Source organism: Cryptomeria japonica, chromosome 2 (genome assembly GCF_030272615.1).
Source record: "Cryptomeria japonica chromosome 2, Sugi_1.0, whole genome shotgun sequence".
NCBI lineage: Eukaryota > Viridiplantae > Streptophyta > Pinopsida > Cupressales > Cupressaceae > Cryptomeria > Cryptomeria japonica.
Window position 1 is genome coordinate 659,449,843 of NC_081406.1, and position 72,089 is coordinate 659,521,931.

Genomic DNA, 72,089 nt, shown 5'->3' on the forward strand with positions numbered 1-72,089 from the left:
TAACAATCTTGCTCAAACCGTGTCTTCCTTACAACAACAAATTACTTCCATGAGTCAATCCAAGTTTAGTGTTCCCACATTTGATGTTGCAAGCCCACTTTCTCTTGATATTGTTAAGGTTATCCAACCTAAGCATGTTGAGGTCCCTCAATTGGAACTCTATAATGCAAAAGGTGATCCTCTCATGCATGTTATAACATTTCCAATCTTGTGCACTGATTTTTCTTATGATCAAAGATTGCTTGCAAAAATATTTACAATAACACTAAGAGATAAGGCTTTACAATGGTATTTCTCTTTGCCTTCTTATTCTATCACTTCTTTTCAACAATTATCAAATGCTTTCATTCAACAATTTCAAAACATTGGTCCTACAATTATTTTGACTGATTTAATGCATTGTAAACAAGGTGTTAAAGAGAAAGTGAGTGATTTCATTGGTAGATATAAGCATTTGTGTGCTCAAATTTCTTTTCATGTACCTGATAATGATATTCAAAGAATTTTGATTTCTAATTTGCAATAATTATATTAGGGAAAAGTTTCTTTTGTCTGCGTTTACTTCCTTTCCATAGTTGTGCGCAACACTCCACAATTATCAACTGGTTGTGAGTGAAATGGGCAATCTACTCCTACGGCTCTGAGTGATAAGGGGGAGATTTTTCAACAACCGTTTGCAAAGTTCAAACCAACAAAAAGCTTCATCAACTTCAATGATACAATCAACAACAACAATGTGAATGCTACAACAAGTGTGCCTCCTATTTCTAAATTCTTTAAAAGAAAAAGATAATTTACTCCTTTTAATGAATCTTTACACAGTATTATGTCTCATTTGTTACAAAGAAATGTTATCAAACTTCCTCCTATCAAACTAGTTGACCCATGTAAGCGTGCATCTCGTTAATTTGATAGCAATTCCTTTTGTCAATTTCACCATCAGCCTAGTCCTGATACTGGGAAATGTTTTGCATTGAAAAGTAAGATTAGAGATTTGATTGATAATAATACTATATTTGTGGCAAGTGTGAATGATAAGGGAAATGAATCAGTAGCTCCTCCTAATCAAAACCTTAAGATTTTTACCAATCCTTTGCCTTCTCATACCTCTAACGTGATTGAAACTAAACCTACCTCTTTCTCTTCTTCTGATTGTACTACCATAACTCCAAATTTGGTGAACATGGTAGAGAAACAAGAGACACCTAAGGATCCTTGTATTACATTTGACACTAGTGAGACCATTAGAGCACCTAATGGCCCTTTATACATAGTTTTAAAGGTTAAGGGCATACCTTGTCATGGTGCTCTTGTTGATCCCTCTTGCATGGTTAATGTCATCATTGAGGAATATCTTTTCACCTTACGATTGCATAAACTGATCTATGATGACACTAATGTGGTTGTGAAGATATTTGATGAATTCTCTTGTCCTACCATTGGTTCTATCACCCTTCATATTGAAATTCACACTAAATCTATGGATGTCAACTTTGTTATCATTCCTTCTTCCGAGCAATTCCGTGTGAAGTTGGGCTACCCTTGGCTATCTTCCATGAAGGTTATTTATTCTCCAATTCATAAGTGTTTCAAATTTCCCCACAACAGATAAATTATAACTGTTAACCATAGCTTATTTTGACCATTTGAAAGAAGCCCAGGTTATCCTATTCATCTCTTTTGGCCTAAGCAATTTCAATCTCTTCCACAATGGAGCGGTGCTCTTTTCCAATCTTATCAAAAATGGAAGAAAGATATGATTTTATCCTTGAGTCAAGCTAGATCCCCAACACTTGACATTCCTATCATTCTTGAAGATGAAATCCTTCCCCTAATGGATAGGACTAATCTTCCTCCTAAGGAAGATCCTCAACCTATTCCTATGGATGTGACTATGCCTTCTCCTAAGAAGAACAACAATATTTATTCTAAGGTTAGACCTGCATCACCTCACCATGATGGACCTGGTCTCCTTCCTACACCTAATATTCCTCCTTTATATGGCGTAGTTCCACCTCCTTTCTCTTATAAAGAGAAGAGACCTTCCTCTCCTCTTATCCAACCTTAAAGACCTCAACCTAAACCTCCAACTACCAAAGAGGAGATTGTTCCTCATTTCATAAATATTCCTCCTCCTTCTCAGTCTTCTGCTAAGAATCGATGAAATCATTGTGCGAGAGACCACCGATGAAGGCATGGTGCTCAAACTCGTGAAGTTGTTCCTCAAACCATTCAATCTCCCAAGACTCCAACAGTTGATATGATTCCCTTTTATCTTAAGCAAGATGTTGAACCAACATCTCCAAATCATAAGTTGCAAAGAACATGTGATGATTTTACTCTTATTCGTGTTCGCACTCCTCTTTCTATAAATCTTGATGCAGAAATGAGTGAAATTGTTATTCATGATGGCAATACAACTCCTAATGCTTCTGATAGTGACTATGAATATGTTGATGTGGACAAGCATTTATCAACTGAATTTTCAAAAACCCTTATCCTAGCTCCTAGAATTGAACAAACCGACTTAGCCCATGAGCATAGTCATTGTTTGGATCTTGTGTTAGCTCCATCTTCTGTGCTTGATGTCGCTCCTCTGGCGTGTTTCTCACCTTCCCAAAATAGTGATTAGAAAGATCAGGAGGCGGATGTCATGCTAGATTAGCAATATTAGCACTGTAGATCTTCTCCCTCTCTCCTCTCTTGATATTTGTGACTATTCTTCTATGTATATCCTTGCTCTTCTATTTTTCCCTTAATGTCTACTTGAGGACGATATAAAGCACTCCTCAATATAAAGCACTAAGATCTCGTTTGGTCTCTTTCATGATGACTTGAAAGACATCCTCTATTCCTTTTCTTCCAAGGTAGTGTCCTTTCCTTGAGGATTGCCGATTATTGTATGCACATATACATATATGATATACATGAGTTATCATACAACATACTGACCTCGAGGAATGCAAAACTACCTCGTGTTTTGTGTTCATTATCCTTGGGTTTATTCCTTGATTAGGGGCTAAATCCTTGCGATAATGTACTCCCTTTCTTCTCTCTCTCTTGAGTGTATCCTACCTTAAAGAAATCAGTCTTGATAAGGCGTGCATGATCTCTTTAACGTGGGTGCATACACTTCGCTCATATTTTCCTTCTTGATACTTAAAGTTATATAGTGAACTCAACTTTGCTCTATAATTTTGTATCTTTTTATGACTCATAGTGAGGGGAACCTTGCTACTTGCAGTCATGGTTTTCACTTCTTGATCTTACCTATTACTTTGTCAATCGATTTTGTAAGATCCTTAGTCCATTGGGGGCTGGGTGCATCTTGCCTCCTTGACATGGTAGAAGTCTTTCAATCTTATTTCCTTGTACTTTACCGATAGTACAGGCGTACACTTATACTCCTCCTAAAGTGGGGGCTAAATGTAGTGTCATAAAATTGTGAACCTTGCAATTTGCGATCACATTAGGGTCTTCACATTGGCAATTTGAATCCCCAAGCCTGATTGGAGACCCAAGAGTTGCTCATCCATGGAAATTGCACTTTTTCTGCCCTCCGCACTGCCTGAACCCGCTTCTTGTCTTGAGAAAAGGGCAGGACAGGGGCGTGGTGCCCCTATCCCTCCTAGGACAAGGGCATGGAGCCCTTTTCCTTGTCCTATTTTGGCCCCCCCTCTGTCCTATCTTTGCATTAGACTTTGCATAAAGCGGGGAAACTTTCCTTGTGTTGGCCTATGATGAAAAATCATTCGATTAACCCTAATTGATGAGTATATAAGTCGCATTTGCCCTCCCATTTGCATAAGTTGGATAAGCGATAAGGTGGGCATAAGTTCAAGCATTCAAGGATTCCTTTCCCGCGTTGTGAATTCTCAAGACTCCCTTCAAGGCTAGGAGTTGTATTCAAGTCAAGGATTCAAGCATTGAAGATGAGATCCCTTTCAAAATTCAATTCAATACAATCAAATCTACCTACATTCTATCTACAACCTCCATTGAGGTGAATTACATTTCAGTCTTTCATTTACATTTACTTGCAAGTACATTCTTTCATCATTTGGTTAATTCCAAAACTGGGGTTTGACCTAAAGGCAAACCCCCAATCCCAACCCCTTTTCCTCTATTTTCTATGTGTAGGTTGCAGGTGCGCAGCCGTGTTTGCAGATTTAGACTCCATTTGTAGAGGCGGAAAAACCCTTTTCATTTCATAGATTTTTTGGAGGATCATGTGCACTTTCAACATGGACCCGACAAATTTTCCTCTAATTCGTAGGGTGGCTTCAAGTCTTGACATATTATAGCTAGATCTAGGTGCACAACTTCATATCACACTTCTATCTCAAGTTATAATTAGTTCTTTGCTTCTTTTACCTTTAGTCTTACAATACATAATTCAATCATTTTTCATTATAAAAGAGGGGTGTCATTTCTATCTCATTATCAGTTCATTTTGTATTCAATCTCTTTTCCAGGATATTGGATCTATTGAATTTGCCCCCTCTTTTAATGTAATGAGGATAAAGTGTTTGAAGGGAAATCTGCAGTGAAACTTTCATCTCTCCTCGGAGGGAAGAAAATATTTCCCCTTGACCTCTCTATCATTCCCCTTTTTCACCATTACAGGGTTTTTCACGTGAATATGGTGTTCAAGTGTTGTTTTTTGATAACTTAGCTGATTCTATTAATAATTGATTTATTTTCCGTACTAATTCACCCCTACCTCGAGCAGTCATGCCATTTGTTCAACAAATAATTCTTTAGAACTAGTTTGAGGAAGACTATTTGTGAGAGACATAGGGACAAGAAGAGGCTAGGTGCCTAGAAGCAAAATAGTGCCTACAACAAAAATGAATGTCCGCATAGTCAATCAACTAATACCAAAGAAAATCATTCACTTGTAAAACAATCTCCCTAGGTAAATCTTTCAAAAGATAAATTTACACTAAAATATAAGCATAGGAAGTGTGAGAAAAATTAGCAGTAGTTGGGTTCACTTTAAGAAACAACCCAAAACATTTCCTATCACCTCATAGCTATATTTACATCAAAAAGTTATAAAGGAATATATGGTAATCTTACCCAAATAGGAGAAACATCAATAGAATCCTTGAGAGGGTTAAATGATGGGGACTAGGATGAATGGATAGAGGACAAGAATTCCATTCCCAATCTCTAATAGCTAAAAAATCCTTGGGATCATCATAAGAATCAAAATAGACAACAAAAACCCCTCTAGCACAAGGGTAGATCTCCATCTTACTCTCCACCAAAGGTATTTAGTGATAAGAAATTATTTGATGCAGGTCAAGAAGCAACGACCACAAATGGCTAAACTTGCAAATAATACCCTTACTTGAAAAATGGTTACATTATCAACCACTTCTTGGCCCAAAACCACCACCAAGTAAGTAGAGGCACAAAGAAGTCACACAATCAGAAGCATACATGTAGGGTTTGTGCAACAAATTAACAAAGGATAAGGAACAAAAAAGATACCCACAAGCCCCACATTAGTAGCAAAAAAAAATATAGAATTATCCCTAAGTATGTTAGAACTTGGAGATGATGGATCATAGGAAGAATCAAGAACACCTATGAAACCAATAGATGTAGGAATAAACACACCTATAGACCAAAGTAAAGCCTCTATCAATCCCACACCTCTTCCCTCAGAGGAGTAGGAAATCTTAGAATGCATAGAAAACCACCCAAAGCCAACCACTCCCTTGGGGCTAGAAGCGATACGTGGAGCAGTAGCATGTCCAACATATAGTAAATATTTCTCATGTGACCCAAGGTAAACAACTAGATCTAGGGCACACAATGAACCATCAAATGGAAAAGGAGAATTCAAAATTCCCAGTGGGAGAAAAATTGAGGGTATCTTCTAAATGGTCCCTTTTTAAGTATTTTATCCTAAAGTTGCTTTGCATGTTTGCTAGCATTTATCTATTTACACCTACATGCATCTTTACAAACCTAGATTCAAATACTCACCAAAGTCACCACCCACATCTTAACCAAGACTCTAGCTCTTGTTTATTTTATCTCATTGATATATAAATTAAAATATTCAAACATTGTGCACTAGCAAAGCAATAGAAATAGGGTGTTTCAAGCTAATTTTTTAATATTTCATGGACTCTTAGGCTCATTGATTTCTAACATAAATAATGAGATTAGGTACTCAATCTTTATGCTTCTAGTGTTACACTTTATTATTTACGTCCTCACAAATTAAGTAATTTTTTTACTTACAATATAGAAGTATTATAGTTGGGTTCAAGTTACAAAAATTTCCCCCATAGCTTTGAAAACCTTTATTTTTCTTAGATTGGAGTACATATTTACTTTAGATTAGCCATAAAAGTGCTCTTTACTAGGATAGAAAATGATTGATATTTTATCTCTTCAATTTATGTTACTAAGCGTTACTTTGACAAGCTTCAAAAGATTTTTTTGTTTCATAGACCTTAGAGATCCCTCAACTTATGTGCATAGGTAATTATTTCATAATTAAGTAGCAATTCCCAAGCTCTTTGTTTTGACGTATGGAGTTTATATATGAAAATAATATTTGGTTTCCTAAATGGCTGTATAATATTTGAATTTAAGAATATAATTATACACAAACAAGATTGCCCAATATTCCCAACTTTAATTAGAACCTACATTCATGATAATGAGGTTGTTTAGAGGGACAAATTTAAGATAATGATGGTTGAATCTCTTAACGGTTCCAATTTAGATTTCAATTTAAACTCATTGGCAATAAAAATTCACAATGTTTTTCGGAAAATGGCTTGTCAACATATGTCAATAGACCATATTTTAACATAATGGATTAAATGACCTAGTAAGATAATTCAAAACAAAATGTAGTTATAGTAACTTAAATATGATTTGATAAGTGAAGGAGCATCTCCACACCATACTCGAGTTTACTATATCATATTATTCTAAATATGTACTTAAAAAATCATGTTCACTAATAAAATATATAAAATAATTCTTGATGCATTCAACTCTTTTTTTATAGTTGTTAATTTCCTCTAAGCAAGAAAATTAAATTTAAAACGGTAACTTACTATAAACCATGTCAAACTCTATTGAATTAGACAAAATGATGTAACATAGGTAGAGACAATAGGCTCAATTTGATAGATTAAAGAAGGAAGCTTCAAATCAAACATTATTCAATTTTAATGTCTAAGAATTATAAGGTTGATGTTTTTCCTCAACTATTGATATAAATAATATATTTCCTCTATAAAATAGAAATTATTGGAAATCACTAAATTTGGGCTTTTCAAGGGATCATTGATGCTCTCGTTCACAAAATCAAAGGCACAACATAAATTGCACCAAAAATAAATATAAAACTACCATCCTTGAAATTCCCTATATATTATGTAATTAAAAATAAACTCAAAAATAAAATAAATGAAATAATTTTTGGACCATTAATATTGGTCTTCTAAGTTGTGTAAATCATAATAATCACCTACAAGATCTATCAAGTGTCAAGATTTGAGTTTTATTCTATAATATATTCCAACACTTCATCAGTTATTCCTTATTTTTATCAACATCACTAATATTTATAAGAGATATAAATATATTAAAAAAAGATCTGGTAATTTCACAAAGATGGGAATCTAATATAATTATTTATAATTAATTATTGTTAGGATGAAAACTTATTATAAAGGAGATGTCTAGAACAATTGTAATATTGCATGTCAACAATAAGTACATGCATTGACGCTAGATCTTAAATTTTTATAAGATGTTAGAAACCTTAAGTGATAACACCTTGGAGAATAATAATTTAGTAGACATTCAAGTGGAGTACAAACAATTTTATGATAACATCTATGTAAAAATTAAAATAATATCATTATAATAATCACATCAAAAAATATGTGAACATCAATTGATATAATAGTCGATTGTAAAATACTCGTATTAACCATTTATTTAATCATTTTGTGATTTTATATAAAATATCATATACAAACAAAAATATAGTGAATTATTTACCACCAAAGACCCTTTCACTTAAATATAACTATACATGTATTATGTCAAGTCATTAAATAAAACCACTTTAATTATTTCATAGTTATATACTGCCATTAGAATTTACAACCAATGTATATTCCCTAAATTATAATAGGGTCAAGTAAAAATATATATCATAATTCCTAACTATTGTTATCCATGTTATACAATTTAAACCATAGAATTTGATTTAGCTTCAAGCTTGATTGGCAATCCCAATGAAGGAACTGGTTCTGGTGTACAAATTATTCTCTCACTTGAAACCATAGTTGACCATTTATATTTAGATACTAAATGATGCAAAACTAATAATGTTTCTACTTGTGAAAAATTATAGCCTGGACATATTCGAGGTCCACCCGAAAATGGTATAAAATTGTAGGGAGGAATTTGAATCTCAAAATGAGATGGGTCAAAGTTATTTGGTTCCTTGAAAATATCTTCACTCATATGTGTAGTGCTTGCCACCCAAAAAATCTGTCCATCAAACAAATTATATACTAATATAAGAAAAATATTATATTTGCATCATGTTATTTTGATATCATTTGATTCAAAGAATAAAGGTATATTTTTAATTCCAATACTTTATTTTATTTCACTATATAAGCTAATATATTCTAAAAGTAACTATACCTGCCATCCTTTGGGAATTATATAGCCTTCATATTCAATAACTTTTGTTGCCTTTTTGAAACTACCAAAAATTGGAGGCACTAAACGCAATGTTTCTTGGGCTACCATCCATGAGTATTTCATTTTTTGAATGTCTTCCCATCTAAGAGGCTCATTTGGTTCTTTCCCTAAAAGAAATTGTGTTTGTTCTATCAAACATTATAACACTAAAGTTAGAATATAATTAAATAAAACAATTAACAATTCTAATATTGAAATGAAAACTAGAGTTTACAATTTATTGAAATAAAAATATTTAAAATTGAATTAATAACCTATTATTTAAATTTAATTTATGCATTTCAAATCAATTAATCTCTCATCTTAATAAATTATGAACCCATACCCCCATTTAGTAGAAATCTACCATGTAGTCAGATCAAACTTAAATATGAGCTCATGTAATTTATTGATGATCTCTTAATGATTTAAAAAAAACAAGGCAAGGGCATAAATCTCTTTTATTATTATTTTAATGGTATGAAGATATTCAAATGTATATTTTCAATTATGGATAAAATTCATTACAAACTATAATATCTCATAGTGATGATGATGTTGTTTGGGTTGATTCTATGTGAAAAATTTAATTCGATTTTTTTTTAATCAATGTCTTGGAAGTAAATTCTAAAAAATGAAAATTAATTTAAATTTTATTTTCCTCATTCATGGGGTGTTTTGGAGGTTAATCTAATCTTTCTTTAAGAAGATTGGTAAAATTGAGGCCCCTTCATATTTAAACTTTTAAAATAAAATTTAATAATTCATCATGTGGCAATATGGGGCTTCATGAGTTGGTTGAGTGTTGAGGAACTCTTTGTGCTCTTTAATTAAAATAAAACATAAGGAATTAAATGGAATAAATAATGAGGTAGAGGATCATGCTTATTCTTTGGCATTGGGACTATGTATTTTCTCTTTTCATATTGAAGAAGGCTTCATGGTTAGACTTAACACTATTCATAATTGTCATTCAAAAAAACTGAGATATCATGTGTATTTTGGACCCTTCTATACTTTTTTGATTCATTTTATTTTGGTCATTAAATTATAAAAAGGAAATTGAAGTGGAAAGTACCTAGTTAAATCTAGTATTGACTTAAAATAAGTATTGATTTATTATAACATGAATAGATGAGGTCTAACAAATAAATTGGATGAAATTAATAAAAATATAAGAATATTTGTTAGGATTAAGGTGCCATCTTCCTTGAAAATCCTATGACCTAGTTGTGACATCCTTGGAAATTGTCATAAGGCACTTAGGATGTATTGGAAAAATTATCCGCAATATTTAATTCTCACTGCCATTATTTGTAATGCATGCACAAGCGGTGATGGTTTTAGTGGGTTGTGAACACAATTATTTAATAACATTTTCCCCACCTCTGGATGTATAGAATAAGATATTTAATGGCTTAATAAAGTGGAAAAAGACTGGCCTATGTGCTTCTCCAGTTGGAAGCATGCAAGAGACAATAGGTGTCTCTTGGTATTCAATCATTTATTATATTTATTGTAATGTTTATCATGCAAGTACGAAGACCTAAGTTGGAAGGAAAGTATTGGAAACTAAACCAGTGTATTTTCAAGTTTATAGAGTCATTCAAAAGGTTGTAGTCATGATTAATGAAGAGGCTCATTTGGGAACATGTATTGGTGGTTTTGGAGCTCTTTCCATTCTATAAATTTAGCCTTTGGGTGTATAGTTAGTAAATGTAATAATTGAATGTAGAATTATCTGTAGGAACAAAGGACGAGTGGGAGCCATTGGGAGAATGGAAGTGATTGTAGTGTAAGCACTTTAATTGTTAGTAATGCAAAATTGTCCTCTCTTCTCGGTGGAGTTTTTTCCCGCAAGGGTTTCTCCAAGTAAATCATATGTTATGTGTTGATATTGTGTTAATGATTTATGCCTTATCTTCGATGTATTATGTTGATGTTAATCATTATTTATTTTTGTTATTAGTTCACATAAGATAGGATGATTAAGAATGATAAACAATTTTTTTTGGCATCATAAATAAGAAGGATCTAATCTTGGTTTTCCATAATTAAGGAAAAATAATTTTTAGATTTGCATATGAGCTTCAGATTTTAATGTTGCAGCTATCCAAGCCCTGAATCTCATCCTTTGAGTATTTTGATTGATCCTCACAACCTTTTGTTAGTGTAGGTTTTTTATTTTTCTTATGTTAGGGGGTATTTATTTTTCCTACACATATTATTTAAGCTTTCTTAGGTTGATTGGGAGTGGTTAATATGAGGACACATGGAAAAATACTTCAACTACATGTGTAACTCTCCACCTCACATGGGTAGTTGAGTTACACACCCTCTTTTGTCTTGTTGTGCCACCTCTCACAAACACTATTTTATCATTTCATAAGTGGGTTATGGGGTAGTTGCATTTCTCACCCTCTTTTGGTCTTATGTGCAAACTTTCTTTACTCCTTTCAGGTATCTTCATGTAAGGAGGTTGTGCCACATGTTTTGGCATTTACCAAGAAGGTAAAACCTCCCACTTTTTATAGGGAATAGGAGTTAATGCATCCTATGGATGCATATGCTATTAGTTTTCTATATAATAAGCACTATAATGTCACCTTCACTAGTTAAGTGATAGCTCAGTGGGAGTCTTCTCCAAATTCTATTTTGTGTCTATTTTTTTTTCTTTCATATCAGATTTATCTTCATTCAGCTATTTTGATCTTCGATCATTTGTTGCTTGGAGTTGCATGTGATCTAAGACCAACATCAGATCCAGGCTTGGTTCTCGCTTCTCGGAGAATCTAGCACTTTGGCATTGAACCTATTTATTTCCCAACGTTTGACATCATTAAGAAGAAGAATCTAATCTTGGTTTTTCATAATTAAGGCAACTGAAATTTTAGATTTCAATATGATTTTCAAATTTCCATTTTGCAGATATACAAGCCTTGTATCTCATCCTTTGATTATTTTATTAGATAGAGATTTATCTTCACAATATTTGGTATTGAATTTTTTTATTTCCTAACACTATTGTATTTAAAACCTTTACCTTTTGTTTACTAGTTCACCATTATATAGTGGTAATTGATGTTAACTGTATATTTGGAACAAGTGAAAGAAATTATAAATTGAAATAAGTGCCTTATCTTATTAAGAAGGGTTGGATGCATTAATTTTTTATGCCAATATATATTCTCTACATGTCCTAATTGAGCCGAAGTTCCATATGAGATTACAAAGAGAAATGGGAGATATTTTTCTACAAACCTATTATAGATCAATAGTTAGGCTTTATCTTTATATCATACAGTCAAGAGATATGGGAAATGAAATGATGGAGGTAATCATATTTAATTATTGTAAAGCTAAAATTAGAAGTAGGACAAATTTAGAAATTTTCTCTATGTTTGTGTCAAATCTTCTAGAATTTATCAAGGTAAGGTTTTGGTAAAAGTAGTATCTCTTTTTATGTAAGAAATAAGTTCGAAGGCCTTAAAGTTGTTTGATGCTAATCCTACAATTCCATTTCCTATGGCTGGTCATGATTTAGAGGATGCATTTCAATGGCCTCTTTTGTCGAGCTTTAAGCTCATTTTTAGTTTTTAGTTGGGGAGGTGGTGTAGCATCGTAAATTGTACACATTTATTAGTGTGTCTAGTTTCACACTTTCATAGCACTCATTTTAGTACTTCCCATTCCTCTATGCATTATAGGATATTTATTGTAATTAATTAATATTTAATTCAATATTATGAGTCTTATTCCACTTTATTACATCATCACACTGTTATTTGGACCCTTAAATCTAGGTGTACCCTTTATCTTTTATTATCTTTGATTATCCTTAATCCTACCCCAATTTTAATTTCCAAAACAAATTTTGAATATATATACATCATTGTTTGAGCCATCAAGCTAGAATTAGCATTAGAAATTTGTTATCTTCCATCGCTAAAAAATAGGATAAAGTTGTCACGGCCAGGTTGGCCCACACCTCCAAGTCCTATGATTTTTTCCCCAAATTTCAAGGGAATAATAAGGTGGTCCTACCCTATCAAATTTATATCTATGCAAAATACACTAAATCTAAGTTGGCCTAAAGGTGATTTTAATTATGAAATCCCTATATAAGACTTCCTCCTCAATTCATTTCAACATCTAGGACATCACATCTCATGCTAGCATTACCATCCAATCTAAGAGCAATTCTTCTTCCTCAAGAGTAGACTTGATTCAATGAGTAGGAAATTACATCAAGGCATCTTCATATTATGTTTCAATTAGATTTCATGATGGATTTTATGCGATTTATCATATTATTGTATCAACACATGGGGGACTTATCCTAAGAGTATTGCATCACTTATTGAAGGTATAATCACTTACATTTAAGCATTTCACTTTTACATGTAGCCTTGCCCTCAAAAAGTAAGTTTTTCAATTTGATTCGTTCAATTTCTATTTCAATCAGGGTTAATTCTAAACTCAAGGTTTAACCTAGAAAAACTCCTATCCACAACACCATTTCTCAACTCTTGTATGCATGTACAGATTGCCAATAGAGACACCAATTTTAGGAGAGGTTTAGTAGACTAATACAGATCCATTCTAAAAAATTGTACCTAGTTTTATCAGAATTTTACATTAACTAAATTGGTTTTAGGTATTAGTTTTTGATTAGGATAAAATAGATTTTGAAGGGGGGCCGAAACCCTTACAATCAAAGATTCGTGAATGATTAAAGAACAACAAGTTTAGAAAGGATCCAAAACCTTTTGGACTTAAGGGCATCTAGAGACCAAAACCAAAGACTGCAAAAAACATAAGCGAAAATTCAAAGTAGCGACAAACAACCAAACACCAACCAAACATCAAGAGTAAGACATTACAAAATAGGGTGGCCTAAGCAGAGCTCTAAGTAAAAAAACAATAAACCTCAAAAAACAAAGAACGAGGGTTTTTTTAGGTACCCTCAGCCAACATGTAGGGTTTTACCAGGCACCCACAAAATGTAACAAAATCTTTGTGCCACCAAAAACCACAAAGCCCAAACCTAACCAAAAACAATCTTTGGCCAAACTGGACCCTTGAAAACTACTAGCATCTAGCCCGTCCCTGAGATAAACAAAAAACATAGGGTTTTTCCAGGCTCCATCAACCTTGAGAGTGGGTTTTACAAGGCTCCCACAACCTAAACCAATGGGTTTTAGAAAGGCTCCCATAAGCTTGATCTTGAGATTGACCAGAGCTGAGCACATTAAACCCTCTAAGATCACCACCTCAATAGGTGATAAGGGAGAGAAAACATTTAAAAGACCATCCACTATTCACATACAACCAAGAAACATGGTACCATCATCCTCCCACCAACACCTCCCAACATCAATCACAACACCCAAATCCACCTCAATAGGAGAAAGGTTATCTTCACCATCATCCCCATGCAATATCTTCACCTCAAGAGGTAGAGCTCCCACAACCAAAACTATGGGTTTTGTCAAGGCTCCCACAACCTTATCCTTGAGACTGAAGACCACTAAAAACAACTTACCATTCTAGATCTCCACCTCAATAGGAGATAAAGGGAAGATTTAACACAAAAGCCATCATCAACACCCTTACATCCAAGACTTGGGACTTTATCAACCCCCCAACAACGTTTCCAGGCATATTTAATAACATCCAAATCCACTTCAATAGGAGAAGGATCAACTTTAGTGACATCCATCTCTCCCTCAATAGAAGATAGGACCACCTCTAGAGGAAAAAATAGAGTAACCCAAAGATGCCAAACTTGAAGCATAAAGATCCAAGCCAAAAAAACAAGATGAAGAAGAAAAATAAAACCTTCACCACAGAGAAATGAAGGAGTCAAGATATAACTAGAAAAAACTAAACCCCATCCTCAAAAAATCTCTCCCAAATGAGAAGGATAAACATTGAAGTGCAAGGAGAAAAAAGGAATAAGTAAACCACCATAAATCCATCACAAGGGTATAGGAGAAGCTGGGACATCAAGAGGAGCCCTCAAATAAACCAACGAGACAATCTACTAGTCAGGAAAAGAACAAATTTCACACAACCCCCCGAAGATAAGAGAAAAACCACCTTGAGCATCTTCAAAAATATCCACTGAATCCCACAAATCCCCAAAGAACAGTACCAACCGTGGCTCCACAAGCCCAAAATAGAGCAGTTCCCACCCCAACAGCTAGACTCAAATCCACAAACATAGCTGGGAGAAGACAACCTATCTGGAAACTCCTCACCAAAAAGAGAAATTAAACCATCCAAGAGTAGGTGAGATGCACCAATGAGACCCCAGAGCTAAAATGACAATCGCAACAACAGTTGAAGAGAATGCGCCCAGATGGAGCAGTTGGAAGACCGACGAAGGACAGACATCCCCAATGAACAAATCCAACTCAAAGAAAGAATAATCCAAACCAAAAACAATCCTAAAGCCACCACCATCCTCGTCTAAATCCTCTACATCATCATCTTCGGCTGAAACCCTAACCAGCGATTCGCGCCCGCTCCCGTTCCCGCTCATTGTTTTTTAGATGATAGAGTATGATTTTAGGATACTAGTTGAATAAAATAAATGTGTTAGGTTGTAAGTTACTAGGAAGTTATTCTCGTAAGGTGGATTTTAAATAAGAATACAATACTTTATAAGCATTTGCAACATACTTTATAACACATCACAAACAAACCAATTGAATATCATTTTATGTTCTATTTTGGTTTCTTCCTTTTGCACTCTCATATGGTATTAGAGTGGCATAAGACAAAAGTAATTTGATTAAATTTAGAACTTGTAATAGTGTGCAGTCATTTTAGAAGGTGGCATTACTTTATGCGTGCAAGAAAGGTGTGGTGTAGGATTAATCTCATGATACTGATTCATAATTTTCTTTAAGGAGAACGTCTATATAATATGGCCTAGAGATACATTTTTTTACATAGTTAACGTGCAGAGCATGGCCATATTTCAATTTCTATAATAAAATTCTCTATTAAGCGAGTGAAGGAGAGCTTTGTGTAGCATCATAATCTGTATGCGTATATGTGGAGGTTTAGGGTTGAGTGCAAGATTTGACAAAGGCATCCAAAAGTTACATATTTAACTTTCTTGTTAAGAAAATCAAATTTTTTGTTGGGCCGTGTGAAAATAAAACTTTCTAGTTAAAAAGATGGCATACCGAAGGTTAGAGGCAATGGAAGTAGGAGGACGTCTATCATCCCAATCTAGCTTCTTGTTTAGGGATGATTTATTGCATGAGAAGAACCACATTTGTGCCTTTGAAGAAAAGAGGGAGTTTGGCATTATGTGTCCCTTCAAGAAGCAAGGGGGGAAAGAATTTTTGTGGGTGCACTTAGTGTATTCACATTTGATTGGTGATTTGTCAAGTAGTTCAGGGGACATTAGACACACTCAGAGGAGATGTGGAATTTTAGAGGAAAGGTGTCTCATGTGAAAATGTTTGGCTAGTGATTTGTCCAACAAGGAGGGATTGTTTCCACATAACTTGAGGAGGTAGTAGACACACTCAAAGGAGATGTGTACTTTTGAAGGAAATGCTTCTCATGTGCATCAATAGAGGAGGCCTAAGACACACTTAGAGGAGATATTAAATTTTAGAGGAAATGTGTCTCATTGTGCATGGAGGGTGGGGATACTTTTATGTTCTCTCATGTTGTGGAAATCGTTGTAGGTTCTACAATTAGGAGATCCATTATTGTAGTTACTTTGGTGTTTCTTGGGTGGTCGAGGAGGATTGAATTAATATAATAAGGGGGGAATGCTGACATTTTACATTAACTAGATTAGTTTTAGGTTAATGGTTGAATAAAATAAATTTGTTAGATTGTAAGTTACTAAGAAGTTATTCTTGTAAGGTGGGTTCTAGTGGTAATAAAATGTTTAATAAGCATTTGTAGAATACTTTGTAACACATCATGAATATTAAAATTTTGCAGAATACTTTGTAACACATCACAAACAATCCAATTGAATATCCATTTATGTTCTATTTGTATTTCTTGTTTTTGCACTCTCAATTTTTTTAGGACTAGGGCACTTGGGGCAAACCTATCTAGACCAAGGTGCTTGAGTTGCCCTTGTCCTCGTGGTTTCCCTCTAAATTTTGTAGAAAAATATATCTCAATCTTAGAAAGTAGATTTATATAAACGAGAATTATAGATAAAGTGTTGATGTATGTAGCTAGGTTGGAGCCCTTCTAGGGCCGACCTAGCACACCTAGCGTGTATGTGGCCTTGTCGGTCTAAGAACGCATATATGATTTTTGTGTTAGTTGGGTCCTAAGTGGGCAGTATATGTAACATGTAAATATCTCATATGTAATTTGTAATTAATCATGAACTATCCCTCTTGGCGCAAAAATTGACAAGACCAACCTAAGACAAATTAAGATGCATGATCACCTACATATACAAGTTGGAGTGTGAGTATCAATTATCCATTCAACAAGATCAATCATATAGTGTCAGCAAATTCCTTAGTAAATCACTCCTTAGCATCAGCGAATCACTCCTTAGTAGCAACAAATTACCCTTCAAGGTGAGCGAACCATATCCCAAGGTCAACGAACTATTGCAGAGACAGTGAATTAGCAAACTGGTTTCCAATGGAGGTGAATCCTATTGTAGGTTTAGCGAACACATTATCTTGTTTGCAATTCACTTAGCAGTGACAATGAAAAGCGAATAACATTCTCCCTTGTAGCAGTAATCACATTGTACATTGCAGATAAGTTCTATGTTTTCTCTAATTTGCAGACCTAATTCTACTGTGCTGATGTTAATGCTTAATGTGCTGAAGCTAAATTGTAAAGATGCCTACTGATTATTGAATAATAAAATCTGAGAATTGTAGCTGGGTTTTTCACCTCGAAGAGGGAGGTTTTTCTAGGGTATATTGGTGTTTTTTGTGCACATTGATTTGTTTTCTATTATTACTATCGAATTTGCTATAGTCTGATCCAAAATTAACATTGTATCAGAGCTTGGTTCGAATTGATTGTGATTATATTTTTAGAAACACTTTACCTTCTTCTCCCCATTTCCAACATTGAAGATGGTAACCGGTTCAAAAGTTGAAGATAGACTTGATGGAACTTTGAACTTCACCTCGCAGAAGGTTAGAGTTCCTATTGCACTTGAAGAGAATGATATACTTTAGATTGTAGAAGGAAAAGATCAGCCTGAGCTTGAAGATCAAGAGGATAAACTCCAATTCAAGAAGAATGTAGTCAAAGCCAAGAAGATCCTGATTAACTTTGTGAAGGATCATCTTGTTCCTATCATCTCCAAGATGTCTTCAGCTAGAGATATGTTCAAAACATTTGAAGAGATGTATGAGATCAACAACACAAGTAGAGCACTTGCATTGAGGCAACAACTTCACCAAGTCAAGATGGCAAAGGGCTCTTAGTCATATCCTTCTTCATGAAGATTGTAGAATTGAGAGATCTACTTAGAAACATTGGAGATGAAGTTGTGGACAAGGATCTTGTCAAGCTAGCATTGAATGGCCTTCCTCACTCTTGAGAGCCATTTATCCAAGGCATAGGAGGGAGATCCAAATTTCCCAAATTTGATCACCTTCATGTTGATTGTATTCAAGAAGAGTCAAGGTTGATATCAAGAGGAATTGAGCATAATCATTATGATATGGAAAATCAAGTCCTTGCTACACACACTTCTATGGAAAGAGGCAAAAGACGAAAGAGGGATAGAGAGAGAGGTCCAAATCCTATTCCAAAAAAGGACTTATCTCACATTCAATGTTTTAGGTGTGATAAGTATGGCCACATAGCTCGAGAGTGCAAATCTAGGTCTACTCCTCTAGCTTCTTCTACGGAAGTTGACATAGGGACACCTCAGGAGGAGCCAAGGTCAAATGTCAACTTAGAAGGGTTCTTGTTCTAAAGGAGGAAATGTCATTTTTCAGCTTCAAAGGGAGCCTAACATTTTTCAGCTTTAGAGGGAGCCTAACATTCCAGCTTCAGAGGGAGCGACATCATCATTAAGATTTCGTTAATACAATTTTCTTTATGATGGAGAAATTTGAGGTGAAAGCCCTTGTTAATGAGTTCTTCTCTGTGAGGCAGAAGTTAGAGGTGCAATACCTTGTTAATGAGTTCTTCTCTTTGAGGGAGAATTTCAAGGTACAATCCCTTGTTAATGAGTTCTTCTTTTTGAGGGACAAGTTCGAGGTACAATCCCTTGTTATTGCATTCTTCTTTATGAGAGAAGTTTGAGGTGAAAGCCCTTATTTCATCCTTTATAAATAGGCATGGTGGAACCACCCTTTGCAAGTAGGCATGGTGGTAATGCACTCTTCTATGGGAGAAGTTTGAGTTGAAAGCCCTCTTCCACCCTCTATGAGTAGGCATGGTGGATCCACCCGCTGTGAGTAGGCATGGTGGAAATCATAACACATGTGCTTGTTCACCCTCTGGGAGTAGCCATGGCGAACCCATCCTTTGAGACCAACCATGGTGGTTATATGTATCTAAATTTTCATGGGAGCAACCATGTATCTCAGATCTTGATAGGGTCTCCTCCCTAGCTAAGAGGGAGTGTTGATGTATGTATCTAGGTCAAAGCCCTTCTAGGGATGACCTAGCACACCTAGCGTGTGTGTGGCCCTGCTGGCCTTAGAAGGCATAAATGTTTTTTTGTGTTAGTCGGGCCCTAAGTGGGTGGTATATGTAACTTGTAAATCTCTCATATGTAATTTGTATTTAATCTTGACCTATCCCTCTTGGCGCTAAAATTGACAAGGCCGAACTAAGACAATTTAGGATGCATGATCACCTACATATACACATTGGAGTGTGAGCATCAATTATCCATTCAACAAGATCAATCATCTAGTGTCAACGAATTCAGCAACAAATCACTCCTTAGCATCAGCGAATCACTCCTTAGTAATGGTGAATCTCCCTTCAAGGTGAGTGAACCATATCCAAAGGTCAACAAACTATTGCAGAGATGATGAGTCATATTCATAGGATAGAGAACTAGTTTACAGTGGCAGTGAACCTTATTGTAGGGTCAGTGAACACATTATCTGGTCTGCAATTCCCTTAGCACTGACAATGAACAACGAACACCATTCTCCCTTGTAGCAACAATCCCATTGTATATTGCAGATAAGTTCTATGTTTTCTCTATTTTGCCGACCTAATTCTACAGTAATGCTTCATGTGCTGAAGCTAAATTGTAAAGATACCTACTAATTATTGAATAATAAGATCTAGGAATTGTAGCTGGGGTTTTCACCTCCAAGAGGGAGGTTTTCCCAGGGTATATTGGTGGTCTTTGTGCACATTTATTTATTTTTTGTTATTTCTATCTAATTTGCTACAGTCTGATCCAAAATTAATAGAAAGACCAAGGCATTCTAGGCATTGGAGTTCCAAAGATTCAACTTCACATTATAGACATAAATGCACAATTAGATTTTATATGCATTTATATTTTGTTGTAAAATCTTTGATTGTTTATATGTCAAGTTCTCATTTAGTTCATACTTTATTCATAATTTTACATGCTTCAACATATCTCCATTATTCATTCACTTTCTAAAGTAGAAAAAGAAATAGAAACCCTAGAAGTATTATTTGACTCTCTTTTACAAGAGTTAGTAAAATACAATAACTCCTTTAGGTGATTTTGTATTGCAATGTTTGTATGAAATTCTATCTTGGTCTGAGTCCTACCTAGTTCCATTTTCATCCATTATAGGTAGAAAATATTAATGTTCACCCTAGACGATAAGGGTATGTGTGTTTTTATGTCTCTTTTAAGGGATCCATTTCAAAATCCTTCTCCTCACTTGGATAGTGCTTGCTTCTAGTCAATAGGTCCAACAAAGTCAAGTATCTAGATTATATGGTGGTTGAACTTTAGGAGGTTCAAGGAGCTACAAGTTAGGATCTCCTACTAAAGACAATAGTGTAATCTTAATATATATGTTGGTCCAATACTACTATATATATAGTTAGCCCAAGTCACTTGATATTGAATTTTATTGGTTTATAGAATTCTTGAAACTTATTTCTTGTTAAAACTAAGTCTATAATGATATGGATGCATTTGTGACAACTACAAAAGAAAAATAGATCTATTGATAATTATAATACACTAGAGGCTATTGAAATAGATGCCGAGTTTGAATCAATCTCCAACTTATTTGATGGGAGATCAAATGCCTCATTGGTCTTCCAAATGATTCAAATCATAAATATTATTTAATATTTACATGGGAACTACTGAAAATAAGAGTGTTGAGATTAATTTTTCTTTTTAACATTATTTTCTTATGAGGTAAACTTGAAGAAATATAATTCCTAATAATTTTTTTTCAAATATTCTAGGTCATCATTTTCTACCACCCACTATGCATTAAATAATATTTATTGTTTTATGAATACCAAAAATTTCCATACCACCATTTTATTGTGGTAGGAAATAAATATCCCACACCACTTTGTAGAATATTTTAGTTTTCTTTTGGGAATTTGAGCACAAAAATTCATGTACAATCAAGGAAATCTTGTCACAAGTTGCTTAATTAGGGGGCTAATGAGAATAATAAGTTACATAGGTGGCTAATAATACTTTGATGTTGATCTTAAATTTTAATACCTTAAAAATATGTCTATGATATTTTATATTTTATTCTTTGCATGTGAAATAATACCACAAGTTGCAAGGTGAGTAATCAAAGACAAAGGGAATTTATAAAAGGAAGAAGAATATTTGTATTTAAAAAAAAGTACTTCCATTTACATAATCCTTTACCTAATATAGTTATAGGAAAGGGATTTTCCTATAGAATTAATTTTTATTATATTAAAGTATCAACTTTTATGTCTTACAAATGTTATTGATAAAATCTATTTTCTTGTTTAAAAAATGTGTGATTATTTTTAAGTGAATGAACATAATTGTTAGTAAATTGTTCATTTATAAAATATTAAGACATTGTAATGATATAGTTGTTGGAGAGATTAGGATCCCATCATGAAGCTAGCCACGCTTTAATGGATCAATCAAGAAACTATCAAACCACACATGAGAATGTTGAAACTTGAGTAATGATGAACAATGGAGATTAAAATAAAATGCTAGACAATAACTTGCTATGAATTTATATGAATTGATATATTACAATGTGCAAATGAGCCTACTTATATAGACAAGAGATGATGGAGTAGTTACAACTACCCTTGAGACAAAATTAAATGTATAATGCCAACTCATCTCTATCTAAAAAGACAACTAAAATAACTAATGTGAATGATATTAAATCAATGTTACATGTGACAACTAAGCTATCCTAAGTAAAATAAACATGTGTGAATATGTTCTAACAAAGAATTAGTAAGAAATTGTCCTTATTCACACAAACAATACTTTCCTTTTACCATAAACCATAAAGACTTGTTGGTAAAAAGGAAACCCAAACATTTTTTAAATTAATATATAAAATAAATAGATGAGAGGATAAGCTTGATGGGTGGATCTAGAGAGACCAAATATATTGGAGATTTCATAAAAAAATATAAAGGAAAGCACATGCATTAGACAATTAGGTTTAAATAGGAGAAATAAATTTTTTCCCAAATCTAAAAGCTTTAAGCATGGTCAAGATGAAAGGACACTCAATGCATTGATTGGCTTACTTAAAGTTAAGCTTTAAGAATAAAATATGTCATTCAAAAAATTTAACTTATTTTAGACCATCTAAACCCTAATTAAGCTAGGTTTATAATATTAATTTTTTTAATGAACCTTATTTTCTTCAAGCATATAGTATGGAGAAGTAGGTAAAGGATGTGTAATGATAAAGATTTAAGTTCTTGTAAGAAACATTAAGCAAGGTGATAGACCACTAGAGATGATTTTTATTTCCTATCCTTGGATATAAATTTGATATTACCTTAATTGATAACACTTCATAAAGATCTATTCTAAAGAGATTATCGGTAGATGTGAAAGAATTGTAGATACTAGTAATTGCCACATACCTTTGAATATTTTAAAAAGAAATATATCTATGCTAGGGGCTCCTTATCAAGGTCATATATGCGAGTGAGCATGGAGTTTATAAATCCTATGGACTACATCGCAAGATAGCTTGAGAAAATGACTTGGCATTGAAGGGAAATCATTCAATAATTATTATATATAGAGGTCATACTCTATGTTCTTCTCATATGCTTAAAGAGTATTGGGTACATCTCTAAGAGGGATGAGATTCATCAATGAGAAAATTAGATAACCTTAATCTTAAGTGTCTTATTTATGAAAAGGGAGATTGAAATAATTCTTTGATGATGTATTATTGACTTTGAGCCAATGAATGTAGGATTTTATGTGATAATTTTTATCTTGGTCACATATGATAGGATTAATATTATGCTTTGTTTTATTGATGAGTTCTTATAGTTATAGATTAAACTCTTTTATAATTACAGGAGGGAATCACTAAATAGGGCATATTGTAGTATATGGGCTCATAATGGGTATTTAATATTACCTAGAGAAAATGGATAGATATATCACTATTCATTAAGAATAGAGAAGGTTATTATACTAATTTTTTTATTGGGTAATGGGGCTAAGGGCGTGGAAGGGGCTGAAGGTTGGATCTAATTAAGATGAATTTATGTAAAGGATGAATATTTAATCTATGTACACCTCATACAAAAATATGAGGTAAATAAAAAAATGGACTCTCCTTGTGGGCATCCACCAAGAGGATCTCATACATCTTATTCTTACCTCATTTAGTAATTCTAACAAAACAAATTACCATTTTTTTCGTTTTATAGAGGTTAATAAATATTTTATTGAAAGGATTGCTACACTTTGATGGGTAGATATGAGATGGGTGAACAAAATTATATCTCTAGTTTCTTCAAGGTTACCTTAGGCATAAACTTATTTATTCATTTTCTTAATTTGAATATGTAAAAAAAATAAAATTTATCAAGTATTCACACCAAATATCTCAACACTTAATTATTTAATTATATTTTAATATATTTCATATTAATAATCTCCTATCAAAATTCAATTATATTTTTCATTCAAAGATTGGTGTGATAAAGGTGGAAATGAAATTTTCATTTGAATGTATAAGGGTATAAAAATGGGGATATGAAAATTGCCATTAAAAATATTTACCTAAGATATATGGGAAAGGGAGTGGATATTTGAAGAGGAATTGCATACTAGGAAGGGTAATTAAAATTTTATTACATAGGGTTAGGAATGAAATCAAGTGTTCTATATAAGATTTAATGATCTAAGGTGATATAGAATAACTTTAGTAAATGAATCCCTTCGAAGAAATGACATCAACTCTATTATAGATTTTTCCACCTATTTACCAAATTCCCATTGAAACCTAGGATGTAGGAAACTATGACATTTCACCATTTAATTTAATTGGAAAGAGGTGAAAAGTGTGGTTCAAGGTTCCACACTTGCATGACAAGATCGCTATTTTTTTATTAAATAAAGACATATTTAAAAAAAGTTAAGTTCTTATAGTTTTCAAGGCTCCGTCATGCTAGACAAGTAGAAATGTATGATGGGATAGTGATAATAGAAGTGTTTCCATTTATCACCCACAATAAGAAAGAATTTGGAATTGTAGTTCCTTATAATTTATAGCATGATCTTATTGCTTTAAGATCAATATCTAATCACACTTGAAGATTAGATGATGTAAACCAAGTGTCTAATGAGGAAGGCTACTAACACAATTTTGTGTTTGACAAGTATCACTATAGGTCTTAAAAATAATACCAATCTTAATATTTGTCAACTCACCAATACATCAACAAAGCTTCTTCTTTATTCATGAGTGGCTCCAATTAGATAAAGGAAATTTGTTAATCAATTATCTTTGTAAATTTATTTTATTCAAACCACTATTAGGTGAATTCAAATGGATAATCCTAGGAGGTCAAACATTTATACCAAGAATATTCTAAATGACACAATTTTGGTGAAATTCCATTGAGAAAGAAAAGATAGAAAGAAAAATGCATGTTCTCATAATGATCATCCAAGGTGGAGAACTATGAAGTTTGAGGTTATATTTATTGCAAAGCCATGTGAATAAAAAAACATCAAGTAAGAAAACTTTCTAGCAAGTAGGTCAAACACAAAAACTTATAACAAGTTTTTGTAAGTCCATGAAAATTTCATGACGGGGAATCCTTCACTAAGAGCTATGGATAGTTACATCATCCATCAATCCACATACTTTTTATATAAAAATAAGCATTGATTTGGTAAAAAATTAGTTGTCAAAAAAGACAAAATGGTCAATTTAAAAAATATTTTTTGAACTCATTAATACTATTTTCATTATTAAAAAAAATACAAAAGTAAAACAAAATCATAGTAATAACCTTAATTGACCCTTTTAGAGTAAATCTGAAATAAAATAAAAAAATATAAAAAATCCTACAAGGGAAGGGGTCTAGTAGCCGACCATGTTTCAATGACTATTCACTCCTTGCTCAGCCAAACCCCCAATTATTAACTTTAAAGAAATCAAAAAAGAGATAACAAAAAACTCATTAATAAATCCCACATGTATCAATACGTGCCCACTTGTACCCCTAGTAGTTAAATATTTGTAAACTTTAATTAGAGGAGTTGTGCAACTTACGGAGCCCACAAACTATCCCAGAAACAAAAACAATAGCTGTAAAGCAGTTAAGTTGCATATAAAGACAACCAAAAAAATAATTGAAATCTGATGTATCATTTAAAATATGTGGATGCACAAAATTGACTATAACAACTACTGATACTCTTACCCTACTACCCCGCAAAAACACTGAAGAAAAGACCCTCAACCACGAAAAACCAAAACATCCTAGAAAATTACTGATTACAGCACAAATTAGAGAAATGTTAGTAGAAAAAACAAGGGTAGATAAAGAAATACCTTGGAGAACATTTTGGTAGACCTCCGGATGGAGCGCCAACATCCTCACAAAATGCGTGAGAAGAGTAGAAGTGGTGTCATGGCCGGCAAGTATGACAACGATGAGGTTATCAATGATCTCCTCCTCGGTGAGCGGGCACCCACTTTCATCCCTCATACACACCAAGCACGACAACAAGTCTTGCTCTGGGGAAGCACGGCCCTGTGCAATTTCCACCTTCCTGCGTTCCATGATACCCACCAACTGTTTGCATATGCGACTCCGAGCATTCAAAGCCTTGCGAAACGTGGTGCCTGGGAAATCCAATGGAAGACACCAAACACCATTCAGCAGCGTCTCAAACTCCCTGCTCAGCAAATCTTTCACTCCACCGTCTTTCAAACTGAAGAGGAGATCACACGCAACGTCGAAAGTGAGCTTTTTCATCAATGGCAACACCGTAACGCTCTCTTTTCCTTCCCAGTGATCAACGAAATGTTTTTTTATGACGGACTCCATTCTGCCCACGAATGACTTCAACGATTCGGGCTTGAGAAAAGACATGACGGCCCCTCTCAAACGCTTGTGAACTTCCTCCTCCTCCGCAACCAAAATGCTTCGAGCCCCAAAAATGCGCAGAGCGGTTGGGGTTTGGGTGCTCACCACCATCTTCCACTCGTTTTGGAAAAGAAAGCGGTTGCCTTCTTGCCCCGTGAGAACAACTGTGCGGCGCCCCATGAGCGAAGTTTTGAATACGCTGCCATATTTCGAAACTCTTTCTTCCACCCACTCTTTGGCCTTGAATTCCTTGTATGCTCTCAGAAATTGGTACGTTTCGCCAATTACAGGAAACCCTAATTTACCAGGAGGAAGTGGAAGTCCTTTCCCTTTTTCAGTCTTCCCCTGAATCATCATTTTGGCCATTAGGATCACCAGCGCAGCTGCCAATATAATAGAGAGTAGAAGAGTTGAGTGCTCAAACTCCATCACACCGTTAAACTCCATCCTATGCTAAATGTAAATGAATGTAATAAGCGAGGCATACAGAAGACTAAATAGTGACAGCATTATTTCCAGAGACTTTTCAAAAACTACAGTGTCTATTACCGAATTCATCAGGTTTCTTAACCCGGCAATTTTGTCAACGAAAGGATATTTTAGTTTGTGGAAATGAATCATAGCCGAAGATGTCTTCTCAGGCTCTTCAATTCAATTGATCTTATTTTGTTGGGACACTTCCCGTAGTTGTCATTCATCAAATTACGGGGAAATCTCGTTCTTTTGAATTGATAATATTATTGGGATCCTTAACGTAGTGGTCATTCACGTGGGTTGAACTGACATTTGAGGTGTATATAATCATTGTTTAATGAGATGGTAAGAACTATTCATTCTATTTTTAAAATTATATTAAAATAATTTTTCAATTCAAGGTTTATCTGGTGAAATCACTGTGGAAATGTCAGAAAGATGTGTTCTCACACTTTTCAATTCACATGCTGTGTTTTGAAATTTGAGACATTATAATTCGATTGATTGGACAGTAAGGGAAGAGTAGACGGCACTGTGAAATGAATAGTCATCAAAACAAAACCGACGATAGTAGAAGAGTTGTCTGGTCTCTTCAAAAGAATGGTGGAGACAAGAGTAATTTGCATTTGAATAGAAGAAGACATTTCCATTTGAGCAATTAGTGAGGAGACATTTCAAATCGATTAGTGCATTAGGTATGCAATCTATTTTGTTCATATTCTGCAATCATGGAATTTCACATGCATGTTTACCCATTGTACAGGTTAACATCTTTGTAGACATTGTAGTGCTCTCAGTTTTGACTATCAATCTTTCGATCTTTTTTGTATTTCATCTTTGGATGGCCAAATTGCTACTGTGAAGAAAGAAACGAACCAGAAATAGCAGATAAATACAGATAATAATAGAAGAACAAAATAGCAGATAAGAATTGACACAATGTTTATAGTGGTTCGGCTTAAATGCCTACATCCACGTTAAGAGCAGGGGAATTTTATGTTATCACTGTCCGAAAAATTACATCAAACTGAGCAGCTATGTATGAGGTATATATATAACAATGAACCTTCAAATTGGAAGGCGAAGAGTTCAGCGGTAAAGCTGCCGGTTGAGCTTCATTTCCTAACAACCTCCCACTTGAAGCCAACCGAGTCCTGCTCAAAGTTAGTCCCCCCACTGAATCCTATTATCACATTTTGGAAAGACCGAGAGAAGCTCAACAGAACTCCAACTTCTTCCGTGTAACAACTTTAGTGAGTACATCAGCTGGATTTTCTTCGGTGCTAATCTTGTCCATATGAAGCTTGCCTTCTTCAATCACGTGCCGAATACAATGAGAATGTATGCCAATGTGTTTAGACCGACATTGAGATGTCTAATGCTTAGCCATAAATATGGCACTACAACTGTCACAAAACATAGCAAAATTTGATTGCTTCAAACCCAATTCGCTGAAAAAAAGTTGTAGCCATACCATCTCCTTGGCTCCCTCAGACAGAGCTATGCACTCAGCCTTTGCAGATGATTGAGCAATTGTATGTTGCAATTTAGAACCCCATCTGATCACTGCCCCAACAAATGTAAAAACATAGCCAGAAGTAGATCTTCGTTTGTCTAGATCCCCACCAACATCAGAATCGGTAAACCCTTATAATTGTGCCTTATCCTTTGCAAAACATAAACAAAAATCACAGGTACCTTTCATATAATGTAGTATGTATTTGACTGCCTCCCAATGTGGTTTACCCGGATTAGACATAAATTTGCTCACCACTCCCACTGCATGAGCAATATTCGGACGAGTGGAAACCATAGCATACATAAGATTCCCCACAACAGATTTATAAGAAATGTTTTTCATAAACTCCTGATCCTCTTATGTTTTTGGACACAATTGAGAAGATAACTGAAAATGAGAGGCTAAAGGAACACATACAGACTTAGCATCCATCATACCAAATCTGTCCACAACCTTCTTAATGTAATCTTGTTGAGATAACTTGAGTTCTCTCTTTTTTCTCTCCCGAGAAATAGTCATCCCAATAATTTTCGTAGCTGCCCCTAAATCCTTCATTGCAAATCTGGGAGCTGTTTCTTTCTTTAATTTGCGAACAATCCTCATGGTCATTCCAGCTACCAACATCTCATCCACATAGAGCAAAAGTATCACAAATTCACCATTTGGAAGTTATTTATAATAGACACATGGATCTGATTCACAACGTATGAAGCCATGCTCTGTCATAAATTTATCAAACATAAGATACCATTGTCTTGGGGCTTGCTTAAGCCCTACAAGCTTCGCTTCAATTTGCAATAAAGATGTTCCTGACCCTTTTTGACAAACCCTTCAAGTTGTTGCATATACAAATTCTCATTAATATCGCCATGTAAAAAAGTTGTCTTCACATCCAACTGTTCAAGCTCGAGATCCCATGCGGCAACCAGTCCCAGAACAGCTTGGATGGTAGTCATTTTTACCACTGGCGAAAAAATTTCATCAAAATCGATGCCTTTCTTTTGAACATACCCCTTGACAACCAATCTGACACGAAATCGTTTTTGACCTCCATCTTCTTCTTTCAATTTGTAAACCCATTTATTTCTTAAGGCCTATCTGTTAGGTGAAAGAGACACCAATTCCCATGTCTGATTTCTTATTAATGCATCCATTTCTTCATGCATTGCACCCTGCCATTTATCATGATTGGCATCCTTGATAGCAGCTTGACAATCCGTAGGTTATGTATGTTTAGAGAGTAATAAATGGGTTCTGCTTCTTCAGCAAAGAGTAGCTCATAATCTTAGAATTTCGACAGAACTTTCCTTTGTCGAACATGCCTCCTTTGTGTAGGAACAGTCTCAGTAGCTGGAGTAGTGTCAGAAGCCCAAGTTTTGTGAGTCCGCTGTGTACTGGTCTTAGCAGAATTATCAGTATGGAATTCAATATTCTCTGTATGCGGGATATCAACATGATTATTCTCACCATACGCATTGCCTTGTTTGAGCAAATGTGAGACGGGTTCCTTGCTGACTGAGCCTGGCAAAATGTTATTACCTGTATGCTGCATGGGCCATGACAGAGCATCGACCTCTTCGCTTATGGTTCTATCTGCTGATGGTGGCTGAAGCGATTCAACATGAGGAAGAGATGTGGGTTGTCGGTCAGCAAACAAGGATCGTGAGACTGTTGTATGAGCCCGAGAGGAAGAGACGGGCTCATCACCATGGACCATCATGCCAACACCCAAAACGGGGCTGTTTGGAAACGGAGAGCAGGATGAATCTGCGGTGAGAGGGGAGTGCGAGGACGTCACGTCCTATCCTCCAAACACAAACCGTGTTGCTAATCCGCCCCTATCAGAGGTATTTTGCTCAAGACTGGCTGGAAATGTTGAGGAAGGAGAAGAGACAGGGACGGGAGATAAAACAGAGGTGGGGGAGACAGAAGACATTGTATGACCCTGTGAAGAAATTTGTTCACCATTTCCATTATTAACTATATCTACTAATGGTATATATTCGGTAATGGGCCTTCCCTGTTCTTGCAATCCTGGAAACAGTCTCATTAAAAACGTCGTCTCTTCTAGAGGTATTTTTCTGTCAACTAGGTCTCATAATCTGAACTCATATTGGTCTTCACCATATCCCACAAAAACACAGCGCTGGGATTTGGGATCCAATTTAGTTTGTTATTACTTGGGGATAAGGAGGAAGGCTTCACAACCGTACACACGGAAATGACTGTAGGTTATTCGTTTTCCCAACCACTCCTCCTTTAGAATACCAAAGTTCAATCGAGATGATAGATTGCGATTAATCAAATATACCGCTGTATTGCAGGCCTCTGCCCAGAATTCTTTACCGAGTCTAGCATTGGAAAGCATACACCGTGCTTTCTCAAGAATTGTTCGATTGAGTCTTTCAGCCGCCCCATTTTCTTGAGGTGTGAAGGGAACAATTTTAACTCTTCAAATACCATTATCCGCACAAAAATTATCAAATTCCGAGAAACAAAATTCTCCTCCATTGTCTGTTTGTAGACATTTGATTTTGTGCCCGCTCTGATTTTCAACAAGAGCTTTAAATATTGTGAATTTTGAAAAAACTTCTGATTTTCTAGAAAGCATATAAATCCAAACTTTCCTTATACTATCATCAAGAAAGGTAACAAAATATTTTGCACCTCCCAAAGATGTTACCTCAGTAGGACCAAAGATGTTCGAATGTACCAATTCCATTGGTGTTGTCCTCTTGTCATGTCCACCCGTCAAGAAGTTGACCCGTTTGTGTTTGCCATAAAGGAAATATTCACAAAATTTTAAATCCACCACTTTGAGACCCGAAAGCTAATCCCTTGTGAGCATAACATTAAGTCATTTCTTTCTCATGTGGCCAAGCCTTTGATGCCAAAGGCTTGCTTTGCTTTCCTCAACAACCATGGCAGCTCCCACTTCACCGCAACTCTCAAATACATAGAGACTACCTGATTTATTACCCTTGGCAATCAACATGGTTCCCTTGGTGACCTTCCAAGTATCCGACTAAAAATTGACATCACATCCTTGTGTAAAAAGCTGACCAACAGATATCAAGTTTCGTTTCAATTTTGGGACATGTCTAACATCTTTTAACAACCATGTTTTTCCTCCTTCCAACAGTAATAAAACATCACCTTTACCAGCAATTTCACAAGCTTTATTGTCACCTAAAAAGACATTTCCAAATTGACCTTTTTCATAGTTCATGAATGCTTCCATACATGATGTAGCATGATAGGATGCCCTAAAATCAAGCACCTATGAATATGAAGTGATGTCAGTAGTGGAAAGAACTAGAACACTATCTTCTTTGTCATAAATGGTATTAGCTTTGCTGTCCCGCACCTTCTCTTTTGCCTTTTTGTAATTTCTACAATCCTTTTTCTGATGATCGGATTTACCACAAAACTAATAGTCACCATTTCTGCCTCAAGACTTCGATCTCCTTGCTGATTTGGATCTTCGATTATGATTATTATTGCCTCTATTGTGGCTCCTTCCTCTATTGTCGGAGTTTACAACTGTTAAGGCTTCATCTGATGAAGGTTCTTCATTCTTTCTTCTCAAATCTTCGCTGAGAAGAGTAGCCGCTACATCATCAAAAACTAGTTTGTTCTTGCCAGATATCAAGGTGCTAACTGCTGTTACAATTCCATCCCAACTGCTTGGTAAGGAGCATAACAAGAGAATAGCTTTGTTCTCATCATCTTGTGTCATTCCCATCGAATTCGCTTGGCTGATTAGGGTGTTAAATTCATTGATGTGGTTTGCCATAATGCTACCTTCCTTCATCTTGAGTTTATACAACTTCTTCATTATGAACACCTTATTTGCAGTCGATACCATTGCATACATGTCTGTAAGCTTGTCCCATACCACTTTCGTTGTCATTTCAACCGTGACATTGAAGAGGACATTATTGGACAGCGAGAGAAAAATAGTTGCTTTTGCCTTCTTATCTAGTGTTTCCCATTCTTCATTAGCCATCATAGATGGCTTCTTCGCTTTCCCTTCAAGCACGAGTGAGAGGTCTTTCTTTATTAGCAAGGACTCCATCTGTACTTTCCACAAACTGAAATTTTGTCTAGAGAATTTCTCTACCTTTGCTTCTTCCATGATTTTGGAATTTCAACCACCAAAATCTCAACTAGTGATCGAACCTCACTCTAATACCAATTGTGAAGAAACAAACGAACCATAAATACCAGATAAATACAAATAATAACAAAAGAACAAAACAATAGATAAGAATTGACACAATGTTTATAGTGGTTCGGTTTAAATGCCTACATCCACATTAAGAGTAGGGGAATTTAATATTATCACTGTTTGAATAATTACATCAAACTGAGCAGCTACATATGAGGTATATATATAACAATGAACCTTCAAATTGGAAGGCCAAGAGTTCAGCGGTAAAGCTGCCGGTTGAGCTTCATTTCCTAACAACTACACCATTTCCATGAGGTTGCGCATGAACAACATCCCATCAACTTGTCTTAGGTCCTTAAGCTATCATGTGAGAAGGTGCACCCACTTCATGTTGCTTCTATTGCTTGTCTTGCTTTTTTTCACCCATAGGAATAAATGTGGTATCTTAATGTAATATGTGTTGTGACTATTTCACACAACGCCCCATTGCAAATGGAGACTTCCACTTTTTTCTGCTTTCTAGGATAGTGGTAGAGTTTTTTGCTATTAGCCTTTGCGTTGAAGAAGTTTAGTTGGTCAAGAGATAATCAAGTCAAGTCTCTCTCTCCAGATTAAGTAAGGTCAATCAGTTTCCAAAGCTTTCGAAATGAATGATTTACATCTTTCGCTTTCTTTAATGGGATGAAATGCTAAATTTGGCTAAGACATGAATATTTCCTTTAATGACCTACATCACCAACCAAGACATTGACAACACTTCCTTTACCCTCTGTATACCTTCATCCTTCTACTTCCCAACTCCCATTTCCATCTCACTCCTTCATCATCCCATAACCCTTCCATCTTCTCTTCCTTCCCTTCGCCACCTTCCATCTCCTCCATCTACCTTTACCTTTCCCTACCTTCCTACCTTCCCCCTTCCATCTCCATCCCCTTCGCTTCCTACCTTCCACTCCGCCTTATACCTCCCACTTCCTTCATCTTCCTTCCTCACATGGCACCTCCCTTAGCCCATCCACATCCTTCTTCAACTCCCCCTTCACTACCATGCCATGCTATTGCTTGGGCCCCACAAACCTTATGGTGGAAATTTAAAAGGTTTTTAAGGCATTAATAATGCACTTCAAATATCGACAACACTTCCTTTGACTGTCCAAATCAGTGACACACGGGATGAGTCATTTCCTTTGCCAATGGAGAAGACCGATTTAATATCCTGTGGTTTCCTTTCCCTCTTAAAAAGTACGAACTAGCTGAGATCATTTCCTTTGCTCTCCAAGCTTTTCAATCAGCTTGCGACTTGGTCAATATTTAAATGGAAGAAGTGTTTTTGAGTTGTCTTGGTGATCGAAAGCCATGTTTGATATTTGGGACTCAATTCCTTTGGGGTCCTAAATCCCTGACTTGCTCATAATGAGCTATCTTTGCCCCCTAGAATCGTTGATGCCATGTTGTTTTGATGAGCTTACGACTTGTTTGACTTGAGCTGGAAAGGTGAACATTTGGAGCGATTTCCTTTGCCCCTTCTCATCCACGAACCCTTTTGAATGACTTCCTTTGGGGTCTTGAAAGCCCGAACCACCTTAAAGACCACTGCCTTTGGCCATCCAAAAGCTCGATTTTCTTTCTCACCACTATCTTTGACCTCCTAAATCCCCTATCCATCGTATCCTTTGCCCTCTCCAAATCCTGACCTGCCTTTCCATCATTTCCTTTGCCCTCTAAGAAATACGATCTGCCCTTATATCATTTCCTTTGCCCATGTAAATCCACGATAAGGATAGGAAGAGTATTGGTGCCATTCTCAAGGAAGGAGCCGGCTTAGAAAGACGGAATTTAAATTTCCAAAATAATCAAGTCGGTCTTCTTTCAAAAGAAAAAAACCAATAGCAAAAAAATAATAAATTCAACCAAGTTAGCCTAAGAAAATGAAAAGACACTCCCTTCCTTTGAGCACCTATAAAGAGTACGTTTTGATCATTCCATTTGATCATAAGACAAAATGAATTCTCTCTTCTTGTGCGCCAATTTCAATTAGACAGAGCAGCGATTTTGACTATTAAAGTGTAGCGACTTTGATCACGACAAAACGAATTCATCTTCAGGAGACAACGAGTTTAATCAATATCTACAACAAATTTACACCCGGGATCAACAAATTGATAATCAACATCAACATTTACCAGCATCAAAAATTGATCACAGCGGTATCACATTGAAAACAAAGGCAATTTGGCCAAGTTAAAAGCTAATTGAAAGTCACTAAGCTGTTTAGAACTTGCTTACAGGTCTGAAACCAGAATATTCTAATCATTTTCCATTAAAATCAAACATAAAATCAGACTTTGAAATGTGAAATCAAGGGTTAAGTAAAGGGAATTCATTTCAAGTTTTAAGATTACTATTGTTCTCTTCTACATTTTGATCAAGGTATGTTTGCTTTTCAGGTTATGGAAGCAAACTGACATCATGGAGAACTCACCAATAATATTCAAGATGCTCATGAAGGGGCAGACTTCATTGCAACATCAAGACTTATTAATGCAAGGGAATCAAAGGATCAAGCTCAAGAATTTATTTGATCAAGATGAGGAAGATATCAAAGAGTAATCATGAAGATGCTAAAAAGAAAATTTTCACAATCTTGAATTTCCTCCAAAAGTCCAAAAATCAATGCAAGAGATAGTTTCAAAAGAGTTAATCAAATTTAGAAGATGATGCAATTTGGGAATATCTCCTACCTTTGTCTCATTCATGATTGAGCTTGGAAATATTGAGTATCAAGAGATATGCCTCCATCACAAACTCTTCCTCATGATGAGTTAGTTACAAAGATCAAGCAAGAAGATCAAGCAAGTTGAGGTGATACCTAGTCATCACCAATTTGTCTTTACATATCATTCCACTTCAAGGCATCTAAATTCGATGCACTTGACTTATCCGTCAAAGAGATAACTACCACATGTGGGCACAAAGTCCGATGTATCTACTGTTGTCATCTATTGGTCAATTGTTCAAGGAAAGACACGTGTCCCATCAAAAGAAATTTATCATTGGTCAAGCATTAAATGCTTTGTAATGGGTGTAATTTCTATCTTTCTATCTTGGCCATTGATTATGAATCAATCTAAGCCACTCAATGTAACAAGAGCACTATATAAGGCTCCACTACTTCATTTGTAAAGGTTAATAGTTAATAGTTTAATAGTAGGTTAATAAGCATTAGATAGCAAGTAGATAGTTAGAGTAGAATAGGAGAAGGCAGAAATTGTTGTCAAGCTTGTAAATAAACATCCTTTTCATTGAAAATATGGTGGAATGTGTTGTTTCTTCTACATAATTGCATGGTTTCGTGTTGGATCCTCGTGTTAGATGATAATAATTAGATGGATGGAAGATATTTGTGCATGATTAATGGTGAAGCTCCTATGTTCATACTAATAGTATTTCATTGATTGTGAAGTATCTTGCATAGTCAACTAAACTTTTTTATCCAAGCTTAACTTTAATTGCTACTTCTTCATTGATATGCATCATCTTGATGGTGTCTATGTTTTTGGTGGTGATTTGAACATCATATGCTTACCTTAGGAGATCACACTAAACTTTGTTGACTTGTTGCAAAGTCTACCCATGTTTCACCAAAGATTGTCCATTTTTTTTGGATTCATAGGATTAGATTAGCTTTCTCAACTCTTTATCCTTTTGTTCTTTTTTTAATCAAGTAAGATCCCATATTCCAGTAAAATTCCAACCAAGTGCATGCATCAATGTAAGTCCACCTTGGATTACTAGCAATTTATCACAACAAATCATTGATCTTATCCACACATCAAGAACTGACTATAGAAACCTTAGAGTCGTCTTGGTTGATCATATAATTGAGAATCCAAAACAAATTTGATCAAGAGAGGATAGAGTGCGTTTGGTATTTTATTTTGTGTTGCATAGTGCATAATAAGAACATAAAAAATATGCATGTTTTGTTTTCTTATAATGCATGCTAGAATTTATTGGTCTATATTCACCAATAAATATATTTATTTCGGCCAGCTCCATTGATTGAAATAAATGGATTGCAACCTATCTAGTTGGATTTCTCTAATAGAGTCACTACTAGAGATTCCATGTAGGAAATGTGGTAGGCAAGAGGTTGATTGTGAAAGAGAAAGGTCATCTCAAAATGATCTCTAAGAATTAATATTAACCTTCCCTATTATTTGTTTCTTTTAATTAAATGTTTAATGTCATGATATAAGAACATACCATTATCCCTTTAAAGTGGAAAACAGACAGTTAATTTCCCATTGTGTTAACCTTTGGATGAAGGATAATTCAGCTCATAGATCTATGTAAATTTCAACAACATAACATGCAAATTAATACTTTTAAACATGAAGGAAATAAGAATTAGATAAGAGAAGAAACACCAATATATGTGGGGAAATTAAAAAAAACCCATTTTATCTCTTATCCAAGCCCATTTTTGACCTTTTTACCTCAAAACTAATGTCATCTATCTACATGATGATTTGAAGCTGAGTGCACCTTGTCCTTGGCTTTTTTACCTTGTTTTGGGTGGACAAGGGTGCTTGAGATGTCCTTGATAACTCAATGATGAATAGATAGTACCAAACTGTAACTAAGAGTGGGGGGGGGGGTGAATCAGTATAGACAAAAACACAATCCTAAACCGGTTTGTCAGCAGACACTGTGCTTTCACAGACAAACAATAACACCGGTCTTAAGCAGAGTACAACCAGCAAAACTCAAAATAACTGAGACAAGCATAAACCGGTTGACACTTATCTTTTCATACAGTCTAATACATCATTCCATTTCACCCTAGTGCATGAACAGGTAATCTATCATCAAAGATATATATATAAATAGCTAGATCAACATGATTTACCTTCAGACACAAATTACTCAAACCATCACATGAATAACACCACAAATGACACACAGATTTTTCACATGGAAACCCAACTGGGAAAAACCACGATGGGGATGAATACCCACAAGTTGTTTTTGAACTCTTTAGAAGTCCGTTCTGTTAGGAGCCTTGTCTGGTTAAGGATTGATACAATAGGTTCTGTTAGGAACCGATCCTGTTAGGGATCACTCAGTTAAGGGATGGCTAGAATACCCTATTAAGGGTTAAAACTTGTTAAAGGTTACCTTGTTAGAGGATTTCAAGAACTCAATGGTTTTGAGTCACCCTGTTAAAGGACTTATAGCAAGCCGGTTAAAGCTACCCTGTTAAGGTATTTTCCAATTGTTGAAGTGGTTAGAGATCAACAGGTATTACAATGATCTGGTAACAACATTCAATGCCAATGCAGATTCGCTTTAGCTCCTCTTCACCTTCTGCACTTACACTCTGCAGGTATCACTTCTCTTTTCTGGTCTAGCAAGAATCACGTATCTCTTCTCTTGGATACATACACACAACTTTTGCCAACAACCTCAGAAAGAAACACAACATCGACCTTATAGGAAACAGATAGGTCGATAGCTTAAACCCTAAACCCTAAACTTGTTAGGTTAAGCAATTCAAATGGTTCAATCCTGACCGTTGAGCACATTGCATTAAATGCAACAGTCTTGAACCAATCTCAAGACGTTCTCCATCGTTTGTTATCCATCGATTTCATGGTGGCTGATAACCCATCACATGTTATCACTGTTGACAGACTTTGCACATTCCCAAGGTAGATAGGAACAATCTCCTTCATGCAAGATCCTTCATGCGCACAAGGTTGACGTGGCAACATGATCTGTTCTTCGTTACAATGCTAACTCATCACACAAAGTCACCGGTTTAGCCACACAAGCTTGAAGCACTTCAACCGGAAACCCTAAAGTTGAGACTACCAACCAGTAGTCATACAAAGCTTCCATGTGCCGGTTCCCATAACCATATGCCAGTTCACCTTAAACAAACACACCACTTCACTTTGGCACAAATATCGGTACACAGTGTTATACCCGTTCTTGGTAACATACCGGTTCTCACATATACCAGTTTTCTCCTCTCCAACATAGTGACATCAATGACAACATACAATGTCATTATGTCCTCATACCGGTTCACATAATGGCAACAATCTCCCCCTTTGGCATTGATGGCAATATACAAAGATATCTCTCCGCTTCACATCTTCTCCCCCACTTTCTGCAGATATCTTCTTCGCTTCACATCTTCTTCCCCTTTGACAACAATGTCAAAGTGGAGGCACAAGCTTCCCTGTTCCATTATGTTGCTCCCCCTGAGGAGTAGCATCCTTCAACACATCAATCCTGAAGAAAAATTTGACTATGCAATACTTGATTGATGTGGAGCATATACTTTGAATTTACCTCTTGAAGGGGTAGCACCCCTAATTCACCTTTTAAGTACACAAATGTAGCCTTTGGAAGAGGCTTCATGAATATGTCTGCTAACTGCTTCCTATTGGAAACATGTTCTAGTGCAATTTCTTTGTTCTAAACCTTTTCCCTCAAGAAATGATACTTAAGCTCAAAGTGCTTGGTTCTAGAATGTAAAACCAGATTCTTGGAGATGTTAATTGCACTAGTATTGTCATAAAATATACTTACCAGTTCAGATACAGGAACTTTGAAGCCATTTAATACATGCTTCATCCAAATTGTCTAAGTGCAGTTCATGAAAGCTACAACATACTCTGATTCCGCTGTAGATTGAGAGATACAACTCTACTTCTTACTCATACATGAAACCAGTCTACCACCGAGAAAGAATGCACCACCGGTTGTGCTCTTCCGGTCATCTACATTACCTGCCCAATCAGCATCTGTGAATACTTTCAAGTTGAAATCCCTGCTATATGGATACCACAATCCATAATCAATAGTTCCCTTCAGATACCTAAGAATCCGCTTGACTGCAACCAAGTGGGATTCTCTTGGGCTTTTCGGGAACCTTGCAGTAATGCCAACTGCATGAGCAATATCTGGTCTGCTATACACTACAGAATGCAACTTACCAATCATTGATCGGTATTCCTTCTCATCAACCAATGTTGAGTCATCCTCTTTGGATAATTTACAACTGGTCACCATCGGTGTACCAACCGGTTTGCTATCTTCCATGCCAAAGGTCTTCAACACCTCTATGACATACTTGGACAGAGTGATAAAGATTCCATCTTTCATCTATTGGATTTGCAGTCCAATGAAGAACTTAATATCCCCTATGAGCAACATCTCAAACTCTTTCTTCATCTCATCTGCAAACTCATGACTCATCTTTGTTAAGAAATCAGATCTTTGGGAATATATTCACTGTTAATATATTCAGTATTGTTATTTATTTAATGCTGATATATATATGTGTATCTCTGTTTTAATTTGGAGCATATAATATTGTATGCAGTGAGGGGAGAATAGCAATGAACTTTTTAACTGATTGTATTCAAACCCTCACTGCACACAATATATATATAATTATGATCGATCACTTCCCAAGGATCGTGACTCTCAAATGAAACATCGCATAACAATGAAACGGTGTATATAGTATATTGTCGCTATGTTAATGTAAGCGACTGTTAACAACAGTCACTTACATTAACATGGAGATTGTTTAATGTAAGCCGACACAAACAGCAGTCGGCAATGTATACAACAATGTCGACAGTTGGTAATGTATACAGCAGTGTCGGCAATGCATTTCATCATTCATTTCGATAATGTATTAATATTACCATTACTATATTATTAATATAGTAATGATAATATAATATAATGTAATATTTATCATGCATTATAATATTATCATTACTATATTAATAATAATGATAATAACATTTATTACAACTTCTTCATTATAATAAAGTATCAATATATATATATATTAATACGAATGAAGCTATATCTTAGCACTCCCTCTTAGTGAGTGAGTATTAATCATTAAAAGTCTATCATGACATCCGCACTTCGGGACATACAAGTTAATGTAGTCTCATCATGAGTATAGACTTGAATATCATGATCTCCGCACAGTCGGGACACACAATTAAGTAGTCTATCATGACATGGTTTCATTATTACACATCCAGTAATAACAAGAGTCAAGATCTCTGCACAATTAGGACACACATTTAAGTAGTCTATCTTGACACTTTGGTTAACCATTTACAAGATCATCACCTTGAAACGTTAACCCACACAAATGATCATTTTACACAATATTGCAATATACACATATTTTTTTACATTTATTCATGAATAAAAAACTTATAAATAAGAGGAATATAAATCATATTTCACAACTTGATCATACCAAGTTTGTTTCTGAAGTATTCTATCTTCAGTTTTGCTAGTGGCTTAGTGAAAATATCAGCACTCTGTTCTTCAGTACTAATGTACTCTAGCCTTACAACATTTCTATCTACCATATCTCTTATGTAATGATATGGAATCTCAATGTGTTTGGATCTGTTATGGAAAACTGGATTAACAGATAACTTGATACAACTTTGATTGTCATAGTGAATCACAGTTGGATCTAAAGGTTTTCCAAACAATCCAAATAATAGCTTTCTTAACCATACAACTTCACGTGTTCCCATGGATGCTGCCATATATTCAGCTTCACTAGAGCTTAATGCTACTGCTGACTATTTTCTACTGAACCAGGAAATCATAGCCGAACCAAGACTGAAGCAACACTCTGTAGTGCTTTTCCGATCCGTTGTACTTCCAGCCCAATCAGAATCAGAATATCCTTGAAGATTGATTTCTACCTGTTCATACTTTAGCCCAAATCCAATAGATCCTCGTAGATATCTCAAGATATGCTTAGCTGCCATTAAGTGTATTTTCTTGGGCTCACACATAAAGTGACTCACAACATTGGTTGCATAATAGATGTCAGGTCTAGTTTTCACCGAGTGCATAAGAGAACCAACAATTTCTCTATACAATGTAGGATCAGTAGGTTCAAACTCTTCTGCTTCAACTTTGAGTTTGTGCAAATTTGTTTCCATAGGTGTGGATAAAGGCTTACACTCCATCATTCCAAATCTGGTTAGAATATCAATAGTGTATTTATGTTGATTTAACAAAATATAGCCTTCCTTTTGAGATACTTCCAACCCTAAGAAATAATGTAATAGTCCTAAATCTTTCATGTCAAATTTAGCAGTGAGTTCTTGCTTACATTTTGTAATAAGATGATCCTCTCATGTTATTAAAAGATCATCTACATAAAGAACTAAAATAACCATGTTGCCATCTGTTATCTTAAAGTAAATGTTAGGATCTGCATCATTTTTAGAGTATCCTAATTTTGAAAGATAGTTGTTTATCCTTTCATACCAAGCTCTAGGAGCTTGTTTCAACCCATATAGTGCTTTCTTGAGTTTGCAAACATATTTTGATGCATCATGTATAATGAACCCTTCTGGCTGCTCTAAGTATACTTCTTCTTCAATAGTGCCATTAAGGAATGTTGTTTTCACATCCATCTGGTGTATCTTCCATCCTTTAGAGGCTGCTATAGCAATAATGGTTCTGACTGATGTATACCGTGCTACAGGAGCAAATGTTTCTTCATAATCAATACCTGCTTTTTGTGAGAACCCTCTAGCAACAAACCGAGCTTTATGTTTCTCAATACTTCCATTAGGAGCATATTTAGTTTTGAATAGCCATCTAGAAGAGACAACGGTTTTGTTTTTAGGTCTAGGTACTATGTCCCAGACATCATTCTTTATTATAGATTGATATTCTTCAATCATTGCCTCTCTCCATGCTTGATTAGACAATGCCTCCTTAGTATTTGATGGTTCTAAGTTATTGATTTCTATTATAAGAGCTGCATAACATTTTTGAGTTCTTGTCCTTTTACTCTCATGAGATATTTCATTTGGTTCTACATTATTTTCTTTAATTATTTGCCTTGCCCATAATGGCCTTTTCTTACTATTGATTATATTAGTATTCTCATTTTCAATGACAGGAGATTCAGGTTCTTCTATATCCTCCCTCTCAATTTCAGCAGTGAGATCTTCTTCTATCTCTGGGATGTTATCTTCTTCAAAGTTTTTAAGTGAGTTATTTTCATCAAATTTCACATCTCTACTTATCTCAACAGATTTTTGTCTTAGAATGTAAATTCGATACCCTTTTGTGTTTTCACTATAACCAACAAGTATGCCTCTCTTACCTGATGGTTCTAGTTTTGTCCTCTTCTCTTTAGGTACATGAATGTATACAGAACATCCAACTATCCTGAGATGACTTAGATCTGGTTTGATCCCTATGAATGCTTCTTCTGGTGTTATGTTTTCTAATATGGAGTGTGGGCACCGGTTTTGAATATATATTGTTGTATTTGAAGCTTCTGCCCAAAAAGAAATATGAAGGTTTTGATCGAGCATCATGGCTTTTGTTGCTTCAATTTTGGATCTATTCTTCCTTTCTGCTACTCCGTTCTGTTGAGGATTATACGGCACAGTATACTCCCTCTTAATCCCAACAGAATTACAAAATTCTATAAATATGTCAGATTTGTATTCACCTCCATTATCTGATCTTAATACTTTTATTCTTTTATCTGTTTGATTTTCTACTAAAGCTTTAAATTCTTTGAATTTAGATAGTACCTCACTTGATTCTTTAACCTTAAGAAAGTATATCCAAGTTTTCCAAGAATAGTCATCAACAAAAATAATATGGTTTAGTGATCCTTAGATGTCCTAACCTTTTATGCCATAATTCATTGTGATTTGGGATTTCACAAGTTAGTGCAAATTTTTTATCATTACATATTTTATAAAGACTACCGTCTCTTGTCCCTATTATTGTAGCATTCTTCATATTTGAGTTTTTAGGCCATAATAGAACCTTGTCCTCATTAAAGGTGACATGGAATCCTTGGTCTGCTAGTCCTGATATAGAAACTAAGTTTCTTTTGATTCCAGGTACAAATAGAACATCTTTCAGTTGTAGAGATACTCCATTCTTTATCTTGATAGTGCAGGTCCCTATTCCTTTCACTGGGTAGGTGGAGTTATCTCCAATAGTTACTTCTTCGGTTGAATAATTTTCAAGTGTCTCAAACTGATTTTTGAATCCAGTTATATGTCTTGATGCACCACTATCAATTATCCAAGTTCTATTATTGGAGTTTAGTTCACTTGAAAAAGCTGTAAAGAAGAGTGGAATTTCTTTTGCTTCAGCTACAGTGGCTTGAGTCTTTTGCCTTTCAGGACAATGTCGATGAGTGTGCCCATATTTATCACATTTGTAACATTGAATTTTAGAAAAATCTCTTTTGAATCCCCTCTTTCTTTTGAAGGATTTTCTCTTTTTGTTGTGAGACTTTGTATTGAGTGCTTGTGTTTCTCCCTCTTTCTTTAGACCTATTCCTTTGGTAATAAGTCTTGATTCTTCCTGAGTACAGTCGTTCTTGAGTTGATCAGATTTTGGTAGAGGTGGACGTGTGCTTATGCATTGAATAAAATTCTCCCATGATGTTGGTAATCCCCTTAGTGCTATTAGAGATAATTCCATGTCTTCTATAGTGTTACCAATTGAAAATAGTTGATCTCGTATTTCAACAATTCTTAAGAAATAAGATGTAACTGTTTCTCCTTTGTTCATTTTTATGGTCAATAATTGCTCCTTCAATGTTAATATACGACTTGTATTGTTTATCTCATACGTTTCTTGAATTTTCTTGAAAACCTCATATGCTGTTGTTAATCTTGCTATACTTGGGAGAATGGAGTCTTTAACTGAATCAACAATTAATTTCTTGGCTTTATTGTTCCTCCTTTTCCAAGTCGTTTTCTCTGCTTCATCTGTAGGCATTTCTTTTTCTTCTTCTATGAAAGATTCTAATTCCAGTTCTTGCAATAGTGTGGTGATTCTAATTTTCCATGATAGAAAATTTGATGCTCCTTCCAATCTATCTTCCATCTTGATTCCGATGGTCATTTTGATGATTTGTGATTGAATCCTCCTTCTTTAAATGATATCTTTCCTTTGTATTTCAATAATAATTCAGAATTTTATTCCCTTTAACTTTGCTCTGATACCATGTTAAGAAATCAGATCTTTGGGAATATATTCACTGTTAATATATTCAGTACTGTTATTTATTTAATGCTGATATATATATGTGTATCTCTGTTTTAATTTGAAGCATATAATATTGTATGCAGTGAGGGGAGAATAGCAATGAACTTTTTAACTGATTGTATTTGAACCCTCATTGCACACAATAAATATATAATTATGATCAGTCACTTCCTAAGAATCGTGACTCTCAAATGAAACATCACATAACAATGAAACAGTGTATATAGTATATAGTCACTATGTTAATGTAAGCGACTGTTAACAACAGTCGCTTACATTAACATGGAGACTGTTTAATGTAAGCCGACACAAACAGTAGTCGACAATGCATTTCATCATTCATTTCGATAATGTATTAATATTACCATTACTATATTATTAATATAGTAATGATAATATAATATAATGTAATATTTATCATGCATTATAATATTATCATTACTATATTAATAATAATGATAATAACATTTATTACAACTTCTTCATTATAAGAAAGTATCAATATATATATAATATATATATTAATACGAATGAAGCTATATCTTAACAATCTTGTCATCTCCACCAAAGATAATGTCATCAACAAATACCTCACAGATCAGGATCTGTTCTCCTTCAGACTTCAAGTAGATATTTCTATCTTCACTTGTTCTCTCAAAGCCAATCTTGACAAGACGGGAATGCAGGCGTTCATACCATGCTCTAAGTGCCTGCTTTAGACCATATAAGGCTTTATGTAGCCTACATACCATGTCATTATCTTCAAATAGGGCAAACCCATCTGGTTGCTCTATATACACCTCCTCTTCAAGTACACCATTTAGGAATGTAGATTTTACATCCATTTAATATACTTTGAATCCTTTAAAAGCTGCATATGCAAGAAGCATACGAACTCCTTCCAATCTGGCTACAGGAGCAAAGGTTTCTCCATAATCTTCTCCTTCTTCTTGGGCATATCCTTTGCACACCAGTCTGGCTTTGTTTCTAATCATTGTGCCATCCTCATTCAACTTATTTCTGAAAACCCATTTGGTGCCAATGACATTTTTATGCTCCGGTCTGGGTACCAAAGACCATGTACCATTTTTCTCTATCTAGTCAAGTTCCTCTTCCATTGCCTTGATCCAGTCTTCATCTTTATGTGCCTCTTTGAATGATTTAGGCTCAAATTCAGAGATCATACATGAGTTTTCTCTGACCTTTCTTCTTGTGAGAATTCTTGCATCTTTATCTCCTATGATTTGCTTAGGATCATGGTTCAGCTTGACATACTGAGGAATGGTCTTGATAGATTCCTCTTGCTTTTCTTCTTCATCCTCATCTCCATCAGTATCAACATCTACATCCACCGGTGTAGGAACACTGTTACTGGTACTAGGTTGACTGACAACCGATTCCCAGAAGGTTACAACCAGTTCATTTACCGCTTGCTCACTACCGGTTTCCTCAGTTTTCTTAGAGGTTTCATGAACTCTTACATTGATGCTTTCCATAATTCTCTGAGTCCTATTATTGAAACACTTGAGAGCTTTTCTCTTGGTGGAATACCCTAGGAATATTCCCTCATCACATTTCGCATCAAATTTGCTCTGGTGTTCACTCCTCTTGATGTAACATTTGCTACCAAACACTCTAAGTAGCTAGCCACAGGTGTCTTACCAGTCCAATACTCATAAGGAGTCTTATCCTTACCTTTCTTAATGAGTACCCAGTTCATTGTGTAGACTGCAGTGCTCACCACTTCTCTCCAAAAGGTGTGAGAAACTTTTCCTTGAATCAACATAGTTCTAGCTGCTTCAACCACAGTCCGGTTATTCCTCTCTGCTAGGCCATTCTGCTATGGAGTCCAGGGGGCAGACAGTTGCCTCTTGATGCCATGTTCTTCACAGTACTTGTTGAATTCACCGGAAGTGAATTCCCCTCCTTGATCAGTTCTCAGGCACTTGATCCTTTTACCGCTTTCCTTCTCCACTAATGCTATGAAAGCTTTGAACTTTACAAAAGCTTCAGACTTATCTTTCAAGAATATGACCCACATCATTCTTGAGTAGTCATCAGTGAGAATCATGAAGTACCTATCACCCTCCACACTCCTTGTTTTCATAGGACCACACAAATCAGTATGCACAAGATCAAGAAAATTGTCAGCAGTGAAAGGTTTACCTTTAAAGGTTTGAGGAAGACATTTTCCCCAATTGACACTCTTTGCACAAGGTATTATCTGGTTTGCTTAGCACCGGCAACCCTCTAACTACCTTGATCTTACTGGCCTTCAAAATGTTATCAAAGTTTACATGGAAAAGTCTCCTATGCCATATCCAACTATCATCAAATTTAGCCATAAGACATGTACTTATATTTGCATTCAACTGAAACAGGTTACCTTTGGTCTGCATATCGATGGCCACCAATTCACCACTCTTTCCTTTGATTTTGCAAACTCCATTCTTGAATTCCAGAGTGAGACCACTATCATTCAGCTGGGCAACACTCAGAAGGTTGTGTCTGAGACCATCAACCCAATACACATTGTCAGCACTACTCTTTCCATTCAGAGAGATGGACCCTCTGCCTTTGACCATACATGGTGCATCATTACCAAAGCGAGCCACACCACCATCATACTCTTCCAAGGATAGAAACTTTCTCCGGTCACTAGTCATGTGGTGAGAACAACCACTGTCAATAATACACTCATTGGAATTATCAAAGCCAGAGACAAGAGCCTTCTTGTCTGACACATCTTCCTTGACAACAACAAACACAATATCTTAATTTTCTTCATCTTCTGATTCCTCATCTGTGACACCTTCATCAACTGCCACAAAACAGTTTCTCCAGTTTCCTCCTTTTAATTTCTTGAACCTTTCCGGTTTGTCCTTGTTGTTGCCATTAGGACAGTTTACAGCTATATGTCCTATCCGGTTGCCAGAAAAGCATTTCAAAGGGAGCTTACCTCTGTATTTGCCGGTTCCTTTAAGGAGTTTCCTGGCAAGAAGAGCTTCAAATGCCATCAGAATCTCCTCATCATCCATTTCTCTACTCTGTCTTGGTTCACCACTAGTGCTAGCTTCTTTTCCTTTTCTGGATAGTATAGCAAAAGCTTTAAAAGCTGATTTAGTCTTTTGAACACTGCCATAAAAAATATTTAGCTCATAGGTTGTCAACTTTGCAATGATGGAGTCTAGGGACACCTTAGTCTTGTCTATTGATCTCAACTCCTGAATAGCAGCAACCCTTATTGCATAGACCGGTAATAAGGATCTCAGGACTTTGCTTACCACAGTGGAATCTTCCATTTTACCACCTGCACTCTTGATATCTCCAACAATAGTTTTGATTATTATTCCATACTGTTGAATGTTCTCACCTTCAACCATCCACATGTCTTCAAACTTCCCTCTAAGGCTTTCTTCCTTAGCTTATTTTACATGCTCATCACCGCCATAGATATTTTCAAGAGTATCCCATACCTCTTTGGGATTTACCTTATCTTGGACATCAATAAACTCAATGTCAGATAAACTACTGATTAGGGCTTCCATGATTTGCCCATTCTCCTGCATCTCTCTCTTTTGGTCATCGGTGAAAGTATCGGTAGGAGCAACATAGGAATTCTCAACATAACTCCAGTGTTGAGCACTTATGCTTCTAATGTATATCTTCATTCTGTCTTTCCATATACTGAAATTTTCTTTGTTGAACTTTGGACCTTCACTCTTCATCATTAGATTGGGATATTTACCTCAAGCGGTTAAGCTTATAACATAGAGGACCTGGAGGACGCTCTGATACCAATTGATAACTCAATGATGAACGGATAGTACCAAACCGGTACTGAGAGTGGGGGGGGTGAATCAGTACAGACAAAAACACAATCCTAAACCGGTTTGTCAGCAGACATTGTGCTTTCATAGACAAACAGTAACACCGATGTTAAGCAGAGTACAACCGGAAAAACTCAGAATAATTGAGACAAGCATAAACCGGTTGACACTTATCTTTTCATATAGTCTAATACATCATTCAATTTCACCCTAGTGCATGAATAGGTACTCTATCATCAAAGATATATATATATATATATATATATATATATATATATATATATATATATATATATATATATATATATATATATATATATATATATATATATATATATAAATAGCTAGATCAACATGATTTACCTTCAGACACAAATTACTCAAACCATCACATGAATAACACCACACATGACACATAGATTTTTCATGTGGAAACCCAATGGGGAAAAACCATGGTGGGGATGAATACCCACAAGCTATTTTTGAACTCTTTAGAAGTCCGCTCTATTAGGAGCCTTGTCCGGTTAAGGACTGATACAATAGGTTCTGTTAGAAACCGATCCTGTTAGGGATCACCCGGTTAAGGGATGGCTAGAATACCCTGTTAAAAGTTACCTTGTTAGAGGATTTCAAGAACTCAATGGTTTTGAGTCACCTTGTTAAAGGATTTACAGTAAGCCGGTTAAAGCTACCCTGTTAAGGGATTTTCCAACTGTTGAAGTGGTTAGAGATCAACAGGTATTACAATGATCTGGTAACAACACTCAATGCTAATGCAGATCTGCTTTAGCTCCTCTTCACCTTCTGCACTTACACTCTGCAGGTATCACTTCTCTCTTTTGGTCTGGCAAGAATCACGTATCTCTTCTCTTGGATACATACACACAACTTTTGCCAACAACCTCAAAAAGAAACACAACATCGACCTTATAGGAAATAGATAGGTCAATAGCTTAAACCCTAAACCTGTTAGGTTAAGCAATTCAAACGGTTCAATCCTGACCATTGATCACATTGCATTAAATGCAACAGTCATGAACCAATCTCAAGATGTTCTCCATCATTCGTTATCCACCGATTTCATGGCGGTTGATAACCCATCACATGTTATCACCGTTGACAGACTTTGTACATTCCCGAGGTAGATAGGGACAATCTCCTTCATGCAAGATCCTTCACACACACAAGGCTGACATGGCAACACGATCTGTTCTTCATTTCAATGATAACTCATCACACAAAGTCATCGGTTTAGCCACACAAGCTTGAAGCACTTCAACCGGAAACCCTGAAGTTGAGACTACCAACTGGTAGTCATACAAAGCTTCCATGTGTCGGTTCTCATAACCACATGCCGGTTCACCTTAAACAAACACACCGCTTCACTTTGGCACAAATGCCGATACACAGTGTTATATCGGTTCTCACATATACCAGTTCTTGGTAACATACCGGTTCTCACATATACCGGTTTTCTCCTCTCCAGTATATTGACATCAATGACAACATACAATATCATTATGTCCTCATACCGGTTCACATAATGCCAATAGTCCTTATCCTATACAAGGGTGCTCTAAGTACCCTTGTATCCCGAATAAAGTCCCAAATTTGAACATGTGGGTGTCTACATCCACCTACATTCACAATTAATCATACAAGCATGTGTTATCATTATCCTTCAAGCATCTTTAAGCATCAATGCAACATTTCACCCCACCATATTATTCAAAATCTATACATCATGGAGCATCAAATTACATCAATCATCATGCAAGAATGTTTTTATGAGTAGGTTATCTATATATTATCATGTTATGTCATGTTATTATGTCAATACTTGTGATCAAATTCAAAGAGAATTGCATCATCAACCTTCAATCATCTAAAGTAGATTTGAGGTATATTATTCAGCATTTTACTTCAATATTTCAATTCCATTTCAAGGGTTAATTTAAACCTAGGATTTAGGCTAGACTATTGGCATTATGTGAACCGGTATGTGGACATAATGATATTGTATGTTGTCATTGATGTCAATATGTTGAAGAAGTGAGAACTGACATATGAGAGAACTGGTAGAACACTATGAACCGACACTAGTGCCAAAGTGAAGTGGTGTGCTTGTTCAAGGTGAATCGGCATATGGTTATGGGAACCGACACATGGAAGCATTGTATGACTACTGGTTGGTAGTCTCAACTTCAGGGTTTCCAGTTTAAGTGCTTCAAGCCTGTGTGGCTCAACCGGTGACATTGTGTGATGAGTTAGCATTGTAATGAAGAACAGATCATGTTGCCACGTCAGCCTTATGCGCATGAAGGATCTTGCATGAGGGAGATTGTTCCTATATACCTTGAGAATGTGTGAAGTCTATAAAATGGTGATAACGTGTGATGGGTTATCAGCCGCCATGAAATAGGTGAAAATGGATGATGGAGAATATCTTGAGATTGGATCAAGACTGTTGCAATTAATGGAGTGTTCTCAATAGTCAGGATTGAACCGTTTGAATTCCTTAACCTAACAGGTTTAGGGTTTAGGGTTTATTCTACCGACCTATTTGTTTTCCTATAAGGTTGATGTTGTGTCTCTTTCTGAGGTTGTTGGCAAAAGTTGTGTGTGTGTATCCAAGAGAAGGGATATGTGATTCTTGCCAAACCAAAAGAAGAGAAGTTATACCTGCAGAGTGTAAGTGCAGAAGGTGAAGAGGAGCTTAAGTGGATCTGCATTGGCATTGAGTGCTATTACCAGATCATTGTAATACCTGTTGATCTCTAACCACCTCAACAGTTGGAAAATCCCTTAACAGGGTAGCCTTAACCGGCTTGCTGTAAATCCTTTAACAGGGTAATTCAAAGCTATTGAGTTCGAAATCCTCTAGCTATTGAGTTCTTGAAATCCTCTAACAAGGTAACCTTTAACAGGGTTTAACTCTTAACCGGGTATTGTAGCCATCCCTTAACCGGGTGATCTCTAACAGGATCAGTTCCTAGCAGAACCTTTTGTAATGTCTCTAAGAAGACAAGGCTCCTAACAGAGCGAACTTCTAAAGAGTTCAAAAATATCTTGTGGGTATTCATCCCCACCGTGGTTTTTCCCAGTTGGGTTTCCACGTGAAAAATATGTGTGTCATGTGTGATGGTTTTATATTGTGATGCTTTGCTATTGTCTATCAAACATATAATGGTTCTGTGTTTTATGCCTGTCAATAAAACATGTTGAACTAGCTGTTATTATGATTTGATGGTAGATTACCTGTTTATGCATAAGGGAGAAATGGTAAGGTAGTCTTGAGTTGAGTGAAAAGCTAAGTGAGTAATAGGTTAATGCTTGTCTCAGTCAATCTTAGCTTTACCGGTTGCACTCTATTTCAAACCGGTGTCACTGTTTGCCAATCATTTGAAGTGTTTGCTGTCAAACCGGTTTAGGAGTGTATTTTTGTGCATACTGATTCACCCCTCCCCCTCTCAGTACCGAGTTAGTAGTATTAGTTCATCATTGAGTTATCAATTGATATCAGAGCATCCTCTAGGTCCTCTGTTGTATAAGCTTGACCACTTGAGGTAAAGATCCCAGTCTAATGATGAAGAGGGAAGGTCCAAAGTTTAACAGAGAAAATTTTAGTATATGGAAAGACAGAATGAAGATATTCATCAAAAACATGGGTGCTCAACACTGGAGCTATGTTGAGACTATCTATGTTGCTCCTACCGGTACCCTTACCAATGACCTAAAGAGAGAGATGCAGGAAAATGGGGAAGTCATGGAAGCCCTAATTATTAGTTTATCTGACACTGAGTTTATTGATGTTCAGGATAAGGTAAATCCCAAAGAGGTATGGGAAACTCTTGAAAATATCTATGGTGGTGATGAACATGTAAAACAGGCTAAGGAAGAAAGAATTAGAGGGAAGTTTGAAGATATGCGGATGGTTGAAGGTGAGACCATTCAACAGTATGGAATAAGAATCAAAACTATTGTTGGAGATATCAAGAGTGTAGGTGGTAAAATAGAAGATGTCACTGTGGTAAGCAAAGTCCTGAGATCCCTATTGCCGGTCTATGCAATAAGGGTTGCTGCTATTCAAGAGCTAAGATCAATAGACAAGACTAAGGTATCCCTAGACACCATCATTGCAAAGTTGACAGCCTATGAGCTAAATAGTTTCGATGGAAGTGTTCAAAAGACTGAATCAACTTTTAAAGCTTTTGCAGTACCATCCAAAAAAGGAAAAGAAGCTAGCATTAGTGGTGAACTAAGACAGGGTAGAGAAATGGATGATGAGGAGATTCTGATGGCATTTGAAGCTCTTCTTTCCAAGAAACTTCCAAAAGGAATCAGAAAATACAGAGGTAAGCTACCTTTGAAATGCTTCTCTTGTAACCGGATAGGACATATTGCTATAAACTATCCTAATGGCGACAAAAAGGACAAATCGGAAAGGTTCAAGAAATTCAAAGGAGGAAACCGGAGAAACTGTTTTGTGGCAATTGATGAAGGTGTCACAGATGAAGAATTAGAGGATGAAGAAAATGAAGATATTGTGTTTGTTGCTGTCAAGGAAGATGTGTCAGACAAGAAGGCTCTTGTCTCCCAGTTTGATAATTCCAATGAGTGGATCATTGACAGTGGCTGTTCTCACCATATGACTGGTGACCGAAGCAAGTTTCTATCATTGGAGGAGTATGATGGTGGTGTGGTTCACTTTGGCAATGATGCACCATGCATGGTCAAAGGCAGAGGGTCCATCTCTCTAAATGGAAAGAGTAGTGCTGACAATATGTATTGGGTTGATGGTCTTAGACACAACCTTCTGAGTGTTGCCTAGCTGAATGATAGTGGCCTCACTCTGGAATTCAAGAATGGAGTTTGTAGAATCAAAGGAAAGGATGGTGAATTGGTGGCCATCAGCATGTAGACCAAAGGTAACCTATTTCATCTGAATGCAAATATAAGTACATGTCTTATGGCTAAATTTGATGATAGCTGTATATGGCATAGGAGACTCTACCATGTAAAATTTGATAACATTGTGAAGGCTAGTAAGATCATGGCAGTTAGAGGGTTGTCGATGCTAAGCAAACCGGATAATACCTTGTGTAGAGAGTGTCAATTGGGGAAAATGTCTTCCTCAACCTTTAAAGGTAAATCTTTCACTGCTGACAACTTGCTTGATCTTGTGCATACTGATTTGTGTAGTCCTATGAAAACTAGAAGTGTGCAGGGTGATAGGTACTTCATGATTCTCACTGATGATTGCTCAAGAATGATGTGGGTCACATTCTTGAAAGACAAGTCTGAAGCCTTTGTAAAGTTCAAAGCTCTCAGAGCTTTAGTGGAGAAGGAAAGCGTTAAAAGGATCAAGTGCCTGAGAACTGATCAAGGAGGGGAATTCACTTCCAGTGAATTCAACAGTTACTATGAAGAACATCGCATCAAGAGGTAATTGTCTACCCCCCGGACTCCACAACATAATGGCCTAGTAGAGAGGAATAACCAGACTATGGTTGAAGCAGCTAGAACCATGTTGATTCAAGGAAAGGTAGCTCACACCTTTTGGAGAGAAGTGGTGAGTACTGTAGTCTACACAATGAATCGGGTACTCATCAAGAAAGGTAAGGATAAAACTCCTTATGAGTATTGGACCGGTAAGACACCTGTGGTCAGCTACTGTAGAGTGTTTGGTAGCAAATGTTACATCAAGAGGAGTGAACACCAAAGCAAATTTGATGCGAAATGTGATGAGGGAATATTACTAGGATATTCCACCAAGAGCAAAGCTCTCAAGTGTTTCAACAATAGGACTCAGAGAATTATGGAAAGCATCAATGTAAGAGTTGATGAAACCTCTGAGAAAACTGAGGAAACCTGCAATGAGCAAGTGGTGAACGAACTGGTTGCAACCTTCTGGGAATCGGTTGACAGCCAGCTGAGTACCAGTAACAATGTTCCTACACTGGAAAATGTAGATGCTGATACCGATGGAGATGAGGATGAAGAAGAAAAGCAAGAGGAATCCATCAAGACCATTCCTCGATATGTCAAGCTGAATCATGATCCTAATCAAATCATAGGAGATAAGGATGCAGGAATCCTTACAAGAAGAAAGGTCAGAGAAAACTCATGTATGATCTCTGAATTTGAGCCTAAAACATTCAAAGAGGCACATAAAGATGAAGACTGGATCAAGGCAATGGAAGAGGAACTTGACCAGATAGAGAAAAATGGTACATGGTCTTTGGTACCCAGACTAGAGCATAAAAATATCATTGGTATCAAATGGGTCTTTAGAAATAAGCTAAATGAGGATGGCACAGTGATAAGAAACAAAGCTAGATTGGTATGCAAAGGATATGCTCAAGAAGAAGGAGAAGACTATGGAGAAACCTTTTCTCCTGTAGCCAAATTGGAAGGAGTTCGTATGCTTCTTGCATATGCAGCTTTTAAAGGCTTCAAAGTATATCAAATGGATGTAAAATTTGAATTCCTAAATGGTGTAGTTGAAGAGGAGGTGTATATAGAGCAACTAGATGGGTTTGCCCTATCCGAAGACAGTGACATGGTGTGTAGGCTACATAAAGCCTTATATGGTTGAAAGCAAGAACCTAGAGCATGGTATGAATGTCTACATTCTCATCTTGTGAAGATTGGATTTGAGAGAACAAGTGAAGATAGTAATATCTACTTGAAGTCTGAAGGAGATCAGATCCTAATCTGTGAGGTATTTGTTGATGACATTATCTTTGGTGGAGATGACAAGATGAGTCATGAGTTTGTAGATGAGATGAAGAAAGAGTTTGAAATGTCACTCATAGGGGAGATTAAATTCTTTATTGGACTGTAGATCTAGCAGATGAAGGATGGAATCTTTATCACTTAGTCCAAGTATGTCAAAGAGGTGTCGAAGACCTTTGGCATGGAAGATAGAAAACCGGTTGGTACTCCGATGGTGACCAGTTGTAAGCTATCTAAAGAAGATGACTCATAATTGGTTGATGAGAAGGAATACCAATCAATGATTGGTAAGTTGCATTATGTAGTGCATAGTAGACCAGATATTGCACATGCAGTTGGCATTACTGCAAGATTCCATAAAAGCCAGAAAGAATCCCACTTGGTTGCAGTCAAACGGATTCTTAGGTATCTGAAGGGAACTGTTGACTATGGATTGTGGTATCCATATAGCAAGGATTTCAACTTGAAAGTGTTCACAGATGCCGATTGGGCTGGTAATATAGATGACCAGAAGAGCACAACCGGTGGTGCATTCTTCCTTGGTGGTAGACTAGTCTCATGGATGAGTAAGAAGTAGAGTTGTATCTCTCAGTCTACAACGGAAATAGAGTATGTTGTAGCTTTCATGAACTGCACTCAGACAATTTGGATGAAGCATGTATTAAATGGCTTCAAAGTTCCTGTATCTGAACCGGTAAGTATATTTTGTGACAATACTAGTGCAATTAACATCTCCAAGAATCCAGTTTTACATTCTAGAACCAAGCACTCTGAGCTTAAGTATCATTTCCTAAGGGAAAAGGTTCAAAACAAAGAGATTGCACTGGAACATGTTTCCAGTAAGGACCAATTAGCAGACATATTCACGAAGCCTCTCCCAAAGGCTACATTTATGTACTTAAGAGGTGAATTAGGGGTGTTGCCCCTTCAGGAGGTAAACTAAAAGCATATGCTCCACATCAGGCAGGTAGTGCATAGTCAAATTTATTTTGGGTTGATGTGTTGAAGGATGCTACTCCTCAGGGGGAGCAGCATAATGGAACAGGGAAGCTTGTGCCTCCACTTTGGCATTGCTGTCAAAGGGGGAGAAGATGTGAAGTGGAGAAGATATTTGCAAAAAATGGGGAGAAGATGTGAAGCGGAGAAGATATCTTTGTTTATTGCCATTAATGCCAAAGGGGGAGATTGTTGGCATTATGTGAACAGGTATGTGGACATAATGATATTATATGTTGTCATTGTTGTCAATATGCTGAAGAAGTGAGAACCGGCATATGAGAGAACCGGTAGAACACTGTGAACCGACACTAGTGCCAAAGTGAAGTGGTGTGCTTGTTCAAGGTGAACCGACATATGGTTATGGGAACCGACACATGGAAGCATTGTATGACTACCGGTTGGTAGTCTCAACTTTAGGGTTTCCGGTTTAAGTGCTTCAAGCCTGTGTGGCTCAACCGGTGACATTGTGTGATGAGTTAGCATTGTAATGAAGAACAAATCATGTTGCCATGTCAACCTTGTGCGCGTGAAGGATCTTGCATGAAGGAGATTGTTTCTATCTACCTCGGGAATGTGCGAAGTCTGTTAAACAGTGATAATGTGTGATGGGTTATCAACTGCCATGAAATCAGTGAAAATGGACGATGGAGAATATCTTGAGATTGGATCAAGACTGTTGCAATTAATAGAGTGTTCTCAACTGTCAGGATTGAACCATTTGAATTCCTTAACCTAACAGGTTTAGGGTTTAGGGTTTATGCTACCAACCTATCTATTTTCCTATAAGGTCGATGTTGTGTCTCTTTCTGAGGTTGTTGGCAAAAGTTGTGTGTGTGTATCCAAGAGAAGGGATACGTGATTCTTGCCAGACCAAAAGAAGAGAAGTTATACCTGCAAAGTGTAAGTGCAGAAGGTGAAGAGGAGCTTAAGCGGATCTGCATTGGCATTGAGTGTTGTTACCAGATCATTGTAATACCTATTGATCTCTAACCACCTCAATATTTGGAAAATCCCTTAACAGGGTAGCCTTAACTGGCTTGTTGTAAATCCTTTAACAAGGTAATTCAAAGCTATTGAGTTTGAAATCCTTTAGCTATTGAGTTCTTGAAATCCTCTAACAAGGTAACCTTTAACAGGGTTTAACCCTTAACCGGGTATTGTAGCCATCCCTTAACCGAGTGATCTCTAATAGGATCGGTTCCTAGCAGAACCTTTTGTAATGTCTCTAACCGGATAAGGCTCCTAATAGAGCGAGCTTCTAAAGAGTTCAAAAACAGCTTGTGGGTATTCATCCCCATCGTGGTTTTTCCCAGTTGGGTTTCCACGTGAAAACTATGTGTGTCATGTGTGATGATTTTATCTTGTGATGCTTTGCTATTGTCTGTCAAGCATATAATGGTTGTATGTTTTATGCTTGTCAATAAAACATGTTGAACTAGTTGTTATTATGATTTGATGGTAGATTACCTGTTTATGCATAAGGGAGAAATGGTAAGGTAGTCTTGAGTTGAGTGAAAAGCTAAGTGAGTAACCGGTTAATGCTTGTCTCAGTCAGTCTTAGCTTTACCGGTTGCACTCTGTTTAAAACCGATGTCACTATTTGCCAGTCATTTGAAGTGTCTGTTGTCAGACCAGTTTAGGACTGTATTTTTGTCTGTACTGATTCACCCCCCCCTCTCAGTATCGAGTTAGTACTATCAGTTCATCATTGAGTTACTTTCAATCATCTATAGCAGATTTGAGGTATATTATTCAACATTTTACTTCAATATTTCAATTCCATTTCAAGGGTTAATTTAAACCTAGGATTTAGGCTAGACAACCCCTATTCCCAACATCTTTCTATCTGTTGTAGGTGCATGTCATAGGTTTCAAAACTATAATTACATAATTAGGTAGAGTAGATAGCGACAATTAGATACAAGTTTTGTAAGTGCAAAAGGAAGAGGACAAGGTTGCAATATCCCATTCAACTCAAACAAAGAGAGGTAGAATCCAATTAGACTTAGATGCTTTTTAAACATTTACGATTGAATCTATTGTTCCCATCTCTCCTTAATGTAATGTTATTTGGAAATGGGTCAATTCTTTGTTAACATAGCTAAGCTAGTGAATCCTATTTACACCCCATTACAAGTATAAGTTCAACATTATAATCATAGTTGGGTAATAACATTTACTAAATAATCCACCTAGGAAACAATTTCATATTCCAACCATAACTCCCTAGCTCCACTTGACACTAATTGATACCTAGGACGTATGGTTTTACTTCCTCATTAGTTTATTCCCAAATCTAAAATATTTTCTATAATCTAATGGAAGAAGGGATATATTTTGATAAATTCACTCAATTACCTATAACATATTTATATATAATGATAATACCTATTAGAAACAAATATTTTCATCATATAATCACTTCAATTTTTTATTTTTTGATTGAGGTAAAATAGGACAATGTTAAAACACTCATAACTTTTAAATCCATCATCCAAATTTTAAAATTTGATATTTTATAGAAAGGGACATGGGTTAATAAAAAAACTAGAAATCAATTAGCAAGAGTCTTAAACATGTGCAAGAAATTTTATCTACAATGTTTCTCACTAGATTCCTATCAAAACAATAATTGATAAAACAAACTAATTCTAAATTATGTTTAGATATACAAAAAAATTGGTAATAGTTCTACAAGGTTAGTTACTTTCGTAGGAAATTAGAACCAAAACACATACGAGACCTTAATTCTCCACTTATGAACATAACTTGTAGATCATATATGTCAAGAGAATAAGATTCTTTAAATTATATTTATCTAAAAGTTGCTTTGCGTGTTTGCCAACATTCAACTACTTACACCTACATGCATCTTTGCAAGTTACCTAGATTCAAATCCTCACTAAAACCTCCACCCACATCTTAAACAAGCCTCTATATTTTGTTTCTTTTTTTTCTCATTGATATAAATATTTTAAACATTGTGTACTAGCAAAGCAATATAAATAGGGTGTTTCAAACTTTCAAGATAAAAACTCAATATTTCTTGGACCCTCTTATTCATTGATTTCTAACATACATAATGAGATTAAGTACTCAATCTTTCTGCCCTTGGGGTACCAATGTGTTATTTACGTAAGATCATAAATCAAATAAAGTTTTTAGTTGAATAATATAGAAGTATTATAATCAGGTTCAAGTTGCAAAAAATTCCACCATAGCTTTGGAAACCTTTGTTTTCCTTAGATTAGAGTGTAGTCACGCCAAATTAACAAAAGAGTACTCTTTAGGAGAGAATTTGATTGATATTTTCTCTTCCATCTATCTTGGTGAGAGCCGCTTTGACTATCTTCAATAGATTTTGTTGCTCCATAGTCCTTAGAAATCCTCAACTATGTGCATAGACAATTGTTTCAATTATAATTTTTTTAGATTTTTTTTTGACATATGGATTCTCTAATATAAATTGTTAAAATTAATTTTTGGATTTGAGAGTATAATTATACACAAACAAGGTGTCCTTATATTCTCGACTCCTGGACTAGAATCTAAATTGATGAGCATGAGGTATTTTAGAGGGAAAATCATGATAGTAAGGGTTGCATCTCTTAATGGTTCAAATTTAGATTTCAATTTAAACTCGTTGACAACAAAAATTCATTTAAAATATAAAAAATGTCTTGTGAATATATGTCACTAAACCATATTTTAGGAGAATGAATAAAATCACTTCATACACTAATTCCAAACAAAAGATAGTTATGGTGGCTAAAATATGTCTGGACAAATGAAAGAGCATTTCTAAACCATATTTGAGTTCACCATATCATATTTCCATAAATATGCACATTTTATTAATCACGTTCAATAAAAGAAATAAAATACATTCTTGATAATAAATTAAACTTTTTATGATTGTTCATTTCCTTGAGAAATGCTACCTGGTTTAAAACAAGAACTTACAATAAACCATATAAAACTCTATTGGATTAGACAAAATGATGTAACATAGGTAGTGATAACAAGCTCAATTTGATAGTTTAAAGAAGGAAGCTTCAAATCAAGAATCGCACAAGCATTTGGTTAGCATATTTCTTTGAAGATGAGATGATCTATTATCATCATTCTTTGATCGTCCTTGATTATTTTGACTCTCAAGTTTGGTAATGTTGTATGTTGAAGTACATGAATATATGATTTATTATTTTCATTATGTTGCATGTGTTAGACACAATGTACCACTAAGAAGGGGGTGGGTGTGAATAAGTGGTTCTCAACTTTTCCCTTTCACAACCTAGATGTGAATACCGGTTGTAGACACCCAAAATTGTCTAGTCTAATTAAATAAATATTTTTATTTATTTAATTATCTTAGCTTAATTCTTCTATTAACTAAATAAATCTTTATTTATTTAATTAATTCATTTATCCTCTTCTAGCCTTATTTCTCATTTAAATAAATACATTTATTTATTTAAATTATCCTTTTCCTAAATTAAATAAATATCTTATTTATTTAATTGACCCCACTTCTTCTATTAATTAAATAAATCTTTATTTATTTAATTAAGTCATTAACCTTTTCTACCCATGACACATGTCATTCATCTCTTAATTCCTACACTACCTACCCTTTCATTATTCTATTATTTTCTTTACCTACCCTCTAATCATAGCCGACCTCCTTTTACACCTCTCAATCTTATCCCTCCATTTCATATAGTGTCTTCTATATAAGGAGATGCTTCCTTCATTATCAAAGCCCTCATTGACTACTTGACTACACTACGCTTTTGAACATAGGCGATCCTACTTGCAACCACATTTTGTTCTTTGTTGAGCTCTTGTGCACACATAAAATCTGAGAGCAAATATATCAAGCAAGATCAATGGAGATAGGAAGAATGGAGATCCAAACCCTATTGGACATGTGATGGTATAATCTTTCTGATTTCATTTGATTTGCATTGTCTTAGGTAATCTTCATATGTTATGGTGGATCTTTGTTGTTGTTAGGCTAGGGTTTTGTGGTTGAATTCATTTAGCCTTTCAATATCGTTATTATTGTTATCCATTTTCACCATAAACACCGGTTATGGGATCTAACACAATGTAGACTTACCGGTTAGTGGAGAGACCAACACAAATGCAAACACACATAGAGGGCATCACATAACACCAATATGTACGAGTAAAACCAAAGATGGGAAAAACCTTAGTGAGCAATGCTACTAGAGACTACTGCTCCAATCCAGCCTCACAATGAAAACTGTTACAATTTTTGGGTATATGCATGAAGTTGTGGCACCAAAAAGGTGCCACACTTCAAAAAAATTTAAAAAGCGCATAAGGTGCACACACTATAGAGCGCACACCCTATAGGCTTGGTGTGCCAAGCCTTAGGCTTGGCACACCAAGCCTATAGGGCATGCGCCCTATAGTGCGCACGCCTTATAAGGCGTGCGCCTTATGTGCATTGTAAACCTCAAAAAAACCTTGCTCCACATTTCTGCATTCCAAACCCGCATTTTGGCATTTTTGGGTGCTATTTTCTTGCTGTCACCCTTTGTAAAAGCTTGAAATTGGGCACTAAGTTGTCCATCTCTCATCAAAATGCCGCCACGCCATCGAAGAGCTCGAAGAGGTATGTATTTTTATTTTCTTATTGTCATTTTTTTTATTAATTTGAAGATTAAACTAGGTTTATTGATTTAAACTTATTTTCATTATCTAGAAATGAGATTAGACAAGAAAATGTTGAAAACACTCAATCACCTCTTCGTGAAGACCATATTGAAGAAGAAGCACATCAATCACCTCCTCATGAAGACCATATTGAAGAAGAAGCACATCAAGAACCTCCTACAATCCCTAGACACCCCATAGGTACACAAGAAAGCCTATTAGATCAAATAGAAAATAGCCAAAAAGAGCTTGAAGGTTTAATCACAAGGCTAAAAGATCCCACTGGAACAAACTCCCATAGGACAAACCTTGCCAATTCTTTGCAATCTATTGTATCTCACATACAATCTATAAGTGGGCAAATAAATTTTTGGTCCCGTAAGAAGGAAGAACAAAAGCAATTTTATGCTGACAAATTATCATATGCAACAATGAAGAAAAAGAAAATTAATAAATATGACTTGTGTGCTCTTTTTACAGACCCCCGAACGAATCAACCTTTACACCCTGGATGTAGGAGATTCCCTATTCATTGGTGTCATCATGAAGGGATTAAGAACAATTTTTGGGATAGGTGGTGGATGGTATTTGATCAGCCCCCATTCAATAATCATGAGGTACCTCAATACTTTTTGAGAAAACTGTACTGTGAGTTTGTACTTAATGAGATCCCAAACTATTTTGATTTTCTAGATTTCCAAGGTAGAGGTGGGGGTTCCTCGCATGATAGAGAGGGTGCACAGCGTGATCCAAATCTCCCACCAAGACCCTTGGCCAGACCTATGGTGGAGCATGTTATTATTCCTTCCATTGTGAAGGAGAGTATTGAGGTCAAAACTCTAGACTCGATTAGCTCACTTACTCAGACCCTTATACAGTATGTTATTCCTCTAGTAGAGGGTGATGCGAGTGATGATGTTGATTCTTCTAGGCATCGAGTTCCAACTCATTTTTGTCGATCTTGTGGTTCTCTTTGCACTTATGATCCTAATAGTTCTGAGAATGCACGTGCACGAGCGGAGTTTGCTACAGAGAACATTGTCATGACAGAATCCTTGCTGAACGAAACATTTGGCATTGATACCCAGGTGAATTTCATTACAAGTTCATTTCATTCTTTTTATTAAATCTTATATGTAAATTTGAGAATATATCTAAATTAGTAAATTATTATGATAAAAAATCAGGGTCAAAGTGTTCACAATACTAGTAACATTCCTGCAACACCCTTTTTCACTACTTCGTCGACTCCACAGGTATACAACGAGTGAAAAAATATAATGATTATATGTAGATAGTTGAACCTTATGTGAATGATTTTCTAATTATTCATTTTGGATGTCAAATAGTTTGATGCTAGAGCTTCAACATCAACACCTCGTAGTGTATTTCATCGACAATCTTTCACCCAGGTAAACAATTTATCTTTCATGTTGTTATTAAATAATATAGATAGTTTTAGCGATTAATCAATATACATTGTTTAATTTTCAGATGTTGAATTCAAAGACCCCTCCTACTATCCGTGCGTCAATGGAGCGCGGTGTTGCTACAGCAGTAGCAAGTTCAACTTCTTTAATAGAAGTATGAGACATATTTGTAAATTTAGTAAATTTAGTATTACATTTGTTATCTTAATAATATGTTATTGGAAATTTTAACGATACTTGTATTTAGTTTAATTTATATTGTGATGCTTAGAGGAGGGGCTTGTCACTCCAGATCATGAACGTGCACCTGTTGTGGATGACATCATGATTATTTGTATGCGGTAAGTGACTATTCTATTATATGTCATTCTAAAATTCAATTTTTGTATATGCTAACATCATTCTTTTCATTGTATCAGGTGGAGTTACAAAAAAGTCTGGAGAGGAGGTCAAGTGGACGTACTCGAAACACACCTCCATCATATACATCTCCATCCTCTCGACTGGAAAAGATATCTCATGATCTATTTCCTTCCCCTAGAGGGAAATGAATAGGATAGGGTCCTATGTTGTATGCCTATATGGCAATTTTGAACATATGTTTTGTATTACGAATATGTGACATTCTATCGCCATATGGCTTTTGGCAAGCTCCTATTTGACTTTATTGGATACCATGTTGTATACCTATATGGAAAATTTGAACATATGTTTTGTATTACAAATATATGACATTCTATGTCCATATGGCTTTTGGCAAGCCCCTATTTGACTTTATTGGATATCATGTTGTATGCCTTTATAGCAATTTTGAACATATGTTTTGTTTTATGAATTTATGAAATTCTAAGTCCATGTGGCTTTTGGCAAGCCTATTTGTTTGTATTGGATATATTTGATAGTTTTAACGATATAAAATGTTGCATGGATTTGTAGCTTTTTGGTTAATGCAAATCATTTCTCATGGTTATCCATAATTGCAGTACAAAAGATTAGATGAATAATTGCACAAAGTTTATTATGACTTAAGCTTTGAACCTAAATATGTGTTTGTAATCCAAGACACAAGCCATCCTAACGCGTACGAGCTAACGGTTCGGTGCCGCAACATGACCCCGCAGGATCAGACGGATCATTCTTATGATTAACAGGCACAGAGAAACGTGATGTCGAATATTGACAACTTTGAGCAATTTGAGCACTTGGGCGATTTGGCTGCAGGGGTGTGGCCTGCAATGATCGGGCGAGTTGGAGAGCAAAAAGAAGGCATTCCTATTGTAAACCCAGCCACCCTGACACATACGAGCTAACGGTTCGATGCCGCGACGAGCGGATTGAAAGATGGGGCATTGTGCAACTTTTCATTGAACTCATCTGGCGCTTTTTGTCGCAACCGAGAAAGAGTTGCCACGAGCAACTGGATCTGAGTCTACCCAAACCAAGAGAGGCTTTTTTAGAGTGCCATAACACAACCCCGTAGGATTAGATAGATCATTCTTATGATTAACGGGCACGGAGAAACGTGATGCCGAATATTGACAACTTTGAGCAATTTGAGCACTTGGGCAATTTGGCTGCTAGGGTGTGGCCCGCAACGATCGGGCGAGTTGGAGAGAAAAAAGAAGGCATTCCTAGTGTAAACCTGACCACCTTGACATGTACAAGCTCATAGTTCGGTGTCGCGACGAGTGGATTGAAAGATGGGGCATTGTGCAACTTTTCATTGAACTCATCTGACTTTTTGTCGCAACCAAGAGAGAGTCACCACGAGCAACTGGATCCGAGTCTACCCAAACTGAGAGAGGATTTTTTAGAGTACCATAACATGACCCCGTAGGATCAGACAAATCATTCTTATGATTAACGGGCACGAAGAAACACGATGCCAGATATTGACAACTTTGAGCAATTTGAGCACTTGGGCGATTTGGTTGCTAGGGTGTGGCCTGCAATGATTGGGCGAGTTGGAGAGAAAAAAGAAGGCATTCCTAGTGTAGACCCGACCACCTCGATGCGTACGAGCTGACGGTTCAGTGCCGTGATGAGAGATTTGAAAGATGGGTCATTGTGCAACTTTTCATTGAACTCATCTGACGCTTTTTGTCGCAATCAAGAAAGAGTCCCCACGAGCAACTGGATCTGAGTCTACCGAAACCGAGAGAGGATTTTTTAGAGTGCCATAACATGACCCCATGGGATTAGACAGATCATTCTTATGATTAACAGGCATAGAGAAACGCGATGCCGAATATTGACAACTTTGAGCAATTTGAGCACTTGGGCGATTTGGCTGCTAGGGTGTGGCCTGTAATGATCGGGTGAGTTGGAGAGCAAAAAGAAGGCATTCCTAGTGTAAACCTAGCCACCTTGATGCGTACAAGCTGACAGTTCGGTGCCGCGATGAGCAGATTGAAAGATGGGGCATTGTGCAACTTTTCATTGAACTCATCTGACGCTTTTTTTCGCGATTGAGAAAGAGTCACCACGAGCAACTAGATCCGAGTCTGCCCAAACCGAGAGAGGCTTTTTTAGAGTGCCATAACATGACCCTGTAGGATCAGATGGATCGTTCTTATGATTAACAGACATGGAGAAACGCGATGCCGAATATTGACAACTTTGAGTAATTTGAGCGATTTGGCTACTAGGATATGGCCCGCAACGATCAGGCGAGTTGGAGAGGAAAAAGAAGGCATTCTTGGTATAAACCCAGCCACACCGATGCATACGAGCTGACGGTTGGGTGTCACGACAAGCGGATTGAAAGATGGGCCATTGTGCAACTTTTCATTGAACTCATCTGACGCTTTTTGTCGCAACCGAGAAAGAGTCACCACGAGCAACTGGATCTGAGTCTACCCAAAACGAGAGAGGCATTTTTAGAGTGCCATAACATGACCCCGCAGGATTAGACGGATCATTCTTATGATTAACAGGTACAAAGAAACGCGATGCCGAATATTGACAACTTTGAGCAATTTGAGCACTTGGGCGATTTGGCTGCTAGAGTGTGGCCCGCAATGATTGGGTGAGTTGGAGAGAAAAAAGAAGGCATTCCTAGCATAAACCTAGCCACCCTGATGTGTACGAGCTAATAGTTCGGTGCCGCGACGAGTGGATTGAAAGATGGGGCATTGTGCAACTTTTCATTGAACTCATCTGACGCTTTTTTTTGCAACCGAGAAAGAGTCGCCACGAGCAACTTGATCCGAGTCTACCCAAACCAAGAGAGGCTTTTTTAGTATGTCTTTGACAAGTACACTTCAAAAACTTGTCAACCATTAGTTTCAAAACATTAGCATCAATATCAATCAAATACTTAGGCTTTCTATGCAAAACTCTAGGAGGTGTTCTTAAACTTTGAGTTATCTCAAGATTAGTAATGTCAACAACATTATGGATAGGTGGCATACCTTCAACCAGAGATGAAAATGATGACATGCCTTGAAATTGAGGTGTACAAGATGGTGTAGCTCCAATACTTGATGTCAGTCGTGAAGTACTTGCAACGTCAAATGTCATAGAGGGAGTGCATTCAATATGAGATGTTGTAGACACCAACGGTGTGCCAATAAGAGATGGTGTGCCTTCAACTTGAGATGTAAGAGATGGGGTGCCTTCAACTTGAATTGTGGTAGACATTCTCTCAACCTCGGGATTCAATTGTCTCATTGCACGAAGGTTTTGCATCCGTTGCCTTTGTGTGGCCAATTTTGTCTCTCTCTTAGATTGGATGGATATTTCATGTTCCTCTTCAATTGGCACCTCTTCAATTGACACCTCTTCTTCTATGGTATTCAATTTCCTTTGTTCATGAAGTTGCTTCATTCCTTCTCTTTTTTTTGCATTCTTAGCTTCACGCTCTTCTGGTGTTACATTTTTTGGTCGTTTCCTCGGCATGATGATGATTATGCATATGTTAAAATGGATATATGAAATTGAAATTATTTCATGTATTCCTTTTCTAAATTATTTCATAAGATCTTAAAAAGGATGTATGAAATTGCAAATTTTGTTTTAAACCACTAAACAAATAATTTTCTTATGCAACTTCCTTCAAATACATTGTTAAATCTAATGTAAATCTAATAGGATTATAATCAATTTTGACTCACACTTTAATTCTAACATTTAAACAAAATAACACTTAATAAGTATTTGAATTCTAAAAACAAGAAAATATTACCTCAATTATTCAAATTTGATTAAAAAAACTATGTTCTTCCTCTTTGACATTGCCAAATGAAAAAAAAGGTGGTGGAGAGCTAATGGAATGTATAAAATAACCTTGCATAAAATGTCAACACCATGCAAAAAGCATTTTTTTGTCTGATCATGCGCATAAAGAAGACAAAATGAGAGAATGTGGGCTTGGATCACGGGTCAAGGGTCCCATATAACCGTTTTTTAGTGCAGCTCATTTGGCTAGCACCAAATATGGCGCTAGCCAAATGATTTCCATTGAAATTTTTTACCTTTGATAAATTTCTACTCTATACCCTATAACCTTTTTTTTGTGCAACTCATTTGGCTAGCGCCAAATATGGCGCTAGCCAAATGACTTCCATTGAAATTTTTTAACCTTTGATAAATTTCTACTCTATACCCTATAGTTTGATAGCCACAACCATAAAAATTAAACCATATGACTCTTTAGGACATAATATGGTATCTTAGGACACCATAGGACCCCTTAGGTGTCGTAATGGGTCGTATAGTGTCCTAAGGGGTCATATGGTGTCTTATGACCCCTTAGGACACCATATGACCCCTTAGGACACTATATGGTGTCGTTATGGGTTGTAAGGGGTCATATGGTGTCTTATGACCCCTTACGACACCATATGACCCCCTAGGACACAATATGGTGTCGTTATGGGTCGTATGGTGTCCTAAGGGGTCATATGGTGTCCTCTGACCCCTTCAGACATAATACGGTGTCATTATGGGTCGTATGGTGTCCTAAGGGGTCATATGGTGTCTTATGACCCCATAGGACACCATATGACCCCTTAGGACACAATATGGTGTCGTTATGGGTCGCATGGTGTCACAAGGGGTCACATGGTGTCCTATGACCCCTTAGGACATCATATGACCCCTTAGGACACAATATGGTGTCATTATGGGTTGTATGGTGCCCTAAGGGGTCATATGGTGTCTTATGACCCCTTAGGACACAATATGGTGTCGTTATGGGTCGTATGGTGTCCTAAGGGGTCATACGGTGTCCTATGACCCCTTAGGACACCATATGACCCCTTAGGACATAATATGGTGTTGTTATGGGTCGTATGGACACTTAAGTGGTCATATGGTGTCTTATGGGGCCACAGGACACCATATGACCCCTTAGGTGTCGTTACGGGCCGTATGGTGTCGTAAGGGGTCATATGGTGTCCTATGACCCTTTAGGACACCATATGACCCCCTAGGACACAATAGGGTGTCGTTATGGGTCGTATGGTGTCCTAAGGGGTCTTAGGACACAATATGAGCCCTTAGGACATAATATGGTGTCGTTATGGGTTGTATGGACACCTAAGGGGTCATATGGTGTCCTATGGGGCCATAGGATACCATATGACCCCTTAGGTGTCGTTATGGGTCGTATGGTGTCGTAAGGGGTCATATGGTGTCCTATGACCCCTTAGGACACCATATGACCCCCTAGGACATAATAGGGTGTCGTTATGGATCGTATGGTGTCTTAAAGGGTCATATGGTGTCTTATGGCCCCTTAGGACACCATATGACCCCTTAGGACATATATGGTGTTGTTATGGGTTGTATGGACACCTAAGGGGTCATATGGTGTCCTATGGGGCCATAGGGCACCACATGACCCCTTAGGTGTCATTATGGGTCGTATGGTGTCGTAAGGCGTCATATGGTGTCCTACGACCCCTTAGGACACCATATGACCCCCTAGGACACAATAGGGTGTTGTTATGGGTCGTATGGTGTCCTACGGGGTCATATGGTGTCTTATGACCCCTTAGGACACCATATGACCCCTTAGGACATAATATGGTGTTGTTATGGGTTGTATGGTGTCCTAAGGGGTCATATGGTGTCCTATGACCCCTTAGGACATGATATGACCCCTTAGGACATAATATGGTGTTGTTATGGATCGTATGGACACCTAAGGGGTCATATGGTGTCCTATGGGGCCATAGGACACCATATGACCCCTTAGGTGTCGTTATGGGTCGTATGGTGTCGTAAGGGGTCATATGGTATCCTATGACCCCTTAGGACACCATATGACCCCCTAGGACACAATAGGGTGACATTATGGGTCGTATGGTGTCCTAAGGGGTCATATGGTGTCTTATGATCCCTTCAGACACAATATGACCCCTTAGGACACAATATGGTGTCGTTATGGGTCGCATGGTGTCTCAAGGGGTCATATGGTGTCCTATGACCCCTTAGGACACCATATGACCCGTTAGGACACAATATGGTGTCGTTATGGGTCATATGGACACCTAAGGGGTCATATGGTGTCCTATGGGGCCATAGGACACCATATGACCCCTTAGGTGTCGTTATGGGTTGTATGGTGTCTTAAGGGGTCATATGGTGTCCTATGGGGTCATAGGACACCATATGACCCCCTAGGATAGAATAGGGTGTCGTTATGGGTCGTATGGTGTCCTAAGGAGTCATATGGTGTCTTATGACCCCTTAGGACATAATATGGTGTCGTTATGGGTTCTATTAACACCTAAGGGGTCATATGGTGTCCTATGGGGCCATAGGACACCATATGACCCTTTAGGTGTCGTTATGGGTCGTATGGTGTCGTAAGGGGTCATATGGTGTCCTATGACCCCTTAGGACACCATATGACCTCCTAGGACACAATAGGGTGTCGTAATGGGTCGTATGGTGTCCTAAGGGGTCATATGGTGTCTTATGACCCCTTAGGACACCATATGACCCCTTAGGACACAATATGGTGTCGTCATGGGTCGTATGGTATCCTAAGGGGTCATATGGTGTCTTATGACCCCTTAAGACACCATATGACCCCTTAGGACACCATATGACCCCTTAGGACATAATATGGTGTTGTTATGGGTCGTATGGACACCTAAGTTGTCATATGGTGTCCTATGGGGCCATAAGACACGATGTGACCCCTTAGGTGTCGTTATGGGTCGTATGGTGTCATAAGGGGTCATATGGTTTCCTATGACCCCTTAGGACACCATATGACCCCCTAGGACACAATAGGGTGTCGTTATGGGTCGTATGGTGTCCTAAGGGGTAATATGGTGTCTTATGACCCCTTAGGACACCATATGACCCCTTAGGACACAATACGATGTCGTTATGGGTCGTATGGTGTCCTAAGGGGTCATATGGTGTCCTATGACCCCTTAGGACACCATATGACCCGTTATGACACAATATGGTGTTGTTATGAGTCGTATGGACACCTAATGGGTCATAAAGTGTCCTATGGGGCCATAGGACACCTTATGACCCCTTAGGTGTTGTTATGGGTCATATGGTGTCGTAAGGGGTCATATGGTGTCCTATGACCCCTTAGGACACCATATGACCCCCTAGGACACAATAGGGTGTCGTTATGGGTCGTATGGTGTCCTAAGGGGTCATATGGTGTATTATAACCCCTTAGGACACCATATGACCCCTTAGGACATAATATGATGTCATTATGGGTTGTATTGACACCGAAGGGGTCATATGGTGTCTTATGGGGCCATAGGACATGATATGACCCCTTAGGTGTTGTTATGGGTCGTATGGTGTCGTAAGGGGTCATATGGTGTCCTATGACCCCTTAGGACACCATATGACCCCCTAGGAGACAATAGGGTATCGTTATGGTTCGTATGGTGTCCTAAGCGGTCATATGGTGTCTTATGACCCCTTAGGACACCATATGACGCCTTAGGACACAATATGGTGTCATTATGGGTCGTATGGTGTCCTAAGGGGTCATATGGTGTCCTATGACCCCTTAGGACATAATATGGTGTTGTTATGGGTCGTATGGACACCTAAGGGGTCATATGATGTCCTATGGGGACATAGGACACCATATGACGCTTTAGGTGTCGTTATGGGTTGTATGGTGTCGTAATGGGTCATATGGTGTCTTATGACCCCTTAGGACACCATATGACCCCCTAGGACACAATAGGGTGTCGTTATAGGTCGTATGGTGTCCTATGACCTCTTAGGACACCATATGACCCATTAGGACAAAATATGGTGTCGTTATGGACACCTAAGGGGTCATATGGTGTCGTATGGGGCCATAAGACACCATATGACCCCTTAGGTGTCGTTATGGGTTGTATGGTGTTGTAAGGGGTCATATGGTGTCCTATGACCCCTTAGGACACCATATGACCCCTTAGGACACAATAGGGTGTTGTTATGGGTCGTATGGTGTTATAAGGGGTCATATGGTTTCCTATGACCCTTTAGGACACCATATGACCCCATAGGACACAATATGGTGTCGTTATGGGATGCATGGTGTCCTAAGGGGTCATAGGACACCATATAACCCCTTAGGACACAATATGAACCCAAACAACACCTAAGGGGTCATATGGTTGTAAAGTTCAGATGCCAATAGCTAACAAGATGAGAGGGGGGGGTGAATCATACAAACTTAATCTTCAATATTTTCAACAGATTCAACCTTGGTAACTTAAACTTCAGCAATATAATCAAAAACTGCTAAACATGCTAACTCATAAGCACATAATCATCATAACACATATAACACCAGATTTAATGTGGAAACCCAAATAGGGAAAAACCACTATGGGATTTTGGACCCACTA

At 36.6% G+C, this 72,089-nt stretch overlaps 1 protein-coding gene across 2 annotated transcripts; it reads right to left on the bottom strand.

Annotated features, from left to right (window-relative positions):
- Nucleotides 1-8,102: 8,102 nt before the first annotated feature.
- LOC131034083 (cytochrome P450 716B2) lies at nucleotides 8,103-26,916 on the bottom strand. Of its 2 annotated transcripts, none has more exons than XM_057965444.2 (3): nucleotides 25,749-26,916; nucleotides 8,704-8,870; nucleotides 8,103-8,544 (listed from the first exon to the last, which is right to left on the bottom strand). In XM_057965444.2, exons 1-3 carry the CDS (start codon nucleotides 26,731-26,733, stop codon nucleotides 8,239-8,241), a joined length of 1,458 nt encoding a protein of 485 aa, XP_057821427.2. In that variant the 5' UTR covers nucleotides 26,734-26,916; the 3' UTR covers nucleotides 8,103-8,238. The 2 variants fall into 2 exon arrangements, with proteins under 2 accessions (XP_057821427.2, XP_057821426.2); XM_057965443.2 differs by having other exon boundaries at nucleotides 8,704-8,891.
- Nucleotides 26,917-72,089: the final 45,173 nt, after the last annotated feature.

Bases quoted from the DNA above. Each gene is read 5' to 3' on its own strand.
- LOC131034083 (XM_057965443.2), bottom strand. From the start codon at position 26,733: ATGGAGTTTAACGGTGTGATGGAGTTTGAGCACTCAACTCTTCTACTC. The intron at 8,892-25,748 runs GTATTTCTTTAT...AATGTTTGATAG, and splicing joins CTACCAAAATGTTCTCCAAG to AACAAACACAATTTCTTTTA. The intron at 8,545-8,703 runs GTATAGTTACTT...TTTGATGGACAG, and splicing joins TAATTCCCAAAGGATGGCAG to ATTTTTTGGGTGGCAAGCAC.